Here is a 72089-nt window from a genome sequence, read left to right as displayed (position 1 = left end):
CGAGCGCAGCGTACGAGAGACGCGTAAAGGTGTGTCACAAACCAACGGTTTGGCACATACGGACATTGAAATATTCGCACCAGCCCGAGGAGCCGGAAGTCTTTATCCTATTGCCTTCTGACAAATGTTTACGGTTTACCAATAGTTTCACATAATTAGTACCGTTTCCTCATAGTACAGTGCAACGTGATGTCCGGAATGGCTGACAAAATTAGGTACAAGCACGAAATATATGCAAGACAATATATGGTATATGTATAGCTTGGAAATTGTGACCGTTGCTCGCTCGCTCCGCTCGCTCGAAAAAATCTAGTCCAACCTCACAACCGATCCGACACGTTCGCAAATTTGAAATATGTCGCCATCATATCGAATAATGAACGCAAGATGGATTGGTTTTAGGTTAGGCTATAGTTTTCGAGCGAGCGCCGCGAGCGAGAGACGCGTAAAGGTGTGTCATAATCCAACGGTTTGGCACATACGGACATTGAAATATTCGCACCAGCCCGATTAGCCGGAAGTATTTATCCTATTGCCTACCGACACATGTTTACAGTTTATGAATAGTTTCACATAAATAGTACTATTTCCTCATAGTACAGTGCAATGTGATGTCCGAAATGGCTGACAAAATTAGGTAATATCACGAAATATATGGAAGGCAATATAAGGTATATGTATAGCTTGGAAATTGTGACCGTCGCTCCGCTCGCTCGTAAAAATCTAGTCCAACCTCACAACCGATCCCACACGTTCGCATATTTGATATATGTCGCCACCATATCGAATAATGAACGGAAGATGGATTGGTTTTAGGTTAGGCTATAGCTTTCGTGCGAGCGCAGCGAACGAGAGACGCGTAAAGGTGTGTCACAAACCATCGGTTTGGCACATACGGACATTGATATATTCGCACCAGCCCGAGGAGCCGGAATTCTTTATCCTATTGCCTTCTGAAAAATGTTTACGGTTTACCAATAGTTTCACATAATTAGTACCGTTTCCTCATAGTACAGTGCAACGTGATGTCCGAAATGGCTGACAAAATTAGGTACAAGCACGAAATATATGCAAGACAATATATGGTATATGTATAGCTTGGAAATTGTGACCGATGCTCGCTCGCTCCGCTCGCTCGTAAAAATCTAGTCCAACCCCACAACCGATCCGACACGTTCGCAAATTTGAAATATGTCGCCATCATATCGAATAATGAACGCAAGATGGATTGGTTTTAGGTTAGGCTATAGTTATCGAGCGAGCGCAGCGAGCGAGAGACGTGTATAGGTGTGTCATAAACCAACGGTTTGGCACATACGGACATTGAAATATTCGCACCAGCCCGAGGAGCCGGAAGTATTTATCCTATTGCCTACCGACACATGTTTACAGTTTATAAATAGTTTCACATAAATAGTACTATTTCCTCATAGTACAGTGCAATGTGATGTCCGAAATGGCTGACAAAATTAGGTAATAACACGAAATATATGGAAGGCAATATAAGGTATATGTATAGCTTGGAAATTGAGACCGTTGCTCGCTCGCTCAGCTCGCTCGAAAAAATCTAGTCCAACCTCACAACCGACCCGTCACGTTCGCAAATTTGAAATATGTCGCCACCATATCGAATAATGAACGGAAGATGGATTGGTTTTAGGTTAGGCTATAGCTTCCGTGCGAGCGCAGCGTACGAGAGACGCGTAAAGGTGTGTCACAAACCAACGGTTTGGCACATACGGACATTGAAATATTCGCACCAGCCCGAGGAGCCGGAAGTCTTTATCCTATTGCCTTCTGACAAATGTTTACGGTTTACCAATAGTTTCACATAATTAGTACCGTTTCCTCATAGTACAGTGCAACGTGATGTCCGGAATGGCTGACAAAATTAGGTACAAGCACGAAATATATGCAAGACAATATATGGTATATGTATAGCTTGGAAATTGTGACCGTTGCTCGCTCGCTCCGCTCGCTCGAAAAAATCTAGTCCAACCTCACAACCGATCCGACACGTTCGCAAATTTGAAATATGTCGCCATCATATCGAATAATGAACGCAAGATGGATTGGTTTTAGGTTAGGCTATAGCTTTCGTGCGAGCGCAGCGAACGAGAGACGCGTAAAGGTGTGTCACAACCCATCGGTTTGGCACATACGGACATTGATATATTCGCACCAGCCCGAGGAGCCGGAAGTCTTTATCCTATTGCCTTCTGACAAATGTTTACGGTTTACCAATAGTTTCACATAATTAGTACCGTTTCCTCATAGTACAGTGCAGCGTGATGTCCGAAATGGCTGACAAAATTAGGTACAAGCACGAAATATATGCAAGACAATATATGGTATATGTATAGCTTGGAAATTGTGACCGTTGCTCGCTCGCTCCTCTCGCTCGTAAAAATCTAGTCCAACCCCACAACCGATCCGACACGTTCGCAAATTTGAAATATGTCGCCATCATATCGAATAATGAAGGCAAGATGGATTGGTTTTAGGTTAGGCCATAGTTTTCGAGCGAGCGCAGCGAGCGAGAGACGCGTATAGGTGGGTCATAAACCAACGGTATGGCACATACGGACATTGAAATATTCGCACCAGCCCGAGGAGCCGGAAGTATTTATCCTATTGCCTACCGACACATGTTTACAGTTTATGAATAGTTTCACATAAATAGTACTATTTCCTCATAGTACAGTGCAATGTGATGTCCGAAATGGCTGACAAAATTAGGTAATTCCACGAAATATATGGAAGGCAATATAAGGTATATGTATAGCTTGGAAATTGTGACCGTTGCTCACTCGCTCCGCTCGCTCGTAAAAATCTAGTCCAACCTCACAACCGATCCCACACGTTCGCAAATTTGAAATATGTCGCCACCATATCGAATAATGAACGGAAGATGGATTGGTTTTAGGTTAGGCTATAGCTTTCGTGCGAGCGCAGCGAACGAGAGACGCGTAAAGGTGTGTCACAAACCATCGGTTTGGCACATACGGACATTGATATATTCGCACCAGCCCGAGGAGCCGGAAGTCTTTATCCTATTGCCTTCTGACAAATGTTTACGGTTTACCAATAGTTTCACATAATTAGTACCGTTTCCTCATAGTACAGTGCAACGTGATGTCTGAAATGGCTGACAAAATTAGGTACAAGCACGAAATATATGCAAGACAATATATGGTATATGTATAGCTTGGAAATTTTGACCGTTGCGCGCTCGCTCCGCTCGCTCGTAAAAATCTAGTCCAACCTCACAACCGAACCGACACGTTCGCAAATTTGAAATATGTCGCCATCATTTCGAATAATGAACGCAAGATGGATTGGTTTTAGGTTAGGCTATAGTTTTCGAGCGAGCGCCGCGAACGAGAGACGCGTAAAGGTGTGTCACAAACCAACGGTTTGGCACATACGGACATTGAAATATTCGCACCAGCCCGAGGAGCCGGAAGTCTTTATCCTATTGCCTTCTGACAAATGTTTACGGTTTACCAATAGTTTCACATAATTAGTACCGTTTCCTCATAGTACAGTGCAACGTGATGTCCGAAATGGCTGACAAAATTAGGTACAAGCACGAAATATATGCAAGACAATATATGGTATATGTATAGCTTGGAAATTGTGACCGTTGCTCGCTCGCTCCGCTCGCTCGAAAAAATCTAGTCCAACCTCAAAGCCGATCCCACACGTTCGCAAATTTGAAATATGTCGCCATCATATCGAATAATGAACGCAAGATGGATTGGTTTTAGGTTAGGCTATAGCTTTCGTGCGAGCGCAGCGAACGAGAGACGCGTAAAGGTGTGTCACAAACCATCGGTTTGGCACATACGGACATTGATATATTCGCACCAGCCCGAGGAGCCGGAAGTCTTTATCCTATTGCCTTCTGACAAATGTTTACGGTTCACCAATAGTTTCACATAATTAGTACCGTTTCCTCATAGTACAGTGCAACGTGATGTCCGAAATGGTTGACAAAATTAGGTACAAGCGCGAAATATATGCAAGACAATATATGGTATATGTAAAGCTTGGAAATTGTGACCGTTGCTCGCTCGCTCCGCTCGCTCGTAAAAATCTAGTCCAACCCCACAACCGATCCGACACGTTCGCAAATTTGAAATATGTCGCCATCATATCGAATAATGAACGCAAGATGGATTGGTTTTAGGTTAGGCTATAGTTTTCGAGCGAGCGCAGCGAGCGAGAGCCGCGTATAGGTGTGTCATAAACCAACGGTTTGGCACATACGGACATTGAAATATTCGCACCAGCCCGAAGAGCCGGAAGTATTTATCCTATTGCCTACCGACACATGTTTACAGTTTATGAATAGTTTCACATAAATAGTACTATTTCCACATAGTACAATGCAATGTGATGTCCGAAATGGCTAACAAAATTAGGTAATAACACGACATATATGCAAGGCAATATAAGGTGTATGTATACGTTGGAAATTGTGATAGTTGCTCGCTCGCTCCGCTCGCTCGAAAAAATCTAGTCCAACCTCACAACCGATCCGACACGTTCGCAAATTTGAAATATGTCGCCATCATATCGAATAATGAACGGAAGATGGATTGGTTTTAGGTTAGGCTATAGCTTTCGTGCGAGCGCAGCGTACGAGAGACGCGTAAAGGTGTGTCACAAACCAACGGTTTGGCACATACGGACATTGAAATATTCGCACCAGCCCGAGGAGCCGGAAGTCTTTATCCTATTGCCTTCTGACAAATGTTTACGGTTTACCAATAGTTTCACATAATTAGTACCGTTTCCTCATAGTACAGTGCAACGTGATGTCCGAAATGGCTGACAAAATTAGGTACAAGCACGAAAGATATGCAAGACAATATATGGTATATGTATAGCTTGGAAATTGTGACCGTTGCTCGCTCGCTCCGCTCGCTCGTAAAAATCTAGTCCAACACCACAACCGATACGACACGTTCGCAAATTTGAAATATGTCGCCATCATATCGAATAATGAACGCAAGATGGATTGGTTTTAGGTTAGGCTATAGTTTTCGAGCGAGCGCCGCGAGCGAGAGACGCGTAAAGGTGTGTCATAAACCAACGGTTTGGCACATACGGGCATTGAAATATTCGCACCAGCCCGAGGTGCCGGAAGTATTTATCCTATTGCCTACCGACACATGTTTACAGTTTAAGAATAGTTTCACATAAATAGTACTATTTCCTCATAGTACAGTGCAATGTGATGTCCGAAATGGCTGACAAAATTAGGTAATAACACGAAATATATGGAAGGCAATATAAGGTATATGTATAGCTTGGAAATTGTGACCGTTGCTCGCTCACTCCGCTCGCTCGAAAAAATCTCGTCCAACCTCACAACCGATCCGACACGTTCGCAAATTTGAAATATGTCGCCACCATATCGAATAATGAACGGAAGATGGATTGGTTTTAGGTTAGGCTATAGCTTTCGTGCGAGCGCAGCGAACGAGAGACGCGTAAAGGTGTGTCACAAACCATCGGTTTGGCACATACGGACATTGATATATTCGCACCAGCCCGAGGAGCCGGAAGTCTTTATCCTATTGCCTTCTGACAAATGTTTACGGTTTACCAATAGTTTCACATAATTAGTACCGTTTCCTCATAGTACAGTGCAACGTGATGTCCGAAATGGCTGACAAAATTAGGTACAAGCACAAAAGATATGCAAGACAATATATGGTATATGTATAGCTTGGAAATTGTGACCGTTGCTCGCTCGCTCCGCTCGCTCGTAAAAATCTAGTCCAACACCACAACCCATACGACACGTTCGCAAATTCGAAATATGACGCCATCATATCGAATAATGAACGCAAGATGGATTGGTTTTAGGTTAGGCTATAGTTTTCGAGCGAGCGGCGCGAGCGAGAGACGCGTAAAGGTGTGTCATAAACCAACGGTTTGGCACATACGGGCATTGAAATATTCGCACCAGCCCGAGGAGCCGGAAGTATTTATCCTATTGCCTACCGACACATGTTTACAGTTTAAGAATAGTTTCACATAAATAGTACTATTTCCTCATAGTACAGTGCAATGTGATGTCCGAAATGGCTGACAAAATTAGGTAATAACACGAAATATATGGAAGGCAATATAAGGTATATGTATAGCTTGGAAATTGTGACCGTTGCTCACTCGCTCCGCTCATTCGTAAAAATCTAGTCCAACCTCACAACCGATCCCACACGTTCGCATATTTGATATATGTCGACACCATATCGAATAATGAACGGAAGATGGATTGGTTTTAGGTTAGGCTATAGCTTTCGTGCGAGCGCAGCGAACGAGAGACGCGTAAAGGTGTGTCACAAACCATCGGTTTGGCACATACGGACATTGATATATTCGCACCAGCCCGAGGAGCCGGAATTCTTTATCCTATTGCCTTCTGAAAAATGTTTACGGTTTACCAATAGTTTCACATAATTAGTACCGTTTCCTCATAGTACAGTGCAACGTGATGTCCGAAATGGCTGACAAAATTAGGTACAAGCACGAAATATATGCAAGACAATATATGGTATATGTATAGCTTGGAAATTGTGACCGTTGCTCGCTCGCTCCGCTCGCTCGTATAAATCTAGTCCAACCCCACAACCGATCCGACACGTTCGCAAATTTGAAATATGTCGCCATCATATCGAATAATGAACGCAAGATGGATTGGTTTTAGGTTAGGCTATAGTTATCGAGCGAGCGCAGCGAGCGAGAGACGTGTATAGGTGTGTCATAAACCAACGGTTTGGCACATACGGACATTGAAATATTCGCACCAGCCCGAGGAGCCGGAAGTCTTTATCCTATTGCCTTCTGACAAATGTTTACGGTTTACCAATAGTTTCACATAATTAGTACCGTTTCCTCATAGTACAGTGCAACGTGATGTCCGGAATGGCTGACAAAATTATGTACAAGCACGAAATATATGCAAGACAATATATGGTATATGTATAGCTTGGAAATTGTGACCGTTGCTCGCTCGCTCCGCTCGCTCGAAAAAATCTAGTCCAACCTCACAACCGATCCGACACGTTCGCAAATTTGAAATATGTCGCCATCATATCGAATAATGAACGCAAGATGGATTGGTTTTAGGTTAGGCTATAGTTTTCGAGCGAGCGCCGCGAGCGAGAGACGCGTAAAGGTGTGTCATAATCCAACGGTTTGGCACATACGGACATTGAAATATTCGCACCAGCCCGATTAGCCGGAAGTATTTATCCTATTGCCTACCGACACATGTTTACAGTTTATGAATAGTTTCACATAAATAGTACTATTTCCTCATAGTACAGTGCAATGTGATGTCCGAAATGGCTGACAAAATTAGGTAATAACACGAAATATATGGAAGGCAATATAAGGTATATGTATAGCTTGGAAATTGTGACCGTTGCTCGCTCGCTCCGCTCGCTCGTAAAAATCTAGTCCAACCTCACAACCGATCCCACACGTTCGCATATTTGATATATGTCGCCACCATATCGAATAATGAACGGAAGATGGATTGGTTTTAGGTTAGGCTATAGCTTTCGTGCGAGCGCAGCGAACGAGAGACGCGTAAAGGTGTGTCACAAACCATCGGTTTGGCACATACGGACATTGATATATTCGCACCAGCCCGAGGAGCCGGAATTCTTTATCCTATTGCCTTCTGAAAAATGTTTACGGTTTACCAATAGTTTCACATAATTAGTACCGTTTCCTCATAGTACAGTGCAACGTGATGTCCGAAATGGTTGACAAAATTAGGTAATTCCACGAAATATATGGAAGGCAATATAAGGTATATGTATAGCTTGGAAATTGTGACCGTTGCTCGCTCGCTCCGCTCGCTCGTAAAAATCTAGTCCAACCTCACAACCGATCCCACACGTTCGCAAATTTGAAATATGTCGCCACCATATCGAATAATGAACGGAAGATGGATTGGTTTTAGGTTAGGCTATAGCTTTCGTGCGAGCGCAGCGAACGAGAGACGCGTAAAGGTGTGTCACAAACCATCGGTTTGGCACATACGGACATTGATATATTCGCACCAGCCCGAGGAGCCGGAAGTCTTTATCCTATTGCCTTCTGACAAATGTTTACGGTTTACCAATAGTTTCACATAATTAGTACCGTTTCCTCATAGTACAGTGCAACGTGATGTCTGAAATGGCTGACAAAATTAGGTACAAGCACGAAATATATGCAAGACAATATATGGTATATGTATAGCTTGGAAATTTTGACCGTTGCGCGCTCGCTCCGCTCGCTCGTAAAAATCTAGTCCAACTTCACAACCGAACCGACACGTTCGCAAATTTGAAATATGTCGCCATCATTTCGAATAATGAACGCAAGATGGATTGGTTTTAGGTTAGGCTATAGTTTTCGAGCGAGCGCCGCGAACGAGAGACGCGTAAAGGTGTGTCACAAACCAACGGTTTGGCACATACGGACATTGAAATATTCGCACCAGCCCGAGGAGCCGGAAGTCTTTATCCTATTGCCTTCTGACAAATGTTTACGGTTTACCAATAGTTTCACATAATTAGTACCGTTTCCTCATAGTACAGTGCAACGTGATGTCCGAAATGGCTGACAAAATTAGGTACAAGCACGAAATATATGCAAGACAATATATGGTATATGTATAGCTTGGAAATTGTGACCGTTGCTCGCTCGCTCCGCTCGCTCGAACAAATCTAGTCCAACCTCAAAACCGATCCCACACGTTCGCAAATTTGAAATATGTCGCCATCATATCGAATAATGAACGCAAGATGGATTGGTTTTAGGTTAGGCTATAGCTTTCGTGCGAGCGCAGCGAACGAGAGACGCGTAAAGGTGTGTCACAAACCATCGGTTTGGCACATACGGACATTGATATATTCGCACCAGCCCGAGGAGCCGGAAGTCTTTATCCTATTGCCTTCTGACAAATGTTTACGGTTCACCAATAGTTTCACATAATTAGTACCGTTTCCTCATAGTACAGTGCAACGTGATGTCCGAAATGGTTGACAAAATTAGGTACAAGCGCGAAATATATGCAAGACAATATATGGTATATGTAAAGCTTGGAAATTGTGACCGTTGCTAGCTCGCTCCGCTCGCTCGTAAAAATCTAGTCCAACCCCACAACCGATCCGACACGTTCGCAAATTTGAAATATGTCGCCATCATATCGAATAATGAACGCAAGATGGATTGGTTTTAGGTTAGGCTATAGTTTTCGAGCGAGCGCAGCGAGCGAGAGCCGCGTATAGGTGTGTCATAAACCAACGGTTTGGCACATACGGACATTGAAATATTCGCACCAGCCCGAGGAGCCGGAAGTATTTATCCTATTGCCTACCGACACATGTTTACAGTTTATGAATAGTTTCACATAAATAGTACTATTTCCACATAGTACAATGCAATGTGATGTCCGAAATGGCTGACAAAATTATGTACAAGCACGAAATATATGCAAGACAATATATGGTATATGTATAGCTTGGAAATTGTGACCGTTGCTCGCTCGCTCCGCTCGCTCGAAAAAATCTAGTCCAACCTCACAACCGATCCGACACGTTCGCAAATTTGAAATATGTCGCCATCATATCGAATAATGAACGCAAGATGGATTGGTTTTAGGTTAGGCTATAGTTTTCGAGCGAGCGCCGCGAGCGAGAGACGCGTAAAGGTGTGTCATAATCCAACGGTTTGGCACATACGGACATTGAAATATTCGCACCAGCCCGATTAGCCGGAAGTATTTATCCTATTGCCTACCGACACATGTTTACAGTTTATGAATAGTTTCACATAAATAGTACTATTTCCTCATAGTACAGTGCAATGTGATGTCCGAAATGGCTGACAAAATTAGGTAATAACACGAAATATATGGAAGGCAATATAAGGTATATGTATAGCTTGGAAATTGTGACCGTTGCTCGCTCGCTCCGCTCGCTCGTAAAAATCTAGTCCAACACCACAACCGATACGACACGTTCGCAAATTTGAAATATGACGCCATCATATCGAATAATGAACGCAAGATGGATTGGTTTTAGGTTAGGCTATAGTTTTCGAGCGAGCGGCGCGAGCGAGAGACGCGTAAAGGTGTGTCATAAACCAACGGTTTGGCACATACGGGCATTGAAATATTCGCACCAGCCCGAGGAGCCGGAAGTATTTATCCTATTGCCTACAGACACATGTTTACAGTTTAAGAATAGTTTCACATAAATAGTACTATTTCCTCATAGTACAGTGCAATGTGATGTCCGAAATGGCTGACAAAATTAGGTAATAACACGAAATATATGGAAGGCAATATAAGGTATATGTATAGCTTGGAAATTGTGACCGTTGCTCACTCGCTCCGCTCATTCGTAAAAATCTAGTCCAACCTCACAACCGATCCCACACGTTCGCATATTTGATATATGTCGCCACCATATCGAATAATGAACGGAAGATGGATTGGTTTTAGGTTAGGCTATAGCTTTCGTGCGAGCGCAGCGAACGAGAGACGCGTAAAGGTGTGTCACAAACCATCGGTTTGGCACATGCGGACATTGATATATTCGCACCAGCCCGAGGAGCCGGAAGTCTTTATCCTATTGCCTTCTGACAAATGTTTACGGTTTACCAATAGTTTCACATAATTAGTACCGTTTCCTCATAGTACAGTGCAACGTGATGTCCGAAATGGCTGACAAAATTAGGTACAAGCACAAAAGATATGCAAGACAATATATGGTATATGTATAGCTTGGAAATTGTGACCGTTGCTCGCTCGCTCCGCTCGCTCGTAAAAATCTAGTCCAACACCACAACCGATACGACACGTTCGCAAATTTGAAATATGACGCCATCATATCGAATAATGAACGCAAGATGGATTGGTTTTAGGTTAGGCTATAGTTTTCGAGCGAGCGGCGCGAGCGAGTGACGCGTAAAGGTGTGTCATAAACCAACGGTTTGGCACATACGGGCATTGAAATATTCGCACCAGCCCGAGGAGCCGGAAGTATTTATCCTATTGCCTACCGACACATGTTTACAGTTTAAGAATAGTTTCACATAAATAGTACTATTTCCTCATAGTACAGTGCAATGTGATGTCCGAAATGGCTGACAAAATTAGGTAATAACACGAAATATATGGAAGGCAATATAAGGTATATGTATAGCTTGGAAATTGTGACCGTTGCTCGCTCGCTCCGCTCGCTCGTAAAAATCTAGTCCAACCTCACAACCGATCCCTCACGTTCGCATATTTGATATATGTCGCCACCATATCGAATAATGAACGGAAGATGGATTGGTTTTAGGTTAGGCTATAGCTTTCGTGCGAGCGCAGCGAACGAGAGACGCGTAAAGGTGTGTCACAAACCATCGGTTTGGCACATACGGACATTGATATATTCGCACCAGCCCGAGGAGCCGGAATTCTTTATCCTATTGCCTTCTGAAAAATGTTTACGGTTTACCAATAGTTTCACATAATTAGTACCGTTTCCTCATAGTACAGTGCAACGTGATGTCCGAAATGGCTGACAAAATTAGGTACAAGCACGAAATATATGCAAGACAATATATGGTATATGTATAGCTTGGAAATTGTGACCGTTGCTCGCTCGCTCCGCTCGCTCGTAAAAATCTAGTCCAACCCCACAACCGATCCGACACGTTCGCAAATTTGAAATATGTCGCCATCATATCGAATAATGAACGCAAGATGGATTGGTTTTAGGTTAGGCTATAGTTTTCGAGCGAGCGCAGCGAGCGAGAGACGCGTAAATGTGTGTCACAAACCAACGGTTTGGCACACACGGACATTGAAACATTCGCACCAGCCCCAGGAGCCGGATGTCTTTATCCTATTGCCTACTGACAAATGTTTACAGTTTATGAATAGCTTCACATAAATAGTACTATTTCCACATGTAACAGTGCAATGTGATGTCCGAAATGGCTGACAAAATTAGGTACTAACACGAAATATATGCAAGGCAATATAAGGTATATGTATAGCTTGGAAATTGTGACCGTTGCTCGCTTGCCCCGCTCGCTCGTAAAAATTTAGTCCAACCTCACATCCGATCCGACACGTTCCCAAATTTGAAATAAGTCGCCTCCATGTCGAATGACTAACGCAAGATTGATTGGTTTTAGGATAGGCTATAGTTTTCGAGCGAGCGCAGCGAGCGAGAGACGCGTAAAGGTGTGTCATAAACCAACGGTTTGGCACATGGGGATATTGAAATATTCGCACCAGCCCGAGCAGCCGGAAGTCTTTATCCTATTGCCTACTGACAAATGTTTACAATTTATGAATAGTTTCACATATATAGTACTATTTCCTCATAGTACAGTGCAATGTGATGTCCGAAATGGCTGACAAAATTAGGTACTAACACGAAATATATGCAAGGCAATATAAGGTATATGTATAGCTTGGAAATTGTGACCGTTGCTCGCTCGCTCCGCTCGCTCGTAAAAATTTAGTCCAACCTCACATCCGATCCGACACGTTCCAAAATTTGAAATAAGTCGCCTCCATGTCGAATGACTAACGCAAGAGGGATTGGTTTTAGGTTAGGCTATAGCTTTCGAGCGAGCACGGCGAGCGAGGGACGCGGAGAGGTGTGTCACAATCCAACGGTTTGGCATATGGCGACATTGAAATATTCGCACCAGCCCGAGGAGCCGGACGTATCTATCCTATTGCTACTGACAAATGTTTACAGTTTGCCAATAGTTTCACATAAATAGTACTATTTCCTCATAGTACAGTGCAATGTGATGTCCGAAATGGCTGACAAAATTAGGTAATAACACGAAATATATGCAAGGCAATATAAGGTATCTGAATGGCTTGGAAATTGTGACCGTTGCTCGCTCGCTCCGCTCGCTCGTAAAAATGTAGTCCATCCTCACTTCCGATCCGTCACGTTCCCAAATTTGAAATAAGTCGCCTCCATGTCGAATGACTAACGCAAGAGGGATTGGTTTTAGGTTAGGCTATAGCTTTCGAGCGAGCACGGCGAGCGAGAGACGCGTAAATTTGTGTCACAAACCAACGGCGTGGCACATACGGACATTGAAATATTCGCACCAGCCCGAGCAGCCGGAAGTCTTTATCCTATTGCCTACTGACAAATGTTTACAATTTATGAATAGTTTCACATAAATAGTACTATTTCCTCATAGTACAGTGCAATGTGATGTCCGAAATGGCAGACAAAATTACGTACTAGCACGAAAACTATGCTAGGCAATATATGATATATGTATAGATTGGAAATTGTGACCGTTGCTCGCACTCTCCGCTCGCTCATAAAAATCTAGTCCAATCTCGCAACCGATCCGACACGTTCGCAAATTTGAAATATGTCACCACCATATCGAATAATGAACGGAAGATGGATTGGTTTTAGGTTAGGCTATAGCTTTCGTGCGAGCGCAGCGAGCGAGAGACGCGTAAATGTGTGTCACAAACCAACGGTTTGGCACATGCGGACATTGAAACAACCGCACCAGCCCGAGGAGCCGGAAGTCTTTATCCTATTGCCTACTGACAAATGTTTACAGTTTATGAATAGTTCCACATAAATAGTAATATTTCCACATATAACAGTGCAATGTGATGTCCGAAATGGCCGACAAAATTAGTTGCTAACACGAAATATATGCAAGGCAATATAAGGTATATGTATAGCTTGGAAATTGTGACTGTTGCACGCTCGCTCCGCTCGCTCGTAACAATCTGGTCCAACCTCACAACCGATCCGACACGTTCGCAAATTCGAAACATGTCGCCACCATATCGAATAATGAACGGAAGATGGATTGGTTATAGGTTTGGCTATAGCTTTCGAGCGAGCACGGCGAGCGAGGGACGCGGAGAGGTGTGTCACAATCCAACGGTTTGGCATATGTGGACATTGAAATATTCGCACCATCCCGAGGAGCCGGAAGTCTTATTGCTATTGCTACTGACAAATGTTTACAGTTTATGAATAGCTTCACATAAATAGTACTATTTCCACATGTAACAGTGCAATGTGATGTCCGAAATGGCTGACAAAATTAGGTACTAACACGAAATATATGCAAGGCAATATAAGGTATATGTATAGCTTGGAAATTGTGACCGTTGCTCGCTTGCCCCGCTCGCTCGTAAAAATTTAGTCCAACCTCACATCCGATCCGACACGTTCCCAAATTTGAAATAAGTCGCCTCCATGTCGAATGACTAACGCAAGATTGATTGGTTTTAGGATAGGCTATAGTTTTCGAGCGAGCGCAGCGAGCGAGAGACGCGTAAAGGTGTGTCATAAACCAACGGTTTGGCACATGGGGATATTGAAATATTCGCACCAGCCCGAGCAGCCGGAAGTCTTTATCCTATTGCCTACTGACAAATGTTTACAATTTATGAATAGTTTCACATATATAGTACTATTTCCTCATAGTACAGTGCAATGTGATGTCCGAAATGGCTGACAAAATTAGGTACTAACACGAAATATATGCAAGGCAATATAAGGTATATGTATAGCTTGGAAATTGTGACCGTTGCTCGCTCGCTCCGCTCGCTCGTAAAAATTTAGTCCAACCTCACATCCGATCCGACACGTTCCAAAATTTGAAATAAGTCGCCTCCATGTCGAATGACTAACGCAAGAGGGATTGGTTTTAGGTTAGGCTATAGCTTTCGAGCGAGCACGGCGAGCGAGGGACGCGGAGAGGTGTGTCACAATCCAACGGTTTGGCATATGGCGACATTGAAATATTCGCACCAGCCCGAGGAGCCGGACGTATCTATCCTATTGCTACTGACAAATGTTTACAGTTTGCCAATAGTTTCACATAAATAGTACTATTTCCTCATAGTACAGTGCAATGTGATGTCCGAAATGGCTGACAAAATTAGGTAATAACACGAAATATATGCAAGGCAATATAAGGTATCTGAATGGCTTGGAAATTGTGACCGTTGCTCGCTCGCTCCGCTCGCTCGTAAAAATGTAGTCCATCCTCACTTCCGATCCGTCACGTTCCCAAATTTGAAATAAGTCGCCTCCATGTCGAATGACTAACGCAAGAGGGATTGGTTTTAGGTTAGGCTATAGCTTTCGAGCGAGCACGGCGAGCGAGAGACGCGTAAATTTGTGTCACAAACCAACGGCGTGGCACATACGGACATTGAAATATTCGCACCAGCCCGAGCAGCCGGAAGTCTTTATCCTATTGCCTACTGACAAATGTTTACAATTTATGAATAGTTTCACATAAATAGTACTATTTCCTCATAGTACAGTGCAATGTGATGTCCGAAATGGCAGACAAAATTACGTACTAGCACGAAAACTATGCTAGGCAATATATGGTATATGTATAGATTGGAAATTGTGACCGTTGCTCGCACTCTCCGCTCGCTCGTAAAAATCTAGTCCAACCTCACAACCGATCCGACACGTTCGCAAATTTGAAATATGTCACCACCATATCGAATAATGAACGGAAGATGGATTGGTTTTAGGTTAGGCTATAGCTTTCGTGCGAGCGCAGCGAGCGAGAGACGCGTAAATGTGTGTCACAAACCAACGGTTTGGCACATGCGGACATTGAAACAACCGCACCAGCCCGAGGAGCCGGAAGTCTTTATCCTATTGCCTACTGACAAATGTTTACAGTTTATGAATAGTTCCACATAAATAGTAATATTTCCACATATAACAGTGCAATGTGATGTCCGAAATGGCTGACAAAATTAGGTGCTAACACGAAATATATGCAAGGCAATATAAGGTATATGTATAGCTTGGAAATTGTGACCGTTGCACGCTCGCTCCGCTCGCTCGTAAAAATCTGGTCCAACATCACAACCGATCCGACACGTTCGCAAATTCGAAACGTGTCGCCACCATATCGAATAATGAACGGAAGATGGATTGGTTTTAGGTTTGGCTATAGCTTTCGTGCGAGCGCAGCGAGCGAGAGACGCGTAAAGGTGTGTCACAAACCAACGGTTTGGCACATACGGACAATGAAATATTCGCACCAGCCCGAGGAGCCGGAAGTCATTATCCTATTGCCCACTGACAAATGTTTACAGTTCATGAAATGTTTCACATAAATAGTACTATTTCCACATATAACAGTGCAATGTGATGTCCGAAATGGCCGACAAAATTAGTTGCTAACACGAAATATATGCAAGGCAATATAAGGTATATGTATAGCTTGGAAATTGTGACTGTTGCACGCTCGCTCCGCTCGCTCGTAACAATCTGGTCCAACCTCACAACCGATCCGACACGTTCGCAAATTCGAAACATGTCGCCACCATATCGAATAATGAACGGAAGATGGATTGGTTATAGGTTTGGCTATAGCTTTCGAGCGAGCACGGCGAGCGAGGGACGCGGAGAGGTGTGTCACAATCCAACGGTTTGGCATATGTGGACATTGAAATATTCGCACCATCCCGAGGAGCCGGAAGTCTTATTGCTATTGCTACTGACAAATGTTTACAGTTTACCAATAGTTTCACATAAATAGTACTATTTCCTCATAGTACAGAGCAATGTGATGTACGAAATGGCTGACAAAATTAGGTACTAGCACGAAAACTATGCAAGGCAATATATGGTATATGTATAGATTGGAAATTGTGAGCGTTGCTCGCTCGCTCCGCTCGCTCGTAAAAATCTAGTCCAACCTCACAACCGATCCGACAGGTTCGCAAATTTGAAATATGTCGCCACCATATCGAATAATGAACGGAAGATGGATTGGTTTTAGGTTAGGCTATAGCTTTCGTGCGAGCGCAGCGAGCGAGAGACGCGTAAAGGTGTGTCACAAACCAACGGTTTGGCACATACGGACAATGAAATATTCGCACCAGCCCGAGGAGCCGGAAGTCATTATCCTATTGCCCACTGACAAATGTTTACAGTTCATGAAATGTTTCACATAAATAGTACTATTTCCACATATAACAGTGCAATGTGATGTCCGAAATGGCCGACAAAATTAGTTGCTAACACGAAATATATGCAAGGCAATATAAGGTATATGTATAGCTTGGAAATTGTGACTGTTGCACGCTCGCTCCGCTCGCTCGTAACAATCTGGTCCAACCTCACAACCGATCCGACACGTTCGCAAATTCGAAACATGTCGCCACCATATCGAATAATGAACGGAAGATGGATTGGTTATAGGTTTGGCTATAGCTTTCGAGCGAGCACGGCGAGCGAGGGACGCGGAGAGGTGTGTCACAATCCAACGGTTTGGCATATGTGGACATTGAAATATTCGCACCATCCCGAGGAGCCGGAAGTCTTATTGCTATTGCTACTGACAAATGTTTACAGTTTACCAATAGTTTCACATAAATAGTACTATTTCCTCATAGTACAGAGCAATGTGATGTACGAAATGGCTGACAAAATTAGGTACTAGCACGAAAACTATGCAAGGCAATATATGGTATATGTATAGATTGGAAATTGTGACCGTTGCACGCACGCGCCGCTCGCTCGTAAAAATCTAGTCCAACCTCACAACCGATCCGACAGGTTCGCAAATTTGAAATATGTCGCCACCATATCGAATAATGAACGGAAGATGGATTGGTTTTAGGTTAGGCTATAGCTTTCGAGCGAGCGCGGTGAGCGAGGGACGCGGAGAGGTGTGTCACAATCCAACGGTTTCGCATATGTGGACATTGAAATATTCGCACCAGCCCGAGGAGCCGGAAGTCTTTATCCTACTGCTACTGACAAATGTTTACAGTTTACCAATAGTTTCACAAAAATAGTACTATTTCCTCACAGTACAGTGCAATGTGATGTCCGAAATGGCTGACAAAATTAGGTACTAACACGAAATATATGCAAGGCAATATAAGGTATATGTATAGCTTGCAAATTGTGACCGTTGCTCGCTCGCGCCGCTCGCTCGTAAAAATCTAGTCCAACCTCACAACCGATCTGACACGTTCGCAAATTCGAAACATGTCGCCACCATATCGAATAATGAACGGAAGATGCACTGGTTTTAGGTTAGGCTATAGCATTCGTGCGAGCGCAGCGAGCGGGAGACGCGTAAAGCTGTGTCACAAACGAACGGTTTCGCACATACGGACATTGAAATAATCGCACCAGCCCGAGGAGCCGAAAGTCTTTATCCTATTGCCTTCTGATAATTGTTTACGGTTTACCAACTGTTTCACATAATTAGTACCGTTTCCTCATAGGACAGTGCAATGTGATGTCCGAAATGGCAGACAAAATTACGTACTAGCACGAAAACTATGTTTGGCAATATATGGTATATGTATAGATTGGAAATTGTGACCGTTGCACGCACGCGCCGCTCGCTCGTAAAAATCTAGTCCAACCTCACAACCGATCCGACACGTTCGCAAATTCGAAACATGTCGCCACCATATCGAATAATGAACGCAAGATAGATTGGTTTTAGGTTAGGCTATATTTTTCGAGCGAGTGCAGCGAGCGAGAGACGCGTAAATATGTGTCACAAACCAACGGTTTGGCACATGCGGACATTGAAATATTCGCACCAGCCCGAGGAGCCGGAAGTCATTATCCTGTTGCTACTGACAAATGTTTACAGTTTACCAATAGTTTCACATAAATGGTACTATTTCCACATAGTACAGTGCAATGTGATGTCCGAAATGGCAGACAAAATTACGTACTAGCACGAAATATATGCAAGGCAATATATGGTATATGTATAGCTTGGAAATTGTGACCGTTGCACGCTCGCTCCGCTCGCTCGTAAAAATCTGGTCCAACGTCACAACCGATCCGACAGGTTCGCAAATTCGAAACATGTCGCCACCATATCGAATAATGAACGCAAGATGGAATGGTTTTAGGATAGGCTATAGTTTTCGAGCGAGCGCAGCGAGCGAGAGACGCGTAAAGGTGTGTCATAAACCAACGGTTTGGCACATGGGGACATTGAAATATTCGCACCAGCCCGAGCAGCCGGAAGTCTTTATCCTATTGCCTACTGACAAATGTTTACAATTTATGAATAGTTTCACATATATAGTACTATTTCCTCATAGTACAGTGCAATGTGATGTCCGAAATGGCTGACAAAATTAGGTAATAACACGAAATATATGCAAGGCAATATAAGGTATCTGAATGGCTTGGAAATTGTGACCGTTGCTCGCTCGCTCCGCTCGCTCGTAAAAATCTAGTCCAACCTCACTTCCGATCCGTCACGTTCCCAAATTTGAAATAAGTCGCCTCCATGTCGAATGACTAACGCAAGAGGGATTGGTTTTAGGTTAGGCTATAGCTTTCGAGCGAGCACGGCGAGCGAGAGACGCGTAAATTTGTGTCACAAACCAACGGCGTGGCACATACGGACATTGAAATATTCGCACCAGCCCGAGCAGCCGGAAGTCTTTATCCTATTGCCTACTGCCAAATGTTTACAATCTATGAATAGTTTCACATAAATAGTACTATTTCCTCATAGTACAGTGCAATGTGATGTCCGAAATGGCTGACAAAATTAGGTACTAACACGAAATATATGCAAGGCAATATAAGGTATATGTATAGCTTGAAAATTTTGACCGTAGCTCGCTCGCTCCGCTCGCTCGTAAAAATCTGGTCCAACATCACAACCGATCCGACACGTTCGCAAATTCGAAACATGTCGCCACCATATCGAAAAATGAACGCAAGATAGATTGGTTTTAGGTTTGGCTATAGCTTTCGAGCGAGCACGGCGAGCGAGGGACGCGGAGAGGTGTGTCACAATCCAACGGTTTGGCATATGTGGACATTGAAATATTCGCACCAGCCCGAGGAGCCGGAAGTCTTTATCCTACTGCTACTGACAAATGTTTACAGTTTAACAATAGTTTCACAAAAATAGTACTATTTCCTCATGGTACAGTGCAATGTGATGTCCGAAATGGCTGACAAAATTAGGTACTAACACGAAATATATGCAAGGCAATATAAGGTATATGTATAGCTTGGAAATTGTGACCGTTGCACGCTCGCTCCGCTCGCTCGTAAAAATCTGGTCCAACCTCACAACCGATCCGACAGGTTCGCAAATTCGAAACATGTCGCCACCATATCGAATAATGAACGGAAGATGGATTGGTTATAGGTTTGGCTATAGCTTTCGAGCGAGCACGGCGAGCGAGGGATGCGGAGAGGTGTGTCACAATACAACGGTTTGGCATATGTGGACATTGAAATATTCGCACCATCCCGAGGAGCCGGAAGTCTTTATGCTATTGCTACTGACAAATGTTTACAGTTTACCAATAGTTTCACATAAATAGTAATATTTCCACATATAACAGTGCAATGTGATGTCCGAAATGGCTGACAAAATTAGGTGCTAACACGAAATATATGCAAGGCAATATAAGCTATATGTATAGCTTGGAAATTGTGACCGTTGCACGCTCGCTCCGCTCGCTCGTAAAAATCTGGTCCAACATCACAACCGATTCGACACGTTCGCAAATTCGAAACATGTCGCCACCATATCGAATAATGAACGCAAGATAGATTGGTTTTAGGTTAGGCTATAGTTTTCGAGCGTGCGCAGCGAGCGAGAGACGCGTAAAGGTGTGTCATAAACCAACGGTTTGGCACATGGGGACATTGAAATATTCGCACCAGCCCGAGCAGCCGGAAGTCTTTATCCTATTGCCTACTGACAAATGTTTACAATTTATGAATAGTTTCACATATATAGTACTATTTCCTCATAGTACAGTGCAATGTGATGTCCGAAATGGCTGACAAAATTAGGTACTAACACGAAATATATGCAAGGCAATATAAGGTATATGTATAGCTTGGAAATTGTGACCGTTGCTCGCTCGCCCCGCTCGCTCGTAAAAATTTAGTCCAACCTCACATCCGATCCGACACGTTCCAAAATTTGAAATAAGTCGCCTCCATGTCGAATGACTAACGCAAGAGGGATTGGTTTTAGGTTAGGCTATAGCTTTCGAGCGAGCACGGCGAGCGAGGGACGCGGAGAGGTGTGTCACAATCCAACGGTTTGGCATATGGGGACATTGAAATATTCGCACCAGACCGAGGAGCCGGACGTATCTATCCTATTGCTACTGACAAATGTTCACAGTTTGCCAATAGTTTCACATAAATAGTACTATTTCCTCATAGTACAGTGCAATGTGATGTCCGAAATGGCTGACAAAATTAGGTAATAACACGAAATATATGCAAGGCAATATAAGGTATCTGAATGGCTTGGAAATTGTGACCGTTGCTCGCTCGCTCCGCTCGCTCGTAAAAATCTAGTCCAACCTCTCAACCGATCCCACACGTTCGCAAATTCGAAACATGTCGCCACCATATCGAATAATGAACGGAAGATGGATTGGTTTTAGGTTACGCTACAGTTTTCGAGCGAGCGCAGCGAGCGAGAGACGCCTAAATGTGTGTCACAAACAACGGTTTGGCACATACGGACATTGAAACATTCGCACCAGCCCGAGGAGCCGGAAGTCTTTATCCTATTGCCTACTGACAAATGTTTACAGTTTATGAATAGTTTCACATAAATAGTACTATTTCCACATATAACAGTGCAATGTGATGTCCGAAATGGCTGACAAAATTTGGTACTAACACGAAATATATGCAAGGCAATATAAGGTATATGTATAGCTTGGAAATTGTGACTGTTGCACGCTTGCTCCGCTCGCTCGTAAAAATCTGGTCCAACCTCACAACCGATCCGTCACGTTCGCAAATTCGAAACATGTCGCCACCATATCGAATAATGAACGGAAGATGGATTGGTTTTAGGTTAGGCTATAGCTTTCGAGCGAGCACGGCGAGCGAGGGACGCGGAGAGGTGTGTCACAATCCAACGGTTTGGCATATGGGGACATTGAAACATTCGCACCAGCCCGAGGAGCCGGAAGTCTTTATCCTATTGCCTACTGACAAATGTTTACAGTTTATTAATAGTTTCACATAAATAGTACTATTTCCACATATAACAGTGCAATGTGATGTCCGAAATGGCCGACAAAATTAGGTAATAACACGAAATATAAGCAAGGCAATATAAGGTATATGTATAGCTTGGAAATTGTGACCGTTGCACGCTCGCTCCGCTCGCTCGTAAAAATCTAGTCCAACATCACAACCGATCCGACACGTTCGCAAATTCGAAACATGTCGCCACCATATCGAATAATGAACGGAAGATGCACTGGTTTTAGGTTAGGCTATAGCTTTCGTGCGAAAGCAGCGAGCGGGAGACGCGTAATGGTGTGTCACAAACCAACGGTTTGGCACATACGGACATTGAAATATTCGCACCAGCCCGAGGAGCCGAAAGTCTTTATCCTATTGCCTTCTGACAAATGTTTACGGTTTACCAACTGTTTCACATAATTAGTACCGTTTCCTCATAGTACAGTGCAATGTGATGTCCGAAAAGGCAGACAAAATTAGGTACTAGCACGAAATATATGCAAGGCAATATATGGTACAAGTATAGATTGGAAATTGTGACCGTTGCTCGCTCGCTCCGCTCGCTCGTAAAAATCTAGTCCAACCTCACAACCGATCCGTCACGTTGGCAAATTTGAAATATGTCGCCACCATATCGAATAATGAACGCAAGATGGATTGGTTTTAGGTTAGGCTATAGTTTTCGAGCGAGCGCAGCGAGCGAGAGACGCGTAAATGTGTGTCACAAACCAACGGTTTGGCACATACGGACATTGAAACAACCGCACCAGCCCGAGGAGCCGGAAGTCTTTATCCTATTGCCTACTGACAAATGTTTACAGTTTATGAATAGTTTCACATAAATAGTAATATTTCCACATATAACAGTGCAATGTGATGTCCGAAATGGCTGACAAAATTAGGTGCTAACACGAAATATATGCAAGGCAATATAAGGTATATGTATGGCTTGGAAATTGTGACTGTTGCACGCTCGCTCCGCTCGCTCGTAAAAATCTGGTCCAACTTCACAACCGATCCGACACGTTCGCAAATTCGAAACATGTCGCCGCCATATCGAATAATGAAAGGAAGATGGATTGGTTTTAGGTTTGGCTATAGCTTTCGAGCGAGCACGGCGAGCGAGTGACTCGGAGAGGTGTATCACAATCCAACGGTTTGGCACATGGGGACATTGAAATATTCGCACCAGACCGAGGAGCCGGAAGTCTTTATCCTATTGCTCCTGACAAATGTCTACAGGTTACCAATAGTTTCACATAAATAGTACTATTTCCTCATAGTACAGTGCAATGTGATGTCCGAAATGGCTGACAAAATTAGGTACTAACACGAAATATATGCAAGGCAATATAAGGTATATGTATAGCTTGGAAATTGTGACTGCTGCACGCTCGCTCCGCTCGCTCGTAAAAATCTGGTCCAACCTCACAACCGATCCGACACGTTCGCAAATTCGAAACATGTCGCCACCATTTCGAATAATGAACGGAAGATGGATTGGTTTTAGGTTAGGCTGTAGCTTTCGAGCGAGCACGGCGAGCGAGTGACGCGGAGAGGTGTGTCACAATCCAACGGTTTGGCACATGGGGACATTGAAATATTCGCACCAGCCCGAGGAGCCGGAAGTCATTATCCTATTGCTCCTGACAAATGTCTACAGTTTACCAATAGTTTCACATAAATAGTACTATTTCCTCATAGTACAGTGCAATGTGATGTCCGAAATGGCTGACAAAATTAGGTACTAACACGAAATATATGCAAGGCAATATATGGTATGTGTATAGCTTGGAAATTGTGACCGTTGCACGCTCGCTCCGCTCGCTCGTAAAAATCTGGTCCAACCTCACAACCGATCCGACACGTTCGCAAATTCGAAACATGTCGCCACCATATCGAATAATGAACGGTAGATGGATTGGTTTTAGGTTGGGCTATAGCTTTCGTGCGAGCGCAGCGAGCGAGAGACGCGTAAAGGTGTGTCACAAACCAACGGTTTGGCACATACGGACATTGAAATATTCGCACCAGCCCGAGGAGCCTGAAGTCTTTATTCTTTTGCTACTGACAAATGTTTACAGTTTACGAATAGTTTCACATAAATTGTACTATTTCCTCATAGTACAGTGCAATGTGATGTCCGAAATGGCTGACAAAATTAGGTACTAACACGAAATATATGCAAAGCAATATAAGGTATATGTATAGCTTGGAAATTGTGACTGTTGCACGCTCGCTCCGCTCGCTCGTAAAAATCTGGTCCAACCTCACAACCGATCCGACACGTTCGCAAATTCGAAACATGTCGCCACCATTTCGAATAATCAACGGAAGATGGATTGGTTTTAGGTTAGGCTATAGCTTTCGAGCGAGCACGGCGAGCGAGTGACGCGGAGAGGTGTGTCACAATCCAACGGTTTGGCACATGGGGACATTGAAATATTCGCACCAGCCCGAGGAGCCGGAAGTCTTTATCCTATTGCCTTCTGACAAATGTTTACGGTTTACCAATAGTTTCACATAAATAGTACTATTTCCTCATAGTACAGTGCAATGTGATGTCCGAAATGGCTGACAAAATTAGGTACTAACACGAAATATATGCAAGGCAATATAAGGTATATGTATAGCTTGCAAATTGTGACCGTTGCTCGCTCGCGCCGCTCGCTCGTAAAAATCTAGTCCAACCTCACAACCGATCTGACACGTTCGCAAATTCGAAACATGTCGCCACCATATCGAATAATGAACGGAAGATGCACTGGTTTTAGGTTAGGCTATAGCATTCGTGCGAGCGCAGCGAGCGGGAGACGCGTAAAGCTGTGTCACAAACGAACGGTTTCGCACATACGGACATTGAAATAATCGCACCAGCCCGAGGAGCCGAAAGTCTTTATCCTATTGCCTTCTGATAATTGTTTACGGTTTACCAACTGTTTCACATAATTAGTACCGTTTCCTCATAGGACAGTGCAATGTGATGTCCGAAATGGCAGACAAAATTACGTACTAGCACGAAAACTATGTTTGGCAATATATGGTATATGTATAGATTGGAAATTGTGACCGTTGCACGCACGCGCCGCTCGCTCGTAAAAATCTAGTCCAACCTCACAACCGATCCGACACGTTCGCAAATTCGAAACATGTCGCCACCATATCGAATAATGAACGCAAGATAGATTGGTTTTAGGTTAGGCTATATTTTTCGAGCGAGTGCAGCGAGCGAGAGACGCGTAAATATGTGTCACAAACCAACGGTTTGGCACATGCGGACATTGAAATATTCGCACCAGCCCGAGGAGCCGGAAGTCATTATCCTGTTGCTACTGACAAATGTTTACAGTTTACCAATAGTTTCACATAAATGGTACTATTTCCACATAGTACAGTGCAATGTGATGTCCGAAATGGCAGACCAAATTACGTACTAGCACGAAATATATGCAAGGCAATATATGGTATATGTATAGCTTGGAAATTGTGACCGTTGCACGCTCGCTCCGCTCGCTCGTAAAAATCTGGTCCAACGTCACAACCGATCCGACAGGTTCGCAAATTCGAAACATGTCGCCACCATATCGAATAATGAACGCAAGATGGAATGGTTTTAGGATAGGCTATAGTTTTCGAGCGAGCGCAGCGAGCGAGAGACGCGTAAAGGTGTGTCATAAACCAACGGTTTGGCACATGGGGACATTGAAATATTCGCACCAGCCCGAGCAGCCGGAAGTCTTTATCCTATTGCCTACTGACAAATGTTTACAATTTATGAATAGTTTCACATATATAGTACTATTTCCTCATAGTACAGTGCAATGTGATGTCCGAAATGGCTGACAAAATTAGGTAATAACACGAAATATATGCAAGGCAATATAAGGTATCTGAATGGCTTGGAAATTGTGACCGTTGCTCGCTCGCTCCGCTCGCTCGTAAAAATCTAGTCCAACCTCACTTCCGATCCGTCACGTTCCCAAATTTGAAATAAGTCGCCTCCATGTCGAATGACTAACGCAAGAGGGATTGGTTTTAGGTTAGGCTATAGCTTTCGAGCGAGCACGGCGAGCGAGAGACGCGTAAATTTGTGTCACAAACCAACGGCGTGGCACATACGGACATTGAAATATTCGCACCAGCCCGAGCAGCCGGAAGTCTTTATCCTATTGCCTACTGCCAAATGTTTACAATCTATGAATAGTTTCACATAAATAGTACTATTTCCTCATAGTACAGTGCAATGTGATGTCCGAAATGGCTGACAAAATTAGGTACTAACACGAAATATATGCAAGGCAATATAAGGTATCTGTATAGCTTGAAAATTTTGACCGTAGCTCGCTCGCTCCGCTCGCTCGTAAAAATCTGGTCCAACATCACAACCGATCCGACACGTTCGCAAATTCGAAACATGTCGCCACCATATCGAATAATGAACGCAAGATAGATTGGTTTTAGGTTTGGCTATAGCTTTCGAGCGAGCACGGCGAGCGAGGGACGCGGAGAGGTGTGTCACAATCCAACGGTTTGGCATATGTGGACATTGAAATATTCGCACCAGCCCGAGGAGCCGGAAGTCTTTATCCTACTGCTACTGACAAATGTTTACAGTTTAACAATAGTTTCACAAAAATAGTACTATTTCCTCATGGTACAGTGCAATGTGATGTCCGAAATGGCTGACAAAATTAGGTACTAACACGAAATATATGCAAGGCAATATAAGGTATATGTATAGCTTGGAAATTGTGACCGTTGCACGCTCGCTCCGCTCGCTCGTAAAAATCTGGTCCAACCTCACAACCGATCCGACAGGTTCGCAAATTCGAAACATGTCGCCACCATATCGAATAATGAACGGAAGATGGATTGGTTATAGGTTTGGCTATAGCTTTCGAGCGAGCACGGCGAGCGAGGGATGCGGAGAGGTGTGTCACAATCCAACGGTTTGGCATATGTGGACATTGAAATATTCGCACCATCCCGAGGAGCCGGAAGTCTTTATGCTATTGCTACTGACAAATGTTTACAGTTTACCAATAGTTTCACATAAATAGTAATATTTCCACATATAACAGTGCAATGTGATGTCCGAAATGGCTGACAAAATTAGGTGCTAACACGAAATATATGGAAGGCAATATAAGCTATATGTATAGCTTGGAAATTGTGACCGTTGCACGCTCGCTCCGCTCGCTCGTAAAAATCTGGTCCAACATCACAACCGATCCGACACGTTCGCAAATTCGAAACATGTCGCCACCATATCGAATAATGAACGCAAGATAGATTGGTTTTAGGTTAGGCTATAGTTTTCGAGCGTGCGCAGCGAGCGAGAGACGCGTAAAGGTGTGTCATAAACCAACGGTTTGGCACATGGGGACATTGAAATATTCGCACCAGCCCGAGCAGCCGGAAGTCTTTATCCTATTGCCTACTCACAAATGTTTACAATTTATGAATAGTTTCACATATATAGTACTATTTCCTCATAGTACAGTGCAATGTGATGTCCGAAATGGCTGACAAAATTAGGTACTAACACGAAATATATGCAAGGCAATATAAGGTATATGTATAGCTTGGAAATTGTGACCGTTGCTCGCTCGCCCCGCTCGCTCGTAAAAATTTAGTCCAACCTCACATCCGATCCGACACGTTCCAAAATTTGAAATAAGTCGCCTCCATGTCGAATGACTAACGCAAGAGGGATTGGTTTTAGGTTAGGCTATAGCTTTCGAGCGAGCACGGCGAGCGAGGGACGCGGAGAGGTGTGTCACAATCCAACGGTTTGGCATATGGGGACATTGAAATATTCGCACCAGACCGAGGAGCCGGACGTATCTATCCTATTGCTACTGACAAATGTTCACAGTTTGCCAATAGTTTCACATAAATAGTACTATTTCCTCATAGTACAGTGCAATGTGATGTCCGAAATGGCTGACAAAATTAGGTAATAACACGAAATATATGCAAGGCAATATAAGGTATCTGAATGGCTTGGAAATTGTGACCGTTGCTCGCTCGCTCCGCTCGCTCGTAAAAATCTAGTCCAACCTCTCAACCGATCCCACACGTTCGCAAATTCGAAACATGTCGCCACCATATCGAATAATGAACGGAAGATGGATTGGTTTTAGGTTACGCTACAGTTTTCGAGCGAGCGCAGCGAGCGAGAGACGCCTAAATGTGTGTCACAAACAACGGTTTGGCACATACGGACATTGAAACATTCGCACCAGCCCGAGGAGCCGGAAGTCTTTATCCTATTGCCTACTGACAAATGTTTACAGTTTATGAATAGTTTCACATAAATAGTACTATTTCCACATATAACAGTGCAATGTGATGTCCGAAATGGCTGACAAAATTTGGTACTAACACGAAATATATGCAAGGCAATATAAGGTATATGTATAGCTTGGAAATTGTGACTGTTGCACGCTTGCTCCGCTCGCTCGTAAAAATCTGGTCCAACCTCACAACCGATCCGTCACGTTCGCAAATTCGAAACATGTCGCCACCATATCGAATAATGAACGGAAGATGGATTGGTTTTAGGTTAGGCTATAGCTTTCGAGCGAGCACGGCGAGCGAGGGACGCGGAGAGGTGTGTCACAATCCAACGGTTTGGCATATGGGGACATTGAAATATTCGCACCAGCCCGAGGAGCCGGAAGTCTTTATCCTATTGCTCCTGACAAATGTTTACAGTTTACCAATAGTTTCACATAAATAGTACTATTTCCTCATAGTACAGTGCAATGTGATGTCCGAAATGGCTGACAAAATTAGGTACTAGCACGAAATATATGCAAGGCAATATATGGTATATGTATAGATTGGAAATTGTGACTGTTGCACGCTTGCTCCGCTCGCTCGTAAAAATCTGGTCCAACCTCACAACCGATCCGACACGTTCGCAAATTCGAAACATGTCGCCACCATATCGAATAATGAACGGAAGATGGATTGGTTTTAGGTTAGGCTATAGCTTTCGAGCGAGCACGGCGAGCGAGGGACGCGGAGAGGTGTGTCACAATCCAACGGTTTGGCACATACGGACATTGAAACAACCGCACCAGCTCGAGGAGCCGGAAGTCTTTATCCTATTGCCCACTGACAAATGTTTACAGTTTATGAGTAGTTTCACATAAATAGTAATATTTCCACATATAACAGTGCAATGTGATGTCCGAAATGGCCGACAAAATTAGGTGCTAACACGAAATATATGCAAGGCAATATAAGGTATATGTATAGCTTGGAAATTGTAACTGTTGCACGCTCGCTCCGCTCGCTCGTAAAAATCTGGTCCAACCTCACAACCGATCCGACACGTTCGCAAATTCGACACATGTCGCCATCATATCGAATAATGAACGGAAGATGGATTGGTTTTAGGTTTGGCTATAGTTTTCGAGCCAGCGCAGCGAGAGAGAGACGCCTAAATGTGTGTCACATACCAACGGTTTGGCACATACGGACATTGAAACATTCGCACCAGCCCGAGGAGCCGGAAGTCTTTATCCTATTGCCTACTGACAAATGTTTACAGTTTATTAATAGTTTCACATAAATAGTACTATTTCCACATATAACAGTGCAATGTGATGTCCGAAATGGCCGACAAAATTAGGTAATAACACGAAATATAAGCAAGGCAATATAAGGTATATGTATAGCTTGGAAATTGTGACCGTTGCACGCTCGCTCCGCTCGCTCGTAAAAATCTAGTCCAACATCACAACCGATCCGACACGTTCGCAAATTCGAAACATGTCGCCACCATATCGAATAATGAACGGAAGATGCACTGGTTTTAGGTTAGGCTATAGCTTTCGTGCGAAAGCAGCGAGCGGGAGACGCGTAATGGTGTGTCACAAACCAACGGTTTGGCACATACGGACATTGAAATATTCGCACCAGCCCGAGGAGCCGAAAGTCTTTATCCTATTGCCTTCTGACAAATGTTTACGGTTTACCAACTGTTTCACATAATTAGTACCGTTTCCTCATAGTACAGTGCAATGTGATGTCCGAAAAGGCAGACAAAATTAGGTACTAGCACGAAATATATGCAAGGCAATATATGGTACAAGTATAGATTGGAAATTGTGACCGTTGCTCGCTCGCTCCGCTCGCTCGTAAAAATCTAGTCCAACCTCACAACCGATCCGTCACGTTGGCAAATTTGAAATATGTCGCCACCATATCGAATAATGAACGCAAGATGGATTGGTTTTAGGTTAGGCTATAGTTTTCGAGCGAGCGCAGCGAGCGAGAGACGCGTAAATGTGTGTCACAAACCAACGGTTTGGCACATACGGACATTGAAACAACCGCACCAGCCCGAGGAGCCGGAAGTCTTTATCCTATTGCCTACTGACAAATGTTTACAGTTTATGAATAGTTTCACATAAATAGTAATATTTCCACATATAACAGTGCAATGTGATGTCCGAAATGGCTGACAAAATTAGGTGCTAACACGAAATATATGCAAGGCAATATAAGGTATATGTATGGCTTGGAAATTGTGACTGTTGCACGCTCGCTCCGCTCGCTCGTAAAAATCTGGTCCAACTTCACAACCGATCCGACACGTTCGCAAATTCGAAACATGTCGCCGCCATATCGAATAATGAAAGGAAGATGGATTGGTTTTAGGTTTGGCTATAGCTTTCGAGCGAGCACGGCGAGCGAGTGACTCGGAGAGGTGTATCACAATCCAACGGTTTGGCACATGGGGACATTGAAATATTCGCACCAGCCCGAGGAGCCGGAAGTCATTATCCTATTGCTCCTGACAAATGTCTACAGTTTACCAATAGTTTCACATAAATAGTACTATTTCCTCATAGTACAGTGCAATGTGATGTCCGAAATGGCTGACAAAATTAGGTACTAACACGAAATATATGCAAGGCAATATATGGTATGTGTATAGCTTGGAAATTGTGACCGTTGCACGCTCGCTCCGCTCGCTCGTAAAAATCTGGTCCAACCTCACAACCGATCCGACACGTTCGCAAATTCGAAACATGTCGCCACCATATCGAATAATGAACGGTAGATGGATTGGTTTTAGGTTGGGCTATAGCTTTCGTGCGAGCGCAGCGAGCGAGAGACGCGTAAAGGTGTGTCACAAACCAACGGTTTGGCACATACGGACATTGAAATATTCGCACCAGCCCGAGGAGCCTGAAGTCTTTATTCTTTTGCTACTGACAAATGTTTACAGTTTACGAATAGTTTCACATAAATTGTACTATTTCCTCATAGTACAGTGCAATGTGATGTCCGAAATGGCTGACAAAATTAGGTACTAACACGAAATATATGCAAAGCAATATAAGGTATATGTATAGCTTGGAAATTGTGACTGTTGCACGCTCGCTCCGCTCGCTCGTAAAAATCTGGTCCAACCTCACAACCGATCCGACACGTTCGCAAATTCGAAACATGTCGCCACCATTTCGAATAATCAACGGAAGATGGATTGGTTTTAGGTTAGGCTATAGCTTTCGAGCGAGCACGGCGAGCGAGTGACGCGGAGAGGTGTGTCACAATCCAACGGTTTGGCACATGGGGACATTGAAATATTCGCACCAGCCCGAGGAGCCGGAAGTCTTTATCCTATTGCCTTCTGACAAATGTTTACGGTTTACCAATAGTTTCACATAAATAGTACTATTTCCTCATAGTACAGTGCAATGTGATGTCCGAAATGGCTGACAAAATTAGGTACTAACACGAAATATAAGCAAGGCAATATAAGGTATATGTATAGCTTGGAAATTGTGACAGTTGCTCGCTCGCTCCGCTCGCTCGTAAAAATCTAGTCCAACCTCACATCCGATCCGACACGTTCCCAAATTTGAAATAAGTCGCCACCATGTCGAATGACTAACGCAAGAGGGATTGGTTTTAGGTTAGGCTATAGCTTTCGAGCGAACTCGGCGAGCGAGGGACGCGGAGAGGTGTGTCACAATCCAACGGTTTGGCACATGGGGACATTGAAATATTCGCACCAGACCGAGGAGCCGGAAGTCTTTATCCTATTGCTCCTGACAAATGTCTACAGTTTACCAATAGTTTCACATAAATAGTACTATTTCCTCATAGTACAGTGCAATGTGATGTCCGAAATGGCTGACAAAATTTGGTACTAACACGAAATATATGTAAGGCAATATAAGGTATATGTATAGCTTGGAAATTGTGACTGTTGCACGCTCGCTCGGCTCGCTCGTAAAAATCTGGTCCAACCTCACAACCGAGCCGACACGTTCGCAAATTCGAAACATGTCGCCACCATATCGAATAATGAACGGAAGATGGATTGGTTTTAGGTTAGGCCATAGCTTTCGAGCGAGCAGGGCGAGCGAGGGACGCGGAGAGGTGCGTCACAAACCAACGGTTTGGCACATACGGACATTGAAACATTCGCACCAGCCCGAGGAGCCGGAAGTCTTTATCCTATTGCCTACTGACAAATGTTTACAGTTTATGAATAGTTTCACATAAATAGTACCGTTTCCTCATAGTACAGTGCAATGTGATGTCCGAAATGGCTGACAAAATTAGGTACTAGCACGAAATATATGCAAGGCAATATAAGGTATATGTATAGCTTGGAAATTGTGACCGTTGCACGCTCGCTCCGCTCGCTCGTAAAAATCTGGTCCAACCTCACAACCGATCCGACACGCTCGCAAATTTGAAATATGTCGCCACCATATCGAATAATGAACGCAAGATGGATTGGTTTTAGGTTAGGCTATAGTTTTCGAGCGAGCGCAGCGAGCGAGAGACGCGTCAATGTGTGTCACAAACCAACGGTTTGGCACATACGGACATTGAAACATTCGCAGCAGACCGAGGTGCCGGAAGTCTTTATCCTATTGCCTACTGACAAATGTTTACAGTTTATGAATAGTTTCACACAAATAGTATTATTTCCACATATAACAGTGCAATGTGATGTCCGAAATGGCTGACGAAATTAGGTACTAACACGAAATATATGGAAGGCAATATAAGGTATATGTATACCTTGGAAATTGTGACCGTTGCACGCTCGCCCCGCTCGCTCGTAAAAATCTAGTCCAACCTCACAACCGATCCGACACGTTCGCAAATTCGAAACATGTCGCCACCATATCGAATAATGAAAGCAAGATGGATTGGTTTTAGGTTAGGCTATAGTTTTCGAGCGAGGGCAGCGAGCGAGAGACGCGTAAATGTGTGTCACAAACCAACGGTTTGGCACATACGGACATTGAAACATTCGCACCAGCCCGAGGAGCCGGAAGTCTTTATCCTATTGCCTACCGACACATGTTTACGGTTTACCAATAGTTTCACATAATTAGTACCGTTTCCACCTAGTACAGTGCAATGTGATGTCCGAAATGGCTGACAAAATTAGGTAATAACACGAAATATAAGCAAGGCAATATAAGGTATATGTATAGCTTGGAAATTGTGACCGTTGCTCGCTCGCTCCGCTCGCTCGTAAAAATCTAGTCCAACCTCACAACCGATCCGTCACGTTCGCAAATTTGAAATATGTCGGCACCATATCGAATAATGAACGGAAGATGGATTGGTTTTATGTTAGGCTATAGCTTTCGTGCGAGCGCAGCGAGCGAGAGACGCGTAAAGGTGTGTCATAAACCAACGGTTTGGCACATACGGACATTGAAATATTCGCACCAGCCCGAGGAGCCGGCAGTCTTTATCCTATTGCCTACCGACACATGTTTACGGTTTACCAATAGTTACACATAATTAGTACCGTTTCCTCATAGTACAGTGCAATGTGATGTCCGAAATGACTGACAAAATTAGGTACTAGCACTAAATATATGCAAGGCAATATATGGTATATGTATAGCTTGGAAATTGTGACCGTTGCACGCTTGCTCCGGTCGCTCGTAAAAATCTGGTCCAACCTGACAACCGATCCGACACGTTCGCAAATTTGAAATATGTCGCCACCATATCGAATAATGAACGGAAGATGGATTGGTTTTAGGTTAGGCTATAGTTTTCGAGCGAGCGCAGCGAGCGAGAGACGCGTAAATGTGTGTCACAAACCAACGGTTTGGCACATACGGACATTGAAACATTCGCACCAGCCCGAGGAGCCGGAAGTCTTTATCCTATTGCCTACCGACACATGTTTACGGTTTACCAATAGTTTCACATAATTAGTACCGTTTCCACCTAGTACAGTGCAATGTGATGTCCGGAATGGCTGACAAAATTAGGTAATAACACGAAATATAAGCAAGGCAATATAAGGTATATGTATAGCTTGGAAATTGTGACCTTTGCTCGCTCGCTCCGCTCGCTCGTAAAAATCTGGTCCAACCTCACAACCCATCCGCCACGTTCGCAAATTTGAAATATGTCGCAACCATATCGATAATGAACGGAAGATGGATTGGTTTTAGGTTAGGCTATAGCTTTCGTGCGAGCGCAGCGAGCGAGAGACGCGTAAATGTGTGTCACAAACCAAGGGTTTGGCACATACTGACATTGAAACATTCGCACCAGCCCGAGGAGCCGGAAGTCTTTATCCTATTGCCTACTGACAAATGTTTACAGTTTATGAATAGTTTCACATAATTAGTACTATTTCCACATATAACAGTGCAATGTGATGTCCGAAATGGCTGACAAAATTAGGTAATAGCACCAAATATAAGCACGGCAATATAAGGTATATGTACAGCTTGGAAATTGTGACCGTTGCTCGCTCGCTCAGCTCGCTCGTAAAAATCGAGTCCAACCTCACAACCGATCCGACACGTTCGCAAATATGAAATATGTCGCCATCATATCGAATAATGAACGGAAGATGGATTGGTTTTAGGTTAAGCTATAGCTTTCGTGCGAGCGCAGCGAGCGAGAGACGCGTAAAGGTGTGTCACAAACCAACGGTTTGGCACATACGGACATAGAAACATTCGCACCAGCACAAGGAGCCGGAAGTCTTTATCCTATTGCCTACTGACAAATGTTTACAGTTTATGAATAGTTTCACATAAATAGTACTATTTCCACATATAACAGTGCAATGTGATGTCCGAAATGGCTGACAAAATTACGTAATAACACGAAATATAAGCAAGGCAATATAAGGTATATGTATAGCTTGGAAATTGTGAACGTTGCTCGCTCGCTCCGCTCGCTCGTAAAAATCGAGTCCAACCACACAACCGATCCGACACGTTCGCAAATTTGAAATATGTCGCCATCATATCGAATAATGAACGGAAGATGGATTGGTTTTAGGTTAGGCTATAGCTTTCGTGCGAGCGCAGCGAGCGAGAGACGCGTAAATGTGTGTCACAAACCAACGGTTTGGCACATACGGACATTGAAATATTCGCACCAGCCCGAGGAGCCGGAAGTCTTTATCCTATTGACTACTGACAAATGTTTACAGTTTACCAATAGTTTCACATAAGTAGTACTATTTCCACATAGTACAGTGCAATGTGATGTCCGAAATGGCTGACAAAATTAGGTAATAACACGAAATATAAGCACGGGAATATAAGGTATATGTACAGCTTGGAAATTGTGACCGTTGCTCGCTCGATCAGCTCGCTCGTAAAAATCGAGTCCAACCTCACAACCGATCCGACACGTTCGCAAATTTGAAATATGTCGCCATCATATCGAATAATGAACGGAAGATGGATTGGTTTTATGTTAGGCTATAGCTTTCGTGCGAGCGCAGCGAGCGAGAGACGCGTAAAGGTGTGTCATAAACCAACGGTTTGGCACATACGGACATTGAAATATTCGCACCAGCCCGAGGAGACGGCAGTCGTTATCCTATTGCCTACCGACACATGTTTACGGTTTACCAATAGTTACACATAATTAGTACCGTTTCCTCATAGTACAGTGCAATGTGATGTCCGAAATGACTGACAAAATTAGGTACTAGCACGAAATATATGCAAGGCAATATATGGTATATGTATAGCTTGGAAATTGTGACCGTTGCACGCTCGCTCCGCTCGCTCGTAAAAATCTGGTCCAACCTCACAACCGATCCGACACGCTCGCAAATTTGAAATATGTCGCCACCATATCGAATAATGAACGCAAGATGGATTGGTTTTAGGTTAGGCTATAGTTTTCGAGCGAGCGCAGCGAGCGAGAGACGCGTCAATGTGTGTCACAAACCAACGGTTTGGCACATACGGACATTGAAACATTCGCAGCAGACCGAGGTGCCGGAAGTCTTTATCCTATTGCCTACTGACAAATGTTTACAGTTTATGAATAGTTTCACACAAATAGTATTATTTCCACATATAACAGTGCAATGTGATGTCCGAAATGGCTGACGAAATTAGGTACTAACACGAAATATATGGAAGGCAATATAAGGTATATGTATAGCTTGGAAATTGTGACCGTTGCACGCTCACCCCGCTCGCTCGTAAAAATCTAGTCCAACCTCACAACCGATCCGACACGTTCGCAAATTCGAAACATGTCGCCACCATATCGAATAATGAAAGCAAGATGGATTGGTTTTAGGTTAGGCTATAGTTTTCGAGCGAGGGCAGCGAGCGAGAGACGCGTAAATGTGTGTCACAAACCAACGGTTTGGCACATACGGACATTGAAACATTCGCACCAGCCCGAGGAGCCTGAAGTCTTTATCCTATTGCCTACCGACACATGTTTACGGTTTACCAATAGTTTCACATAATTAGTACCGTTTCCACCTAGTACAGTGCAATGTGATGTCCGAAATGGCTGACAAAATTAGGTAATAACACGAAATATAAGCAAGGCAATATAAGGTATATGTATAGCTTGGAAATTGTGACCGTTGCTCGCTCGCTCCGCTCGCTCGTAAAAATCTAGTCCAACCTCACAACCGATCCGTCACGTTCGCAAATTTGAAATATGTCGGCACCATATCGAATAATGAACGGAAGATGGATTGGTTTTATGTTAGGCTATAGCTTTCGTGCGAGCGCAGCGAGCGAGAGACGCGTAAATGTGTGTCATAAACCAACGGTTTGGCACATACGGACATTGAAATATTCGCACCAGCCCGAGGAGCCGGCAGTCTTTATCCTATTGCCTACCGACACATGTTTACGGTTTACCAATAGTTACACATAATTAGTACCGTTTCCTCATAGTACAGTGCAATGTGATGTCCGAAATGACTGACAAAATTAGGTACTAGCACTAAATATATGCAAGGCAATATATGGTATATGTATAGCTTGGAAATTGTGACCGTTGCACGCTTGCTCCGGTCGCTCGTAAAAATCTGGTCCAACCTGACAACCGATCCGACACGTTCGCAAATTTGAAATATGTCGCCACCATATCGAATAATGAACGGAAGATGGATTGGTTTTAGGTTAGGCTATAGTTTTCGAGCGAGCGCAGCGAGCGAGAGACGCGTAAATGTGTGTCACAAACCAACGGTTTGGCACATACGGACATTGAAACATTCGCACCAGCCCGAGGAGCCGGAAGTCTTTATCCTATTGCCTACCGACACATGTTTACGGTTTACCAATAGTTTCACATAATTAGTACCGTTTCCACCTAGTACAGTGCAATGTGATGTCCGGAATGGCTGACAAAATTAGGTAATAACACGAAATATAAGCAAGGCAATATAAGGTATATGTATAGCTTGGAAATTGTGACCTTTGCTCGCTCGCTCCGCTCGCTCGTAAAAATCTGGTCCAACCTCACAACCCATCCGCCACGTTCGCAAATTTGAAATATGTCGCAACCATATCGATAATGAACGGAAGATGGATTGGTTTTAGGTTAGGCTATAGCTTTCGTGCGAGCGCAGCGAGCGAGAGACGCGTAAATGTGTGTCACAAACCAAGGGTTTGGCACATACTGACATTGAAACATTCGCACCAGCCCGAGGAGCCGGAAGTCTTTATCCTATTGCCTACTGACAAATGTTTACAGTTTATGAATAGTTTCACATAATTAGTACTATTTCCACATATAACAGTGCAATGTGATGTCCGAAATGGCTGACAAAATTAGGTAATAGCACCAAATATAAGCACGGCAATATAAGGTATATGTACAGCTTGGAAATTGTGACCGTTGCTCGCTCGCTCAGCTCGCTCGTAAAAATCGAGTCCAACCTCACAACCGATCCGACACGTTCGCAAATATGAAATATGTCGCCATCATATCGAATAATGAACGGAAGATGGATTGGTTTTAGGTTAAGCTATAGCTTTCGTGCGAGCGCAGCGAGCGAGAGACGCGTAAAGGTGTGTCACAAACCAACGGTTTGGCACATACGGACATAGAAACATTCGCACCAGCACAAGGAGCCGGAAGTCTTTATCCTATTGCCTACTGACAAATGTTTACAGTTTATGAATAGTTTCACATAAATAGTACTATTTCCACATATAACAGTGCAATGTGATGTCCGAAATGGCTGACAAAATTACGTAATAACACGAAATATAAGCAAGGCAATATAAGGTATATGTATAGCTTGGAAATTGTGAACGTTGCTCGCTCGCTCCGCTCGCTCGTAAAAATCGAGTCCAACCACACAACCGATCCGACACGTTCGCAAATTTGAAATATGTCGCCATCATATCGAATAATGAACGGAAGATGGATTGGTTTTAGGTTAGGCTATAGCTTTCGTGCGAGCGCAGCGAGCGAGAGACGCGTAAATGTGTGTCACAAACCAACGGTTTGGCACATACGGACATTGAAATATTCGCACCAGCCCGAGGAGCCGGAAGTCTTTATCCTATTGACTACTGACAAATGTTTACAGTTTACCAATAGTTTCACATAAGTAGTACTATTTCCACATAGTACAGTGCAATGTGATGTCCGAAATGGCTGACAAAATTAGGTAATAACACGAAATATAAGCACGGGAATATAAGGTATATGTACAGCTTGGAAATTGTGACCGTTGCTCGCTCGATCAGCTCGCTCGTAAAAATCGAGTCCAACCTCACAACCGATCCGACACGTTCGCAAATTTGAAATATGTCGCCATCATATCGAATAATGAACGGAAGATGGATTGGTTTTATGTTAGGCTATAGCTTTCGTGCGAGCGCAGCGAGCGAGAGACGCGTAAAGGTGTGTCATAAACCAACGGTTTGGCACATACGGACATTGAAATATTCGCACCAGCCCGAGGAGACGGCAGTCGTTATCCTATTGCCTACCGACACATGTTTACGGTTTACCAATAGTTACACATAATTAGTACCGTTTCCTCATAGTACAGTGCAATGTGATGTCCGAAATGACTGACAAAATTAGGTACTAGCACGAAATATATGCAAGGCAATATATGGTATATGTATAGCTTGGAAATTGTGACCGTTGCACGCTCGCTCCGCTCGCTCGTAAAAATCTGGTCCAACCTCACAACCGATCCGACACGCTCGCAAATTTGAAATATGTCGCCACCATATCGAATAATGAACGCAAGATGGATTGGTTTTAGGTTAGGCTATAGTTTTCGAGCGAGCGCAGCGAGCGAGAAACGCGTCAATGTGTGTCACAAACCAACGGTTTGGCACATACGGACATTGAAACATTCGCAGCAGACCGAGGTGCCGGAAGTCTTTATCCTATTGCCTACTGACAAATGTTTACAGTTTATGAATAGTTTCACACAAATAGTATTATTTCCACATATAACAGTGCAATGTGATGTCCGAAATGGCTGACGAAATTAGGTACTAACACGAAATATATGGAAGGCAATATAAGGTATATGTATAGCTTGGAAATTGTGACCGTTGCACGCTCGCCCCGCTCGCTCGTAAAAATCTAGTCCAACCTCACAACCGATCCGACACGTTCGCAAATTCGAAACATGTCGCCACCATATCGAATAATGAAAGCAAGATGGATTGGTTTTAGGTTAGGCTATAGTTTTCGAGCGAGGGCAGCGAGCGAGAGACGCGTAAATGTGTGTCACAAACCAACGGTTTGGCACATACGGACATTGAAACATTCGCACCAGCCCGAGGAGCCGGAAGTCTTTATCCTATTGCCTACCGACACATGTTTACGGTTTACCAATAGTTTCACATAATTAGTACCGTTTCCACCTAGTACAGTGCAATGTGATGTCCGAAATGGCTGACAAAATTAGGTAATAACACGAAATATAAGCAAGGCAATATAAGGTATATGTATAGCTTGGAAATTGTGACCGTTGCTCGCTCGCTCCGCTCGCTCGTAAAAATCTAGTCCAACCTCACAACCGATCCGTCACGTTCGCAAATTTGAAATATGTCGGCACCATATCGAATAATGAACGGAAGATGGATTGGTTTTATGTTAGGCTATAGCTTTCGTGCGAGCGCAGCGAGCGAGAGACGCGTAAAGGTGTGTCATAAACCAACGGTTTGGCACATACGGACATTGAAATATTCGCACCAGCCCGAGGAGCCGGCAGTCTTTATCCTATTGCCTACCGACACATGTTTACGGTTTACCAATAGTTACACATAATTAGTACCGTTTCCTCATAGTACAGTGCAATGTGATGTCCGAAATGACTGACAAAATTAGGTACTAGCACTAAATATATGCAAGGCAATATATGGTATATGTATAGCTTGGAAATTGTGACCGTTGCACGCTTGCTCCGGTCGCTCGTAAAAATCTGGTCCAACCTGACAACCGATCCGACACGTTCGCAAATTTGAAATATGTCGCCACCATATCGAATAATGAACGGAAGATGGATTGGTTTTAGGTTAGGCTATAGTTTTCGAGCGAGCGCAGCGAGCGAGAGACGCGTAAATGTGTGTCACAAACCAACGGTTTGGCACATACGGACATTGAAACATTCGCACCAGCCCGAGGAGCCGGAAGTCTTTATCCTATTGCCTACCGACACATGTTTACGGTTTACCAATAGTTTCACATAATTAGTACCGTTTCCACCTAGTACAGTGCAATGTGATGTCCGGAATGGCTGACAAAATTAGGTAATAACACGAAATATAAGCAAGGCAATATAAGGTATATGTATAGCTTGGAAATTGTGACCTTTGCTCGCTCGCTCCGCTCGCTCGTAAAAATCTGGTCCAACCTCACAACCCATCCGCCACGTTCGCAAATTTGAAATATGTCGCAACCATATCGATAATGAACGGAAGATGGATTGGTTTTAGGTTAGGCTATAGCTTTCGTGCGAGCGCAGCGAGCGAGAGACGCGTAAATGTGTGTCACAAACCAAGGGTTTGGCACATACTGACATTGAAACATTCGCACCAGCCCGAGGAGCCGGAAGTCTTTATCCTATTGCCTACTGACAAATGTTTACAGTTTATGAATAGTTTCACATAATTAGTACTATTTCCACATATAACAGTGCAATGTGATGTCCGAAATGGCTGACAAAATTAGGTAATAGCACCAAATATAAGCACGGCAATATAAGGTATATGTACAGCTTGGAAATTGTGACCGTTGCTCGCTCGCTCAGCTCGCTCGTAAAAATCGAGTCCAACCTCACAACCGATCCGACACGTTCGCAAATATGAAATATGTCGCCATCATATCGAATAATGAACGGAAGATGGATTGGTTTTAGGTTAAGCTATAGCTTTCGTGCGAGCGCAGCGAGCGAGAGACGCGTTAAGGTGTGTCACAAACCAACGGTTTGGCACATACGGACATAGAAACATTCGCACCAGCACAAGGAGCCGGAAGTCTTTATCCTATTGCCTACTGACAAATGTTTACAGTTTATGAATAGTTTCACATAAATAGTACTATTTCCACATATAACAGTGCAATGTGATGTCCGAAATGGCTGACAAAATTACGTAATAACACGAAATATAAGCAAGGCAATATAAGGTATATGTATAGCTTGGAAATTGTGAACGTTGCTCGCTCGCTCCGCTCGCTCGTAAAAATCGAGTCCAACCACACAACCGATCCGACACGTTCGCAAATTTGAAATATGTCGCCATCATATCGAATAATGAACGGAAGATGGATTGGTTTTAGGTTAGGCTATAGCTTTCGTGCGAGCGCAGCGAGCGAGAGACGCGTAAATGTGTGTCACAAACCAACGGTTTGGCACATACGGACATTGAAATATTCGCACCAGCCCGAGGAGCCGGAAGTCTTTATCCTATTGACTACTGACAAATGTTTACAGTTTACCAATAGTTTCACATAAGTAGTACTATTTCCACATAGTACAGTGCAATGTGATGTCCGAAATGGCTGACAAAATTAGGTAATAACACGAAATATAAGCACGGGAATATAAGGTATATGTACAGCTTGGAAATTGTGACCGTTGCTCGCTCGATCAGCTCGCTCGTAAAAATCGAGTCCAACCTCACAACCGATCCGACACGTTCGCAAATTTGAAATATGTCGCCATCATATCGAATAATGAACGGAAGATGGATTGGTTTTATGTTAGGCTATAGCTTTCGTGCGAGCGCAGCGAGCGAGAGACGCGTAAAGGTGTGTCATAAACCAACGGTTTGGCACATACGGACATTGAAATATTCGCACCAGCCCGAGGAGACGGCAGTCGTTATCCTATTGCCTACCGACACATGTTTACGGTTTACCAATAGTTACACATAATTAGTACCGTTTCCTCATAGTACAGTGCAATGTGATGTCCGAAATGACTGACAAAATTAGGTACTAGCACGAAATATATGCAAGGCAATATATGGTATATGTATAGCTTGGAAATTGTGACCGTTGCACGCTTGCTCCGGTCGCTCGTAAAAATCTGGTCCAACCTGACAACCGATCCGACACGTTCGCAAATTTGAAATATGTCGCCACCATATCGAATAATGAACGGAAGATGGATTGGTTTTAGGTTAGGCTATAGTTTTCGAGCGAGCGCAGCGAGCGAGAGACGCGTAAATGTGTGTCACAAACCAACGGTTTGGCACATACGGACATTGAAACATTCGCACCAGCCCGAGGAGCCGGAAGTCTTTATCCGATTGCCTACTGACAAATATTTACAGTTTATGAATAGTTTCACATAAATAGTACTATTTCCACATATAACAGTGCAATGTGATGTCCGAAATGGCTGACAAAATTACGTAATAACACGAAATATAAGCAAGGCAATATAAGGTATATGTATAGCTTGGAAATTGTGACCGTTGCTCGCTCGCTCCGCTCGATCGTAAAAATCTAGTCCAACCTCACAACCGATCCGTCACGTTCGCAAATTTGAAATATGTCGCAACCATATCGATAATGAACGGAAGATGGATTGGTTTTAGGTTAGGCTATAGCTTTCGTGCGAGCGCAGCGAGCGAGAGACGCGTAAATGTGTGTCACAAACCAAGGGTTTGGCACATACTGACATTGAAACATTCGCACCAGCCCGAGGAGCCGGAAGTCTTTATCCTATTGCCTACTGACAAATGTTTACAGTTTATGAATAGTTTCACATAATTAGTACTATTTCCACATATAACAGTGCAATGTGATGTCCGAAATGGCTGACAAAATTAGGTAATAGCACGAAATATAAGCACGGCAATATAAGGTATATGTACAGCTTGGAAATTGTGACCGTTGCTCGCTCGCTCAGCTCGCTCGTAAAAATCGAGTCCAACCTCACAACCGATCCGACACGTTCGCAAGTATGAAATATGTCGCCGTCATATCGAATAATGAACGGAAGATGGATTGGTTTTAGGTTAGGCTATAGCTTTCGTGCGAGCGCAGCGAGCGAGAGACGCGTAAAGGTGTGTCACAAACCAACGGTTTGGCACATACGGACATTGAAACATTCGCACCAGCACGAGGAGCCGGAAGTCTTTATCCTATTGCCTACTGACAAACGTTTACAGTTTATGAATAGTTTCACATAAATAGTTCTATTTCCACATATAACAGTGCAATGTGATGTCCGAAATGGCTGACAAAATTAGGTAATAACACGAAATATAAGCAAGGCAATATAAGGTATATGTATAGCTTGGAAATTGTGACCGTTGCTCGCTCGCTCCGCTCGCTCGTAAAAATCTAGTCCAACCTCACAACCGATCCGTCACGTTCGCAAATTTGAAATATGTCGCCACCATATCGAATAATGAACGGAAGATGGATTGGTTTTAGGTTAGGCTATAGTATTCGAGCGAGCGCAGCGAGCGAGAGACGCGTAAAGGTGTGTCACGAACCAACGGTTTGGCACATACGGACATTGAAATATTCGCACCAGCCCGAGGAGCCGGAAGTCTTTATCCTATTGACTACTGACAAATGTTTACAGTTTACCAATAGTTTCACATAATTAGTACTATTTCCACATAGTACAGTGCAATGTGATGTCAGAAATGGCTGACAAAATTAGGTAATAACACGAAATATATGCAAGGCAATATAAGGTATATGTATAGCTTGGAAATAGTGACCGTTGCTCGCTCGCTCGTAAAAATCTAGCCCAACATCACAACCGATCCGACGCGTTAGCGAATTTGAAATATGTCGCCACCATATCGAATAATGAATGCAAGCTGGATTGATTTTAGGTTAGGCAATAGCTTTCGAGCGAGCGCAGCGAGCGAGAGACGCGTAAAGGTGTGTCACAAACCAACGGTTTGGTACATACGGACATTGAAATATTCGCACCAGACCGAGGAGCCGGAAGTCATTATCCTATTGCCTACTGACAAAAGTATACAGTTTATCAATAGTTTCACATAAATAGTACTATTTCCACATAGTAAAGTGCATGCAATGTGATGTCAGAAATGGCTGACAAAATTAGGTAATAACACGAAATACCTGCAAGGCAATATAAGGTGTATGTATAGCTTAGTAATTGTGATCGTTGCTCGCTCGCTCCGCTCGCTCGTAATAATTTAGTCCAACCTCACATCCGATCCGACACGTTCGCAAATTCGAAATATGTCGCCTCCATATTGAATGACTGACGCAAGAGGGATTGGATTTATGTTAGGCTATAGTTTTCGAGCGAGCGCAGCGAGCGAGAGACGCGTAAAGGTGTGTCACAATCCAACGGTTTGGTTCATACGGAAATTGAAACATTCGCACCAGCCCGAGGAGCCGGAAGTCTTTATCCTACTGTCAACTGACAAATGTTTACAGTTTACAAATAGTTTCACATAAATAGTACTATTTCCTAATAGTACAATGTAATGTGATGTCCGAAATGGCTGACAAAATTAGGTAATAACACGAAATACATGCAAGGCAATATAAGGTATATGAATAGCTTGGAAATTGTGACCGTTGCTCGCTCGCTCCGCTCGCTCGTAAAAATCTAGTCCAACCTCACATCCGATACGACACGTTAGCAAATTCGAAATATGTCACCTCCATATTGAATGACTGACGCAAGAGGGATTGGTTTTAGGTTAGGCTATTGTTTTCGGGCGAGCGCAGCGAGCGAGAGACGCGTAAAGGTGTGTCACAAACCAACGGTTTGGCACATAGGGACAATGAAATATTCGCACCAGCCCGATGAGCCGGAAGTCTTTATCCTATTGCACACTGACAAAAGTTTACAGTTTATCAATAGTTTCACATAATTAGTACTATTTCCACATAGTACAGTGCAATGTGATGTCCGAAATGGATGACAAAATTAGGTACTAGCACGAAATATATGCAAGGCAATATATGGTATATGTATAGCTTGGAAATTGTGACCGTTGCTCACTCGCTCCGCTCATTCGTAAAAATCTAGTCCAACCTCACAACCGATCCCACACGTTCGCATATTTGATATATGTCGCCACCATATCGAATAATGAACGGAAGATGGATTGGTTTTAGGTTAGGCTATAGTTTTCGAGCGAGCGCAGCGAGCGAGAGACGCGTAAATGTGTGTCACAAACCAACGGTTTGGCACATACGGACATTGAAACATTCGCACCAGCCCGAGGAGCCGGAAGTCTTTATCCGATTGCCTACTGACAAATATTTACAGTTTATGAATAGTTTCACATAAATAGTACTATTTCCACATATAACAGTGCAATGTGATGTCCGAAATGGCTGACAAAATTACGTAATAACACGAAATATAAGCAAGGCAATATAAGGTATATGTATAGCTTGGAAATTGTGACCGTTGCTCGCTCGCTCCGCTCGATCGTAAAAATCTAGTCCAACCTCACAACCGATCCGTCACGTTCGCAAATTTGAAATATGTCGCAACCATATCGATAATGAACGGAAGATGGATTGGTTTTAGGTTAGGCTATAGCTTTCGTGCGAGCGCAGCGAGCGAGAGACGCGTAAATGTGTGTCACAAACCAAGGGTTTGGCACATACTGACATTGAAACATTCGCACCAGCCCGAGGAGCCGGAAGTCTTTATCCTATTGCCTACTGACAAATGTTTACAGTTTATGAATAGTTTCACATAATTAGTACTATTTCCACATATAACAGTGCAATGTGATGTCCGAAATGGCTGACAAAATTAGGTAATAGCACGAAATATAAGCACGGCAATATAAGGTATATGTACAGCTTGGAAATTGTGACCGTTGCTCGCTCGCTCAGCTCGCTCGTAAAAATCGAGTCCAACCTCACAACCGATCCGACACGTTCGCAAGTATGAAATATGTCGCCGTCATATCGAATAATGAACGGAAGATGGATTGGTTTTAGGTTAGGCTATAGCTTTCGTGCGAGCGCAGCGAGCGAGAGACGCGTAAAGGTGTGTCACAAACCAACGGTTTGGCACATACGGACATTGAAACATTCGCACCAGCACGAGGAGCCGGAAGTCTTTATCCTATTGCCTACTGACAAACGTTTACAGTTTATGAATAGTTTCACATAAATAGTTCTATTTCCACATATAACAGTGCAATGTGATGTCCGAAATGGCTGACAAAATTAGGTAATAACACGAAATATAAGCAAGGCAATATAAGGTATATGTATAGCTTGGAAATTGTGACCGTTGCTCGCTCGCTCCGCTCGCTCGTAAAAATCTAGTCCAACCTCACAACCGATCCGTCACGTTCGCAAATTTGAAATATGTCGCCACCATATCGAATAATGAACGGAAGATGGATTGGTTTTAGGTTAGGCTATAGTATTCGAGCGAGCGCAGCGAGCGAGAGACGCGTAAAGGTGTGTCACGAACCAACGGTTTGGCACATACGGACATTGAAATATTCGCACCAGCCCGAGGAGCCGGAAGTCTTTATCCTATTGACTACTGACAAATGTTTACAGTTTACCAATAGTTTCACATAATTAGTACTATTTCCACATAGTACAGTGCAATGTGATGTCAGAAATGGCTGACAAAATTAGGTAATAACACGAAATATATGCAAGGCATTATAAGGTATATGTATAGCTTGGAAATAGTGACCGTTGCTCGCTCGCTCGCAAAAATCTAGCCCAACATCACAACCGATCCGACGCGTTAGCGAATTTGAAATATGTCGCCACCATATCGAATAATGAATGCAAGCTTGATTGATTTTAGGTTAGGCAATAGCTTTCGAGCGAGCGCAGCGAGCGAGCGCAGCGAGCGAGAGACGCGTAAAGGTGTGTCACAAACCAACGGTTTGGTACATACGGACATTGAAATATTCGCACCAGACCGAGGAGCCGGAAGTCATTATCCTATTGCCTACTGACAAAAGTATACAGTTTATCAATAGTTTCACATAAATAGTACTATTTCCACATAGTAAAGTGCATGCAATGTGATGTCAGAAATGGCTGACAAAATTAGGTAATAACACGAAATACCTGCAAGGCAATATAAGGTGTATGTATAGCTTAGTAATTGTGATCGTTGCTCGCTCGCTCCGCTCGCTCGTAATAATTTAGTCCAACCTCACATCCGATCCGACACGTTCGCAAATTCGAAATATGTCGCCTCCATATTGAATGACTGACGCAAGAGGGATTGGATTTATGTTAGGCTATAGTTTTCGAGCGAGCGCAGCGAGCGAGAGACGCGTAAAGGTGTGTCACAATCCAACGGTTTGGTTCATACGGAAATTGAAACATTCGCACCAGCCCGAGGAGCCGGAAGTCTTTATCCTACTGTCAACTGACAAATGTTTACAGTTTACAAATAGTTTCACATAAATAGTACTATTTCCTAATAGTACAATGTAATGTGATGTCCGAAATGGCTGACAAAATTAGGAAATAACACGAAATATATATAAGGCAATATGAGGTATATGTATAGCTTGGAAATTGTCATCGTTGCTCGCTCGCTCCGCTCGCTCGTAAAAATCTAGTCCAACCTCACAACCGATCCTACGCGTTCCCAAATTTGAAATAAGTCGCCGCCATATCGAATAACATACAGAAGAGTGATTGGTTTTAGGTTAGGCTATAGTTTTCTAGCGTGCAACGTGAGCGGGCGAAGCGTGAAGATGTGTCACAACCGAACGGTTTGGCACATACGGACATTGAAATATTCGAACCAGCCCGAGGAGTCGGAAGTATTTATCGAATTGCCTACTGACAAAAGAATACAGTTTATCAATAGCTTCACATAAATAGTACTATTTCCACATAGTAAATTGCAACGTGATGTCAGAAATGTCTGACAAAATTAGGTAATAACACGAAATATATGCAAGGCAATATGAGGTATATGTATAGCTTGGAAATTGTCATCGCTGCTCGCTCGCTCCGCTCGCTCGTAAAAATCTAGTCCAACCTCACAACCGATCCGACACGTTCCAAAATTTGCAATAAGTCGCCTCCATATCGTATAACGAACGCAAGAGGGAATGGTTTTTGGTTAGGCTATAGTTTTCGAGCGAGCTCAGCGAGCGAAGGACGCGTAAAGGTGTGTCACAAACCAACGGTTTGGCACATAGGGACATTGAAATATTCGCACCAGCCCGTGGAGCCGGAAGTCTTTTTCGAATTGCCTACTGACAAAGTTTACAGTTTATCAATAGTTTCACATAAATAGTACTATCTCCACATAGTATAGTGCAACATCAGGTCCGAACTCGCTGACAAAATTAGGTAATAACAGGAAATATATGCAAGGCAATATAAGGTATATGTATAGCTTGGATATGGTGATCGTTGCTCGTTCGCTCCGCTCGCTCGAAAAAATCTAGTGCAACCTCACAACCGATCCGACGCGTTCCCAAATTTGAAATAAGTCGCCACCATATCGAATAACATTCAGAAGAGGGATTGGTTTTAGGTTAGGCTATAGTTTTCGAGCGCGGACGGCGAGCGAGGGACGCGTAAATTTGTGTCACAAACCAACGGTTTGGCACATAGGGACATTGAATTATTCGCCCCAGCCCGAGGAGCCGGAAGTCGTTATCGAATTGCCTACTGACAAGAGAATACAGTTTATCAATATCGTCACATAAATAGTACTGTTTCCACATAGTAAATTGCAATGTGATGTCAGAAATGTCTGACAAAATTAGGTAATAACACGAAATATATGCAAGGCAATATGAGGTATATGTATAGCGTGGAAATTGTCATCGTTGCTCGCTCGCTCCGCTCGCTCGTAAAAATCTAGTCCAACCTCACAACCGATCCTACGCGTTCCCAAATTTGAAATAAGTCGCCGCCATATCGAATAACATACAGAAGAGTGATTGGTTTTAGGTTAGGCTATAGTTTTCTAGCGTGCAACGTGAGCGGGCGAAGCGTGAAGATGTGTCACAACCGAACGGTTTGGCACATAGGGACATTGAAATATTCGCACCAGCCCGAGGAGCCGGAAGTCTTTATCGAATTGCCTACTGACAAAAGAATACAGTTTATCAATAGCTTCACATAAATAGTACTATTTCCACATAGTAAATTGCAACGTGATGTCAGAAATGTCTGACAAAATTAGGTATTAACGCGAAATATATGCAAGGCAATATAAGGTATATGTATAGCTTGGAAATGGTGATCGTTGCTCGTTCGCTCCGCTCGCTCGAAAAAATCTAGTGCAACCTCACAACCGATCCGACGCGTTCCCAAATTTGAAATTAGTCGCCACCATATCGAATATCATTCAGAAGAGGGATTGGTTTTAGGTTAGGCTATAGTTTTCGAGCGCGCACGGCGAGCGAGGGACGCGTAAATTTGTGTCACAAACCAACGGTTTGGCACATAGGGACATTGAATTATTCGCCCCAGCCCGAGGAGCCGGAAGTCGTTTTCGAATTGCCTACTGACAAGAGAATACAGTTTATCAATATCTTCACATAAATAGTACTGTTTCCACATAGTAAATTGCAATTTGATGTCAGAAATGTCTGACAAAATTAGGAAATAACACGAAATATATATAAGGCAATATGAGGTATATGTATAGCTTGGAAATTGTCATCGTTGCTCGCTCGCTCCGCTCGCTCGTAAAAATCTAGTCCAACCTCACAACCGATCCTACGCGTTCCCAAATTTGAAATAAGTCGCCGCCATATCGAATAACATACAGAAGAGTGATTGGTTTTAGGTTAGGCTATAGTTTTCTAGCGTGCAACGTGAGCGGGCGAAGCGTGAAGATGTGTCACAACCGAACGGTTTGGCACATACGGACATTGAAATATTCGAACCAGCCCGAGGAGTCGGAAGTATTTATCGAATTGCCTACTGACAAAAGAATACAGTTTATCAATAGCTTCACATAAATAGTACTATTTCCACATAGTAAATTGCAACGTGATGTCAGAAATGTCTGACAAGATTAGGTAATAACACGAAATATATGCAAGGCAATATGAGGTATATGTATAGCTTGGAAATTGTCATCGCTGCTCGCTCGCTCCGCTCGCTCGTAAAAATCTAGTCCAACCTCACAACCGATCCGACACGTTCCAAAATTTGCAATAAGTCGCCTCCATATCGTATAACGAACGCAAGAGGGAATGGTTTTTGGTTAGGCTATAGTTTTCGAGCGAGCTCAGCGAGCGAAGGACGCGTAAAGGTGTGTCACAAACCAACGGTTTGGCACATAGGGACATTGAAATATTCGCACCAGCCCGTGGAGCCGGAAGTCTTTTTCGAATTGCCTACTGACAAAGTTTACAGTTTATCAATAGTTTCACATAAATAGTACTATCTCCACATAGTATAGTGCAACATCAGGTCCGAACTCGCTGACAAAATTAGGTAATAACAGGAAATATATGCACGGCAATATAAGGTATATGTATAGCTTGGATATGGTGATCGTTGCTCGTTCGCTCCGCTCGCTCGAAAAAATCTAGTGCAACCTCACAACCGATCCGACGCGTTCCCAAATTTGAAATAAGTCGCCGCCATATCGAATAACATTCAGAAGAGGGATTGGTTTTAGGTTAGGCTATAGTATTCGAGCGCGGACGGCGAGCGAGGGACGCGTAAATTTGTGTCACAAACCAACGGTTTGGCACATAGGGACATTGAATTATTCGCCCCAGCCCGAGGAGCCGGAAGTCGTTATCGAATTGCCTACTGACAAGAGAATACAGTTTATCAATATCGTCACATAAATAGTACTGTTTCCACATAGTAAATTGCAATGTGATGTCAGAAATGTCTGACAAAATTAGGTAATAACACGAAATATATGCAAGGCAATATGAGGTATATGTATAGCGTGGAAATTGTCATCGTTGCTCGCTCGCTCCGCTCGCTCGTAAAACTCTAGTCCAACCTCACAACCGATCCTACGCGTTCCCAAATTTGAAATAAGTCGCCGCCATATCGAATAACATACAGAAGAGTGATTGGTTTTAGGTTAGGCTATAGTTTTCTAGCGTGCAACGTGAGCGGGCGAAGCGTGAAGATGTGTCACAACCGAACGGTTTGGCACATAGGGACATTGAAATATTCGCACCAGCCCGAGGAGCCGGAAGTCTTTATCGAATTGCCTACTGACAAAAGAATACAGTTTATCAATAGCTTCACATAAATAGTACTATTTCCACATAGTAAATTGCAACGTGATGTCAGAAATGTCTGACAAAATTAGGTAATAACACGAAATATATGCAAGGCAATATGAGGTATATGTATAGCTTGGAAATTGTCATCGCTACTCGCTCGCTCCGCTCCCTCGTAATAATTTAGTCCAACCTCACATCCGATCCGACACGTTCGCAAATTCGAAATATGTCGCCTCCATATTGAATGACTGACGCAAGAGGGATTGGATTTAGGTTAGGCTATATTTTTCGAGCGAGCGCAGCGAGCGAGAGACGCGTAAAGGTGTGTCACAATCCAACGGTTTGGCACATACGGACATTGAAACATTCGCACCAGCCCGAGGAGCCGGAAGTCTTTATCCTATTGCCTACTGACAAATGTTTGCAGTTTATGAATAGTTTCACATAAATAGTTCTATTTCCACATATAACAGTGCAATGTGATGTCAGAAATGTCTGACAAAATTAGGCAATAACACGAAATATATGCAAGGCAATATAAGGTACATGTATAGCTTGGAAACTGCGATCGTTGCCCGCTCGCTCCGCTCTTACGTAAAAATCTAGTCCAACCTCACAACCGATCCGACACGTTCCCAAATTTGAAATAAGTCGCCGCCATATCGAATAACATACAGAAGGGGTTTGGTTTTATGTTAGGCTATAGTTTTCGAGCGAGCGCAGCGAGCGAAGGACGCGTAAAGGTGTGTCACAAACCAACGGTTTGGTTCATACGGAAATTGAAACATTCGCACCAGCCCGAGGAGCCGGAAGTCTTTATCCTACTGTCAACTGACAAATGTTTACAGTTTACAAATAGTTTCACATAAATAGTACTATTTCCTAATAGTACAATGTAATGTGATGTCCGAAATGGCTGACAAAATTAGGTAATAACACGAAATACATGCAAGGCAATATAAGGTATATGAATAGCTTGGAAATTGTGACCGTTGCTCGCTCGCTCCGCTCGCTCGTAAAAATCTAGTCCAACCTCACATCCGATACGACACGTTAGCAAATTCGAAATATGTCACCTCCATATTGAATGACTGACGCAAGAGGGATTGGTTTTAGGTTAGGCTATTGTTTTCGGGCGAGCGCAGCGAGCGAGAGACGCGTAAAGGTGTGGCACAAACCAACGGTTTGGCACATAGGGACAATGAAATATTCGCACCAGCCCGAGGAGCCGGAAGTCTTTATCCTATTGCCTACTGACAAAAGTTTACAGTTTATCAATAGTTTTACATAAATAGTACTATTACCACATATTAAAGTGCAATGTGATGTCAGAAATGGCTGACAAAATTAGGTAATAACACGAAATATATGCAAGGCAATTTAAGGTGTATGTATAGCTTAGAAATTGTGATCGTTGCTCGCTCGCTCCGCTCGCTCGTAATAATTTAGTCCAACCTCACATCCGATCCGACACGTTCGCAAATTCGAAATATGTCGCCACCATATCGAATAATGAACGCAAGATGGATTGGTTTTAGGTTAGGCTATTGTTTTCGAGCGAGCGCAGCGAGCGAGATACGCGTAAAGGTGTGTCACAAACCAACGGATTGGCACATACGGACATTGAAATATTCGCACCAGCCCGAGCAGCCGGAAGTCTTTATCCTATTGCCTACTGACAAATGTTTACAGTTTATCAATAGTTTCACATAAATAGTACTATTTCCACATAGTGCAGTGCAATGTGATGTCCGAAATGGCTGACAAAATTAGGTATTAACGCGAAATATATGCAAGACAATATAAGGTATATGTATAGCTTGGAAATGGTGATCGTTGCTCGTTCGCTCCGCTCGCTCGAAAAAATCTAGTGCAACCTCACAACCGATCCGACGCGTTCCCAAATTTGAAATTAGTCGCCACCATATCGAATAACATTCAGAAGAGGGATTGGTTTTAGGTTAGGCTATAGTTTTCGAGCGCGCACGGCGAGCGAGGGACGCGTAAATTTGTGTCACAAACCAACGGTTTGGCACATAGGGACATTGAATTATTCGCCCCAGCCCGAGGAGCCGGAAGTCGTTTTCGAATTGCCTACTGACAAGAGAATACAGTTTATCAATATCTTCACATAAATAGTACTGTTTCCACATAGTAAATTGCAATTTGATGTCAGAAATGTCTGAAAAAATTAGGAAATAACACGAAATATATATAAGGCAATATGAGGTATATGTATAGCTTGGAAATTGTCATCGTTGCTCGCTCGCTCCGCTCGCTCGTAAAAATCTAGTCCAACCTCACAACCGATCCTACGCGTTCCCAAATTTGAAATAAGTCGCCGCCATATCGAATAACATACAGAAGAGTGATTGGTTTTAGGTTAGGCTATAGTTTTCTAGCGTGCAACGTGAGCGGGCGAAGCGTGAAGATGTGTCACAACCGAACGGTTTGGCACATACGGACATTGAAATATTCGAACCAGCCCGAGGAGTCGGAAGTCTTTATCGAATTGCCTACTGACAAAAGAATACAGTTTATCAATAGCTTCACATAAATAGTACTATTTCCACATAGTAAATTGCAACGTGATGTCAGAAATGTCTGACAAAATTAGGTAATAACACGAAATATATGCAAGGCAATATGAGGTATATGTATAGCTTGGAAATTGTCATCGCTGCTCGCTCGCTCCGCTCGCTCGTAAAAATCTAGTCCAACCTCACAACCGATCCGACACGTTCCAAAATTTGCAATAAGTCGCCTCCATATCGTATAACGAACGCAAGAGGGAATGGTTTTTGGTTAGGCTATAGTTTTCGAGCGAGCTCAGCGAGCGAAGGACGCGTAAAGGTGTGTCACAAACCAACGGTTTGGCACATAGGGACATTGAAATATTCGCACCAGCCCGTGGAGCCGGAAGTCTTTTTCGAATTGCCTACTGACAAAGTTTACAGTTTATCAATAGTTTCACATAAATAGTACTACCTCCACATAGTATAGTGCAACATCAGGTCCGAACTCGCTGACAAAATTAGGTAATAACAGGAAATATATGCAAGGCAATATAAGGTATATGTATAGCTTGGATATGGTGATCGTTGCTCGTTCGCTCCGCTCGCTCGAAAAAATCTAGTGCAACCTCACAACCGATCCGACGCGTTCCCAAATTTGAAATAAGTCGCCGCCATATCGAATAACATTCAGAAGAGGGATTGGTTTTAGGTTAGGCTATAGTTTTCGAGCGCGGACGGCGAGCGAGGGACGCGTAATTTTGTGTCACAAACCAACTGTTTGGCACATAGGGACATTGAAATATTCGCCCCAGCCAGAGGAGCCGGAAGTCGTTATCGAATTGCCTACTGACAAAAGAATACAGTTTATCAATAGCTTCACATAAATAGTACTATTTCCACATAGTAAATTGCAACGTGATGTCAGAAATGTCTGACAAAATTAGGTAATAACACGAAATATATGCAAGGCAATATGAGGTATATGTATAGCTTGGAAATTGTCATCGCTGCTCGCTCGCTCCGCTCGCTCGTAATAATTTAGTCCAACCTCACATCCGATCCGACACGTTCGCAAATTCGAAATATGTCGCCTCCATATTGAATGACTGACGCAAGAGGGATTGGATTTAGGTTAGGCTATATTTTTCGAGCGAGCGCAGCGAGCGAGAGACGCGTAAAGGTGTGTCACAAACCAACGGTTTGGCACATAGGGACATTGAAATATTCGCACCAGCCCGTGGAGCCGGAAGTCTTTTTCGAATTGCCTACTGACAAAGTTTACAGTTTATCAATAGTTTCACATAAATAGTACTATCTCCACATAGTATAGTGCAACATCAGGTCCGAACTCGCTGACAAAATTAGGTAATAACAGGAAATATATGCAAGGCAATATAAGGTATATGTATAGCTTGGATATGGTGATCGTTGCTCGTTCGCTCCGCTCGCTCGAAAAAATCTAGTGCAACCTCACAACCGATCCGACGCGTTCCCAAATTTGAAATAAGTCGCCGCCATATCGAATAACATTCAGAAGAGGGATTGGTTTTAGGTTAGGCTATAGTTTTCGAGCGCGGACGGCGAGCGAGGGACGCGTAATTTTGTGTCACAAACCAACTGTTTGGCACATAGGGACATTGAAATATTCGCCCCAGCCAGAGGAGCCGGAAGTCGTTATCGAATTGCCTACTGACAAAAGAATACAGTTTATCAATAGCTTCACATAAATAGTACTATTTCCACATAGTAAATTGCAACGTGATGTCAGAAATGTCTGACAAAATTAGGTAATAACACGAAATATATGCAAGGCAATATGAGGTATATGTATAGCTTGGAAATTGTCATCGCTGCTCGCTCGCTCCGCTCGCTCGTAATAATTTAGTCCAACCTCACATCCGATCCGACACGTTCGCAAATTCGAAATATGTCGCCTCCATATTGAATGACTGACGCAAGAGGGATTGGATTTAGGTTAGGCTATATTTTTCGAGCGAGCGCAGCGAGCGAGAGACGCGTAAAGGTGTGTCACAATCCAACGGTTTGGCACATACGGACATTGAAACATTCGCACCAGCCCGAGGAGCCGGAAGTCTTTATCCTATTGCCTACTGACAAATGTTTGCAGTTTATGAATAGTTTCACATAAATAGTTCTATTTCCACATATAACAGTGCAATGTGATGTCCGAAATGGCTGACAAAATTACGTAATAACACGAAATATAAGCAAGGCAATATAAGGTATATGTATAGCTTGGAAATTGTGACCGTTGCTCGCTCGCTCCGCTCGCTCGTAAAAATCTAGTCCACCCTCACAACCGATCCGACACGTTCGCAAATTTGAAATATGTCGCCACCATATCGAATAATGAACTCAAGATGGATTGGTTTTAGGTTGGGCTATTGTTTTCGAGCGAGCGCAGCGAGCGAGAGACGCGTAAAGGTGAGTCACAAACCAACGGTTTGGCACATAGGGACAATGAAATATTCGCACCAGCCCGAGGAGCCGGAAGTCTTTATCCTATTGCCTACTGACAAAAGTTTACAGTTTATCAATAGTTTTACATAAATAGTACTATTACCACATATTAAAGTGCAATGTGATGTCAGAAATGGCTGACAAAATTAGGTAATAACACGAAATATATGCAAGGCAATATGAGGTATATGTATAGCTTGGAAATTGTCATCGCTGCTCGCTCGCTCCGCTCGCTCGTAAAAATCTAGTCCAACCTCACAACCGATCCGACACGTTCCAAAATTTGAAATAAGTCGCCTCCATATCGTATAACGAACGCAAGAGGGAATGGTTTTAGGTTAGGCTATAGTTTTCGAGCGAGCGCAGCGAGCGAAGGACGCGTAAAGGTGTGTCACAAACCAACGGTTTGGCACATACGGACATTGAAATATTCGCACCAGCCGCTGGAGCCGGAAGTCTTTTTCGAATTGCCTACTGACAAAGTTTACAGTTTATCAATAGTTTCACATAAATAGTACTATCTCCACATAGTATAGTGCAACATCAGGTCCGAACTCGCTGACAAAATTAGGTAATAACAGGAAATATATGCAAGGCAATATAAGGTATATGTATAGGTTGGAAATGGTGATCGGTGCTCGTTCGCTCCGCTCGCTCGTAAAAATCTAGTCCAACCTCACAACCGATCCGACACGTTCCAAAATTTGAAATTAGTCGCCGCCATATCGAATAACATACAGAAGAGATTTGGTTTTAGGTTAGGCTATAGTTTTCGAGCGAGCGCAGTGTGCGAGCGACGCGTAAAGGTGTGTCACAAACCAACGGTTTGGCACATAGGGACATTGAAATATTCGCCCCAGCCCGAGGAGCCGGAAGTCTTTATCCTATTGCCTACTGACAAAAGTTTACAGTTTATCAATAGTTTTACATAAATAGTACTATTACCACATATTAAAGTGCAATGTGATGTCAGAAATGGCTGACAAAATTAGGTAATAACACGAAATATATGCAAGGCAATTTAAGGTGTATGTATAGCTTAGAAATTGTGATCGTTGCTCGCTCGCTCCGCTCGCACGTAATAATTTAGTCCAACCTCACATCCGATCCGACACGTTCGCAAATTCGAAATATGTCGCCACCATATCGAATAATGAACGCAAGATGGATTGGTTTTAGGTTAGGCTATTGTTTTCGAGCGAGCGCAGCGAGCGAGATACGCGTAAAGGTGTGTCACAAACCAACGGATTGGCACATACGGACATTGAAATATTCGCACCAGCCCGAGTAGCCGGAAGTCTTTATCCTATTGCCTACTGACAAATGTTTACAGTTTATCAATAGTTTCACATAAATAGTACTATTTCCACATAGTGCAGTGCAATGTGATGTCCGAAATGGCTGACAAAATTAGGTATTAACGCGAAATATATGCAAGGCAATATAAGGTATATGTATAGCTTGGAAATGGTGATCGTTGCTCGTTCGCTCCGCTCGCTCGAAAAAATCTAGTGCAACCTCACAACCGATCCGACGCGTTCCCAAATTTGAAATTAGTCGCCGCCATATCGAATAACATTCAGAAGAGGGATTGGTTTTAGGTTAGGCTATAGTTTTCGAGCGCGCACGGCGTGCGAGGGACGCGTAAATTTGTGTCACAAACCAACGGTTTGGCACATAGGGACATTGAATTATTCGCCCCAGCCCGAGGAGCCGGAAGTCGTTATCGAATTGCCTACTGACAAGAGAATACAGTTTATCAATATCTTCACATAAATAGTACTGTTTCCACATAGTAAATTGCAATTTGATTGAGAAATGTCTGACAAAATTAGGTAATAACACGAAATATATGCAAGGCAATATGAGGTATATGTATAGCTTGGAAATTGTCATCGTTGCTCGCTCGCTCCGCTCGCTCGTAAAAATCTAGTCCAACCTCACAACCGATCCTACGCGTTCCCAAATTTGAAATAAGTCGCCGCCATATCGAATAACATTCAGAAGAGGGATTGGTTTTAGGTTATGCTATAGTTTTCGAGCGCGGACCGCGAGCGAGGGACGCGTAAATTTGTGTCACAAACCAACGGTTTGGCACATAGGGACATTGAATTATTCGCCCCAGCCCGAGGAGCCGGATGTCGTTATCGAATTGCCTACTGACAAGAGAATAAAGTTTATCAATATCGTCTCATAAATAGTACCGTTTCCACATAGTAAATTGCAATGTGATGTCAGAAATGTCAGACAAAATTAGGTAATAACACGAAATATATGCAAGGCAATATGAGGTATATGTATAGCTTGGAAATTGTCATCGTTGCTCGCTCGCTCCGCTCGCTCGTAAAAATCTAGTCCAACCTCACAACCGATCCTACGCGTTCCCAAATTTGAAATAAGTCGCCGCCATATCGAATAACATACAGAAGAGTGATTGGTTTTAGGTTAGGCTATAGTTTTCTAGCGTGCAACGTGAGCGGGCGAAGCGTGAAGATGTGTCACAACCGAACGGTTTGGCACATAGGGACATTGAAATATTCGCACCAGCCCGAGGAGCCGGAAGTCTTTATCGAATTGCCTACTGACAAAAGAATACAGTTTATCAATAGCTTCACATAAATAGTACTATTTCCACATAGTAAATTGCAACGTGATGTCAGAAATGTCTGACAAAATTATGTAATAACACGAAATATATGCAAGGCAATATGAGGTATATGTATAGCTTGGAAATTGTCATCGCTGCTCGCTCGCTCCGCTCGCTCGTAAAAATCTAGTCCAACCTCACAACCGATGCGGCACGTTCCGAAATTTGAAATAAGTCGCGTCCATATCGTATAACGAACGCAAGAGGGAATGGTTTTAGATTAGGCTATAGTTTTCGAGCGAGCGCAGCGAGCGAAGGACGCGTAAAGGTGTGTCACAAACCAACGGTTTGGCACATAGGGACATTGAAATATTCGCCCCAGCCAGAGGAGCCGGAAGTCGTTATCGAATTGCCTACTGACAAAAGTTTACAGTTTATGAATAGTTTCACATAAATAGTACTATTTCCACATAGTAATGTGCAATGTGATGTCAGAAATGTCTGACAAAATTAGGTAATAACACGAAATATATGCAAGGCAATATAAGGTATATGAATAGCTTGGAAATGGTGATCGTTGCTGGCTCGCTCTGCTCGCTCATAAAAATCTAGTCCAACCTCACAACCGATCCGACACGTTCCAAAATTTGAAATAAGTCGCCTCCATATCGTATAACGAAAGCAAGAGGGAATGGTTTTAGGTTAGGCTATAGTTTTCGAGCGAGCGCAGCGAGCGAAGGACGCGTAAAGGTGTGTCACAAACCAACGGTTTGGCTCATAGGGACATTGAAATATTCGCCCCAGCCCGAGGAGCCGGAAGTCTTTATCCTATTGCCTACTGACAAAAGAATACAGTTTATCAATAGTTTTACATAAATAGTACTATTACCACATATTAAAGTGCAATGTGATGTCAGAAATGGCTGACAAAATTAGGTAATAACACGAAATATATGCAAGGCAATTTAAGGTGTATGTATAGCTTAGAAATTGTGATCGTTGCTCGCTCGCTCCGCTCGCTCGTAATAATTTAGTCCAACCTCACATCCGATCCGACACGTTCGCAAATTCGAAATATGTCGCCACCATATCGAATAATGAACGCAAGATGGATTGGTTTTAGGTTAGGCTATTGTTTTCGAGCGAGCGCAGCGAGCGAGATACGCGTAAAGGTGTGTCACAAACCAACGGATTGGCACATACGGACATTGAAATATTCGCACCAGCCCGTGGAGCCGGAAGTCTTTTTCGAATTGCCTACTGACAAATGTTTACAGTTTATCAATAGTTTCACGTAAATAGTACTATTTCCACATAGTGCAGTGCAGTGTGATGTCCGAAATGGCTGACAAAATTAGGTATTAACGCGAAATATATGCAAGGCAATATAAGGTACATGTATAGCTTGGAAACTGCGATCGTTGCCCGCTCGCTCCGCTCTCTCGTAAAAATCTAGTCCAACCTCACAACCGATCCGACACGTTCCCAGATTTGAAATAAGTCGCCGCCATATCGAATAACATACAGAAGGGTGTTGGTTTTATGTTAGGCTATAGTTTTCGAACGAGCGGAGCGAGCGAAGGACGCGTAAAGGTGTGTCACAAACCAACGGTTTGGCACATAGGGACATTGAAATATTCGCCGCAGCCCGAGGAGCCGGAAGTCGTTATCGAATTGCCTACTGACAAAAGTTTACAGTTTATGAATAGTTTCACATAAATAGTAATATTTCCACATAGTAATGTGCAATGTGGTGTCAGAAATGTCTGACAAAATTAGGCAATAACACGAAATATATGCAAGGCAATATAAGGTACATGTATAGCTTGGAAACTGCGATCGTTGCTGGCTCGCTCTGCTCGCTCACAAAAATCTCGTTCAACCTCACAACCGATCCGACACGTTCCCAAATTTGAAATAAGTTGCCGCCATATCGAATAACATACAGAAGAGGGATTGGTTTTAGGTTAGGCCATAGTTTTCTAGCGAGCAACGCGAGCGGGCGAAGCGTGAAGGTGTGTCACAACCGAACGGTTTGGCACATAGGGACATTGAAATATTCGCACCAGCCCGAGGAGCCGGAAGTCTTTATCGAATTGCCTACTGACAAAAGAATACAGTTTATCAATAGCTTCACATAAATAGTACTATTTCCACATAGTAAATTGCAATGTGATGTCAGAAATGTCTGACAAAATTAGGTACTAACACGAAATATGTGCAAGGCAATATGAGGTATATGTATAGCTTGGAAATTGTCATCGTTGCTCGCTCGCTCCGCTCGCTCGTAAAAATCTCGTCCAACCTCAGAACCGATCCGACACGTTCCCAAATTTGAAATAAGTCGCCGCCATATCGAATAACATACAGAAGAGGGATTGGTTTTAGGTTAGGCTATAGTTTTCTAGCGAGCAACGCGAGCGGGCGAAGCGTGAAGATGTGTCACAACCGAACGGTTTGGCACATTGGGACATTGCAATATTCGCACCAGCCCGAGGAGCCGGAAGTCTTTATCGAATTGCCTACTGACAAAAGAATACAATTTATCAATAGCTTCACATAAATAGTACTATTTCCACATAGTAAATTGCAATGTGATGTCAGAAATGTCTGACAAAATTAGGTTATAACACGAAATATATGCAAGGCAATATATGGTACATGTATAGCTTGGTAACTGCGATCGTTGCCCGCTCGCTCCGCTCTCTCGTAAAAATCTAGTCCAACCTCACAACCGATCCGACACGTTCCCAAATTTGAAATAAGTCGCCGCCATATCGAATAACATATAGAAGGGGGTTGGTTTTAGATTAGGCTATAGTTTTCGAGCGAGCGCAGTGAGCGAGCGACGCGTAAAGGTGTGTCACACACCAACGGTTTGGCACATAGGGACATTGAAATATTCGCCCCAGCCCGAGGAGCCGGAAGTCTTTATCGAATTGCCTACTGACAAAAGTTTACAGTTTATGAATAGTTTCACATAAATAGTAATATTTCCACATAGTACAGTGCAACATGAGGTCCCAACGCGCTGACAAAATTAGGTAATAACACGAAATATATGCAAGGCAATATGAGGTATATGTATAGCTTGGAAACTGTTATCGTTGCTCGCTCGCTCCGCTCTCTCGTAAAAATCTAGTCCAACCTCACAACCGATCCGACACGTTCCAAAATTTGAAATAAGTCGCCTCCATATCGTATAACGAACGCAAGAGGGAATGGTTTTAGGTTAGGCTATAGTTTTCGAGCGAGCGCAGCGAGCGTAGGACGCGTAAAGGTGTGTCACAAACCAACGGTTTGGCACATAGGGACATTGAAATATTCGCACCAGCCCGTGGAGCCGGAAGTCTTTTTCGAATTGCCTACTGACAAAGTTTACAGTTTATCAATAGTTTCACATAAATAGTACTATCTCCACATAGTATAGTGCAACATCAGGTCCGAACTCGCTGACAAAATTAGGTAATAACAGGAAATATATGCAAGGCAATATAAGGTATATGTATAGCTTGGAAATGGTGATCGTTGCTCGTTCGCTCCGCTCGCTCGAAAAAATCTAGTGCAACCTCACAACCGATCCGACGCGTTCCCAAATTTGAAATAAGTCGCCGCCATATCGAATAACATTCAGAAAAGGGATTGGTTTTAGGTTAGGCTATAGTTTTCGAGCGCGGACGGCGAGCGAGGGACGCGTAAATTTGTGTCACAAACCAACGGTTTGGCACATAGGGACATTGAAATATTCGCCCCAGCCAGAGGAGCCGGAAGTCGTTATCGAATTGCCTACTGACAAAAGTTTACAGTTTATGAATAGTTTCACATAAATAGTACTATTTCCACATAGTAATGTGCAATGTGATGTCAGAAATGTCTGACAAAATTAGGTAATAACACGAAATATATGCAAGGCAATTTAAGGTGTATGTATAGCTTAGAAATTGTGATCGTTGCTCGCTCGCTCCGCTCGCTCGTAATAATTTAGTCCAACCTCACATCCGATCCGACACGTTCGCAAATTTGAAATATGTCGCCACCATATCGAATAATGAACTCAAGATGGATTGGTTTTAGGTTAGGCTATTGTTTTCGAGCGAGCGCAGCGAGCGAGAGACGCGCAAAGGTGTGTCACAATCCAACGGTTTGGCACATAGGGACAATGAAATATTCGCACCAGCCCGAGGAGCCGGAAGTCTTTATCCTATTGCCTACTGACAAAAGTTTACAGTTTATCAATAGTTTCACATAAATAGTACTATTTCCACATAGTAAAGTGCAATGTGATGTCAGAAATGGCTGACAAAATTAGGTAATAACACGAAACATATGCAAGCCAATATAAGGTGTATGTACAGCTTAGAAATTGTGATCGTTGCTCGCTCGCTCCGCTCGCTCGTAATAATTTAGTCCAACCTCACATCCGATCCGACACGTTCGCAAATTCGAAATATGTCGCCTCCATATTGAATGACTGACGCAAGAGGGATTGGATTTAGGTTAGGCTATATTTTTCGAGCGAGCGCAGCGAGCGAGAGACGCGTAAAAGTGTGTCACAATCCAACGGTTTGGCACATACGGACATTGAAACATTCGCACCAGCCCGAGGAGCCGGAAGTCTTTATCCTAATGCCTACTGACAAATGTTTGCAGTTTATGAATAGTTTCACATAAATAGTACTATTTCCACATATAACAGTGCAATGTGATGTCAGAAATGGCTGACAAAATTAGGTAATAACACGAAATATATGCAAGGCAATTTAAGGTGTATGTATAGCTTCGAAATTGTGATCGTTGCTCGCTCGCTCCGCTCGCTCGTAATAATTTAGTCCAACCTCACATCCGATCCGACACGTTCGCAAATTTGAAATATGTCGCCACCATATCGAATAACGAACTCAAGATGGATTGGTTTTAGGTTAGGCTATTGTTTTCGAGCGAGCGCAGCGAGCGAGAGACGCGCAAAGGTGTGTCACAATCCAACGGTTTGGCACATAGGGACAATGAAATATTCGCACCAGCCCGAGGAGCCGGAAGTCTTTATCCTATTGCCTACTGACAAAAGTTTACAGTTTATCAATAGTTTCACATAAATAGTACTATTTCCACATAGTAAAGTGCAATGTGATGTCAGAAATGGCTGACAAAATTAGGTAATAACACGAAATATATGCAAGGCAATATAAGGTATATGTATAGCTTGGAAATAGTGACCGTTGCTCGCTCGCTCGTAAAAATCTAGCCCAACATCACAACCGATCCGACACGTTAGCGAATTTGAAATATGTCGCCACCATATCGAATAATGAATGCAAGCTGGATTGATTTTAGGTTAGGCAATAGCTTTCGAGCGAGCGCAGCGAGCGAGAGACGCGTAAAGGTGTGTCACAAACCAACGGTTTGGCACATACGGACATTGAAATATTCGCACCAGACCGAGGAGCCGGAAGTCTTTATCCTATTGCCTACTGACAAAAGTATACAGTTTATCAATAGTTTCACATAAATAGTACTATTTCCACATAGTAAAGTGCATGCAATGTGATGTCAGAAATGGCTGACAAAATTAGGTAATAACACGAAATACCCGCAAGGCAATATAAGGTGTATGTATAGCTTAGTAATTGTGATCGTTGCTCGCTCGCTCCGCTCGCTCGTAATAATTTAGTCCAACCTCACATCCGATCCGACACGTTCGCAAATTCGAAATATGTCGCCTCCATATTGAATGACTGACGCAAGAGGGATTGGATTTAGGTTAGGCTATAGTTTTCGAGCGAGCGCAGCGAGCGAGAGATGCGTAAAGGTGTGTCACAATCCAACGGTTTGGTTCATACGGAAATTGAAACATTCGCACCAGCCCGAGGAGCCGGAAGTCTTTATCCTATTGTCAACTGACAAATGTTTACAGTTTACAAATAGTTTCACATAAATAGTACTATTTCCTAATAGTACAATGTAATGTGATGTCCGAAATGGCTGACAAAATTAGGTAATAACACGAAATACATGCAAGGCAATATAAGGTATATGAATAGCTTGGAAATTGTGACCGTTGCTCGCTCGCTCCGCTCGCTCGTAAAAATCTAGTCCAACCTCACATCCGATACGACACGTTAGCAAATTCGAAATATGTCACCTCCATATTGAATGACTGACGCAAGAGGGATTGGTTTTAGGTTAGGCTATTGTTTTCGGGCGAGCGCAGCGAGCGAGAGACGCGTAAAGGTGTGTCACAAACCAACGGTTTGGCACATAGGGACAATGAAATATTCGCACCAGCCCGATGAGCCGGAAGTCTTTATCCTATTGCACACTGACAAAAGTTTACAGTTTATCAATAGTTTCACATAAATAGTACTATCTCCACATAGTATAGTGCAACATCAGGTCCGAACTCGCTGACAAAATTAGGTAATAACAGGAAATATATGCAAGGCAATATAAGGTATATGTATAGCTTGGAAATGGTGATCGTTGCTCGTTCGCTCCGCTCGCTCGAAAAAATCTAGTGCAACCTCACAACCGATCCGACGCGTTCCCAAATTTGAAATAAGTCGCCGCCATATCGAATAACATTCAGAAGAGGGATTGGATTTAGGTTAGGCTATAGTTTTCGAGCGCGGACGGCGAGCGAGGGACGCGTAAATTTGTGTCACAAACCAACGGTTTGGCACATAGGGACAATGAAATATTCGCACCAGCCCGAGGAGCCGGAAGTCTTTATCCTATTGCCTACTGACAAAAGTTTACAGTTTATCAATAGTTTCACATAAATAGTACTATTTCCACATAGTAAAGTGCAATGTGATGTCAGAAATGGCTGACAAAATTAGGTAATAACACGAAACATATGCAAGGCAATATAAGGTGTATGTACAGCTTAGAAATTGTGATCGTTGCTCGCTCGCTCCGCTCGCTCGTAATAATTTAGTCCAACCTCACATCCGATCCGACACGTTCGCAAATTCGAAATATGTCGCCTCCATATTGAATGACTGACGCAAGAGGGATTGGATTTAGGTTAGGCTATAGTTTTCGAGCGAGCGCAGCGAGCGAGAGACGCGTAAAGGTGTGTCACAATCCAACGGTTTGGTTCATACGGAAATTGAAACATTCGCACCAGCCCGAGGAGCCGGAAGTCTTTATCCTATTGTCAACTGACAAATGTTTACAGTTTACAAATAGTTTCACATAAATAGTACTATTTCCTAATAGTACAATGTAATGTGATGTCCGAAATGGCTGACAAAGTTAGGTAATAACACGAAATACATGCAAGGCAATATAAGGTACATGAATAGCTTGGAAATTGTGACCGTTGCTCGCTCGCTCCGCTCGCTCGTAAAAATCTAGTCCAACCTCACATCCGATACGACACGTTAGCAAATTCGAAATATGTCACCTCCATATTGAATGACTGACGCAAGAGGGATTGGTTTTAGGTTAGGCTATTGTTTTCGGGCGAGCGCAGCGGGCGAGAGACGCGTAAAGGTGTGTCACAAACCAACGGTTTGGCACATAGGGACAATGAAATATTCGCACCAGCCCGATGAGCCGGAAGTCTTTATCCTATTGCACACTGACAAAAGTTTACAGTTTATCAATAGTTTCACATAATTAGTACTATTTCCACATAGTGCAGTGCAATGTGATGTCCGAAATGGCTGACAAAATTAGGTATTATCGAGAAATATATGCAAGGCAATATAAGGTACATGTATAGCTTGGAAACTGCGATCGTAGCCCGCTCGCTCCGCTCTCTCGTAAAAATCTAGTCCAACCTCACAACCGATCCGACACGTTCCCAAATTTGAAATAAGTCGCCGCCATATCGAATAACATATAGAAGGGGGTTGGTTTTAGGTTAGGCTATAGTTTTCGAGCGAGCGCAGTGAGCGAGCGACGCGTAAAGGTGTGTCACACACCAACGGTTTGGCACATAGGGACATTGAAATATTCGCCCCAGCCCGAGGAGCCGGAAGTCATTATCGAATTGCCTACTGACAAAAGTTTACAGTTTATGAATAGTTTCACATAAATAGTAATATTTCCACATAGTACAGTGCAACATGAGGTCCCAACGCGCTGACAAAATTAGGTAATAACACGAAATATATGCAAGGCAATATGAGGTATATGTATAGCTTGGAAACTGTTATCGTTGCTCGCTCGCTCCGCTCTCTCGTAAAAATCTAGTCCAACCTCACAACCGATCCGACACGTTCCAAAATTTGAAATAAGTCGCCTCCATATCGTATAACGAACGCAAGAGGGAATGGTTTTAGGTTAGGCTATAGTTTTCGAGCGAGCGCAGCGAGCGAAGGACGCGTAAAGGTGTGTCACAAACCAACGGTTTGGCACATAGGGACATTGAAATATTCGCACCAGCCCGTGGAGCCGGAAGTCTTTTTCGAATTGCCTACTGACAAAGTTTACAGTTTATCAATAGTTTCACATAAATAGTACTATCTCCACATAGTATAGTGCAACATCAGGTCCGAACTCGCTGACAAAATCAGGTAATAACAGGAAATATATGCAAGGCAATATAAGGTATATGTATAGCTTGGAAATGGTGATCGTTGCTCGTTCGCTCCGCTCGCTCGAAAAAATCTAGTGCAACCTCACAACCGATCCGACGCGTTCCCAAATTTGAAATAAGTCGCCGCCATATCGAATAACATTCAGAAGAGGGATTGGTTTTAGGTTAGGCTATAGTTTTCGAGCGCGGACGGCGTGCGAGGGACGCGTAAATTTGTGTCACAAACCAACGGTTTGGCACATAGGGACATTGAAATATTCGCCCCAGCCAGAGGAGCCGGAAGTCGTTATCGAATTGCCTACTGACAAAAGTTTACAGTTTATGAATAGTTTCACATAAATAGTACTATTTCCACATAGTAATGTGCAATGTGATGTCAGAAATGTCTGACAAAATTAGGTAATAACACGAAATATATGCAAGGCAATTTAAGGTGTATGTATAGCTTAGAAATTGTGATCGTTGCTCGCTCGCTCCGCTCGCTCGTAATAATTTAGTCCAACCTCACATCCGATCCGACACGTTCGCAAATTTGAAATATGTCGCCACCATATCGAATAATGAACTCAAGATGGATTGGTTTTAGGTTAGGCTATTGTTTTCGAGCGAGCGCAGCGAGCGAGAGACGCGCAAAGGTGTGTCACAATCCAACGGTTTGGCACATAGGGACAATGAAATATTCGCACCAGCCCGAGGAGCCGGAAGTCTTTATCCTATTGCCTACTGACAAAAGTTTAGAGTTTATCAATAGTTTCACATAAATAGTACTATTTCCACATAGTAAAGTGCAATGTGATGTCAGAAATGGCTGACAAAATTAGGTAATAACACGAAACATATGCAAGGCAATATAAGGTGTATGTACAGCTTAGAAATTGTGATCGTTGCTCGCTCGCTCCGCTCGCTCGTAATAATTTAGTCCAACCTCACATCCGATCCGACACGTTCGCAAATTCGAAATATGTCGCCTCCATATTGAATGACTGACGCAAGAGGGATTGGATTTAGGTTAGGCTATATTTTTCGAGCGAGCGCAGCGAGCGAGAGACGCGTAAAAGTGTGTCACAATCCAACGGTTTGGCACATACGGACATTGAAACATTCGCACCAGCCCGAGGAGCCGGAAGTCTTTATCCTAATGCCTACTGACAAATGTTTGCAGTTTATGAATAGTTTCACATAAATAGTACTATTTCCACATATAACAGTGCAATGTGATGTCCGAAATGGCTGACAAAATTACGTAATAACACGAAATATAAGCAAGGCAATATAAGGTATATGTATAGCTTGGAAATTGTGACCGTTGCTCGCTCGCTCCGCTCGCTCGTAAAAATCTAGTCCACCCTCACAACCGATCCGACACGTTCGCAAATTTGAAATATGTCGCCACCATATCGAATAATGAACTCAAGATGGATTGGTTTTAGGTTGGGCTATTGTTTTCGAGCGAGCGCAGCGAGCGAGATACGCGTAAAGGTGAGTCACAAACCAACGGTTTGGCACATAGGGACAATGAAATATTCGCACCAGCCCGAGGAGCCGGAAGTCTTTATCCTATTGCCTACTGACAAAAGTTTACAGTTTATCAATAGTTTTACATAAATAGTACTATTACCACATATTAAAGTGCAATGTGATGTCAGAAATGGCTGACAAAATTAGGTAATAACAGGAAATATATGCAAGGCAATATAAGGTATATGTATAGCTTGGAAATAGTGACCGTTGCTCGCTCGCTCGTAAAAATCTAGCCCAACATCACAACCGATCCGACACGTTAGCGAATTTGAAATATGTCGCCACCATATCGAATAATGAATGCAAGCTGGATTGATTTTAGGTTAGGCAATAGCTTTCGAGCGAGCGCAGCGAGCGAGAGACGCGTAAAGGTGTGTCACAATCCAACGGTTTGGTTCATACGGAAATTGAAACATTCGCACCAGCCCGAGGAGCCGGAAGTCTTTATCCTATTGTCAACTGACAAATGTTTACAGTTTACAAACAGTTTCACATAAATAGTACTATTTCCTAATAGTACAATGTAATGTGATGTCCGAAATGGCTGAAAAAATTAGGTAATAACACGAAATACATGCAAGGCAATATAAGGTATATGAATAGCTTGGAAATTGTGACCGTTGCTCGCTCGCTCCGCTCGCTCGTAAAAATCTAGTCCAACCTCACATCCGATACGACACGTCAGCAAATTCGAAATATGTCACCTCCATATTGAATGACTGACGCAAGAGGGATTGGTTTTAGGTTAGGCTATTGTTTTCGGGCGAGCGCAGCGGGCGAGAGACGCGTAAAGGTGTGTCACAAACCAACGGTTTGGCACATAGGGACAATGAAATATTAGCACCAGCCCGATGAGCCGGAAGTCTTTATCCTATTGCACACTGACAAAAGTTTACAGTTTATCAATAGTTTCACATAATTAGTACTATTTCCACATAGTGCAGTGCAATGTGATGTCCGAAATGGCTGACAAAATTAGGTATTAACGAGAAATATATGCAAGGCAATATAAGGTACATGTATAGCTTGGAAACTGCGATCGTTGCCCGCTCGCTCCGCTCTCTCGTAAAAATCTAGTCCAACCTCACAACCGATCCGACACGTTCCCAAATTTGAAATAAGTCGCCGCCATATCGAATAACATATAGAAGGGGGTTGGTTTTAGGTTAGGCTATAGTTTTCGAGCGAGCGCAGTGAGCGAGCGACGCGTAAAGGTGTGTCACACAACAACGGTTTGGCACATAGGGACATTGAAATATTCGCCCCAGCCCGAGGAGCCGGAAGTCTTCATCGAATTGCCTACTGACAAAAGTTTACAGTTTATGAATAGTTTCACATAAATAGTAATATTTCCACATAGTACAGTGCAACATGAGGTCCCAACGCGCTGACAAAATTAGGTAATAACACGAAATATATGCAAGGCAATATGAGGTATATGTATAGCTTGGAAACTGTTATCGTTGCTCGCTCGCTCCGCTCTCTCGTAAAAATCTAGTCCAACCTCACAACCGATCCGACACGTTCCAAAATTTGAAATAAGTCGCCTCCATATCGTATAACGAACGCAAGAGGGAATGGTTTTAGGTTAGGCTATAGTTTTCGAGCGAGCGCAGCGAGCGAAGGACGCGTAAAGGTGTGTCACAAACCAACGGTTTGGCACATAGGGACATTGAAATATTCGCACCAGCCCGTGGAGCCGGAAGTCTTTTTCGAATTGCCTACTGACAAAGTTTACAGTTTATCAATAGTTTCACATAAATAGTACTATCTCCACATAGTATAGTGCAACATCAGGTCCGAACTCGCTGACAAAATCAGGTAATAACAGGAAATATATGCAAGGCAATATAAGGTATATGTATAGCTTGGAAATGGTGATCGTTGCTCGTTCGCTCCGCTCGCTCGAAAAAATCTAGTGCAACCTCACAACCGATCCGACGCGTTCCCAAATTTGAAATAAGTCGCCGCCATATCGAATAACATTCAGAAGAGGGATTGGTTTTAGGTTAGGCTATAGTTTTCGAGCGCGGACGGCGAGCGAGGGACGCGTAAATTTGTGTCACAAACCAACGGTTTGGCACATAGGGACATTGAAATATTCGCCCCAGCCAGAGGAGCCGGAAGTCGTTATCGAATTGCCTACTGACAAAAGTTTACAGTTTATGAATAGTTTCACATAAATAGTACTATTTCCACATAGTAAAGTGCAATGTGATGTCAGAAATGGCTGACAAAATTAGGTAATAACACGAAACATATGCAAGGCAATATAAGGTGTATGTACAGCTTAGAAATTGTGATCGTTGCTCGCTCGCTCCGCTCGCTCGTAATAATTTAGTCCAACCTCACATCCGATCCGACACGTTCGCAAATTCGAAATATGTCGCCTCCATATTGAATGACTGACGCAAGAGGGATTGGATTTAGGTTAGGCTA

At 43.2% G+C, this 72089-nt stretch overlaps 1 long non-coding RNA gene across 3 annotated transcripts; it reads left to right on the top strand.

Moving 5' to 3' along the window:
- Nucleotides 1–12541: 12541 nt before the first annotated feature.
- On the top strand, nt 12542–56860 carry LOC126927390 (uncharacterized). Of its 3 annotated transcripts, none has more exons than XR_007715434.1 (3): nt 12542–12681; nt 31650–32022; nt 56491–56860. It is a non-coding gene; the product is annotated as an uncharacterized LOC126927390 (long non-coding RNA). The 3 variants fall into 3 exon arrangements; XR_007715433.1 differs by lacking the exon at nt 12542–12681 and adding an exon at nt 14662–14789; XR_007715435.1 differs by lacking the exons at nt 12542–12681; nt 56491–56860 and adding exons at nt 14662–14789; nt 52274–52473.
- The last annotated feature ends 15229 nt before the right edge of the window (nt 56861–72089 follow it).

The sequence above is a fragment of the Bombus affinis genome, unplaced genomic scaffold, assembly GCF_024516045.1.
Source record: "Bombus affinis isolate iyBomAffi1 unplaced genomic scaffold, iyBomAffi1.2 ctg00000097.1, whole genome shotgun sequence".
NCBI lineage: Eukaryota > Metazoa > Arthropoda > Insecta > Hymenoptera > Apidae > Bombus > Bombus affinis.
This window is presented reverse-complemented; position numbering and strand designations above follow the sequence as displayed.